Source organism: Pogoniulus pusillus, chromosome 5 (genome assembly GCF_015220805.1).
Source record: "Pogoniulus pusillus isolate bPogPus1 chromosome 5, bPogPus1.pri, whole genome shotgun sequence".
Classification (NCBI taxonomy): Eukaryota; Metazoa; Chordata; class Aves; order Piciformes; family Lybiidae; genus Pogoniulus; species Pogoniulus pusillus.
In genome coordinates this window covers 46,873,831-46,945,091 of record NC_087268.1, presented here as the reverse complement: position 1 = coordinate 46,945,091, position 71,261 = coordinate 46,873,831, and the positions used below count along the sequence as shown (strand labels likewise).

At 47.2% G+C, this 71,261-nt stretch overlaps 1 protein-coding gene and 1 long non-coding RNA gene across 5 annotated transcripts; one reads left to right on the top strand and one right to left on the bottom strand.

Moving 5' to 3' along the window:
• Nucleotides 1-14,348: 14,348 nt before the first annotated feature.
• On the top strand, nt 14,349-41,308 carry LOC135175586 (uncharacterized). Its single transcript, XR_010302401.1, has 2 exons — nt 14,349-14,927; nt 40,348-41,308. It is a non-coding gene; the product is annotated as an uncharacterized LOC135175586 (long non-coding RNA).
• Nucleotides 41,084-48,920, bottom strand: SPRY2 (sprouty RTK signaling antagonist 2). 4 transcript variants are annotated; one of them, XM_064143909.1, is made up of 3 exons: nt 48,727-48,905; nt 46,960-47,827; nt 41,084-42,927 (listed from the first exon to the last, which is right to left on the bottom strand). In XM_064143909.1, the coding sequence occupies exon 3, from the start codon at nt 42,874-42,876 to the stop codon at nt 41,935-41,937; it is 942 nt and encodes a 313-aa protein (XP_063999979.1). In that variant the 5' UTR covers nt 42,877-42,927; nt 46,960-47,827; nt 48,727-48,905; the 3' UTR covers nt 41,084-41,934. The 4 variants fall into 4 exon arrangements, 3 of the variants coding, with proteins under 3 accessions (XP_063999979.1, XP_063999980.1, XP_063999981.1); XM_064143910.1 differs by having other exon boundaries at nt 46,960-47,033; XR_010302400.1 differs by lacking the exon at nt 41,084-42,927 and adding an exon at nt 46,648-46,829 and having other exon boundaries at nt 48,727-48,920.
• Nucleotides 48,921-71,261: the final 22,341 nt, after the last annotated feature.

Sequence of the window (71,261 nt, the reverse complement as noted above, 5' to 3'; positions counted from 1 at the left end):
GGGAGGGAGCAGCCAGAACCTCCCTGGGCAACCTGTGCCAGCATCTCACCACCCCTACAGTAAAGAGCTTCCTCCTAATGAGACTATTCTGTGCTTGAAACACATCCCTCTTGTAAATAAGTGAATTTAGGATATTTCAGAGCATAAAGAAAAATGAGTGGGCCAACTACTACTGCACAGCATATGAATTATTAGCTGCTTTTTTAATCAGGATTTTGTTTCCTGAGCACAGTTACACAACTCTGAACCCACTGAAAGGATCTCTTGAAAAGGCTATTCTTGTCAGCAACGCCTGGCTATCTAGGGACTCTGGGGACATAAAATCCTCTATATAAGACTTACTGGTTTCCAAATGCAGAGAGGACCCAGGTCTGCATGATTCCTTAAATCCAGCTTTCCAGAACACAGATGAAATGGCAAAAAGCAAGCCAAACCAGTCCAAAAAACCCCAAACCAAGAAATGAAACCCCAAAGAACAGCAAAGCTCACAAACAACAAAACAAAGCCTCACAAACCTCATGTATTTCCAAGCATAAAAAAGATAATGTCTCATGTTGAAATGCTGTTTGCTGTTTCCTCTGGGGTTTTTAATGCACAACAACAATTCTGCAACCACTTAGAAAAAAAACAGTTACACCCTGTTAACAGCAATAAAGTCATAGATATCATAGAACCCTAGAATCAACCAGGCCACAAGAGACCTCCAAGCTCATCCAGTCCAACCTAGCACCCAGCCCTGGCCAGTCAACCAGACCATGGCACGAAGTGCCTCAGCCAGGCTTTGCTCCAACACCTCCAGGGACAGCAACTCTACCACCTCCCTGGGCAGCCCATTCCAATGCCAATCACTTTCTCTGACAACAACTTCCTAACAACATCCAGCCTAGACCTTCCCCACCACAACTTGAGACTGTGTCCCCTTCTTCTGTTGCTGGGTGCCTGGCAGAAGAGCCCAACCCCATCTGGCTACAGCCTCCCTTCAGGTAGTTGCAGGCAGCAATGAACTCTGCCCTGAGCCTCCTCTGCTGCAGGCTGCACAACCCCAGCTCCCTCAGCCTCTCCTCACAGGGCTCTGCTCCAGGACCCTCACCAGCTTCATTGTCTTTCTCTGGACACCTTCCAGGATCTCAACATCTCTCTGCAATGGAGGAGCCCAGAACTGGACACAGCACTCAAGGTGTGGCCTAAGCAGCACTGAGCACAGGGGCAGAAGAACCTCCCTTGTCCTGCTGCCCACATTGCTCCTGTGCCAGCCCAGGATGCCACTGGCTCTGCTGCCCACCTGGGCACACTGCTGCCTCATCTTCAGCTCCTCTCTCCCAGCACCCCCAGTCCCTTTCTGCCTGGCTGCTCTCAGCCACTCTATCCCCAGCCTGTAGTGCTGCTTTTCAAACATTTGGAAAAACAAAAGAAATTTCATTTTAGTGGTGTCTTTTCTTCCCTCTCCAATGAGTTAGGGGTGTTCTAACATGTCTAGCATGTTAAGGGGTAGGACCAATGAGTTAGGGGTGTTCTAACATGTCTAGCATGTTAAGGGGTAGGACCAATGAGTTAGGGGTGTTCTAACATGTCTAGCATGTTAAGGGGTAGGACCAATGAGTTAGGGGGGTTCTAACATGTCTAGCATGTTAAGGGGTAGGACCAATGAGTTAGGGGTGTTCTAACATGTCTAGCATGTTAAGGGATAGGACCAATGAGTTAGGGGTGTTCTAACATGTCTAGCATGTTAAGGGGTAGGACCAATGAGTTAGGGGTGTTCTAACATGTCTAGCATGTTAAGGGGTAGGACCAATGAGTTAGGGGTGTTCTAACATGTCTAGCATGTTAAGGGGTAGGACCAATGAGTTAGGGGGGTTCTAACATGTCTAGCATGTTAAGGGGTAGGACCAATGAGTTAGGGGGGTTCTAACATGTCTAGCATGTTAAGGGGTAGGACCAATGAGTTAGGGGGGTTCTAACATGTCTAGCATGTTAAGGGGTAGGACCAATGAGTTAGGGGTGTTCTAACATGTCTAGCATGTTAAGGGGTAGGACCAATGAGTTAGGGGTGTTCTAACATGTCTAGCATGTTAAGGGGTAGGACCAATGAGTTAGGGGGGTTCTAACATGTCTAGCATGTTAAGGGGTAGGACCAATGAGTTAGGGGTGTTCTAACATGTCTAGCATGTTAAGGGGTAGGACCAATGAGTTAGGGGGGTTCTAACATGTCTAGCATGTTAAGGGGTAGGACCAATGAGTTAGGGGGGTTCTAACATGTCTAGCATGTTAAGGGGTAGGACCAATGAGTTAGGGGGGTTCTAACATGTCTAGCATGTTAAGGGGTAGGACATGGCATTCTGAATGTGAAAGCTAATAGATTTTTGCAAAGAGCTTAACAGCCATTTTAGTGGTTATCTTCTTCTGAGTCCTCCAGCCAACTTTGGTGCATTTACTACTGCTTTCATCTAGAGTGTTCTCTGTGGGTTTTCCCCCCCTGTTCTTTGCCATCATATTGCAAGACTAGCAGAAACAATGACAGCAAAGAAACAAAGACTTCAGCCTGCAAAATGCAGTCTAAGTTAGACATAATATCATAAACAAACAGAGCAGGCCAGTAACTGAGGGACAGAGGAAATCAGTGACAAAAAAGAAGGGGGAGAAATAGTCCTTTTCTTCTTGCATGTACACTGTAAATATTTACTTTGGTCTTTCTGCATGATACAATCACAGGTGTGAGGAGAAGTGGTTTGTGCCAATCTGGAGTGTATTGACAGAAAGTTAGCTGCTGAAAGTGGGGATTTAAGGAGAAACCTTAAGGAGGTGATCCAACATCATGGTGGCTATTTACTGAGCTAGATTCAAATTGCAGTGTTACCCACAGGAGTTAAAATACTGACAATGTCATTACAATTGAGGCTGTGTTGAAGCCATTTGGCCAGCAAGCAAGATCTTGTGCCATTAAACTGCTGCCACACGCACACCACTGCACTAGTCACTTTGCTGCATGCAGTCACTTGCACCACGATGCCTTGGAGGAGGAAACAGTAATGGTACAAGGAAAACAAAGCTGCCTCTGTGGGTCTTAGTGACAGTATCCAGAGAAGAAGGGGCAGGGAAAGGGGAAGAGAGAGGGGAGAGAATGAAGCAGAGGAAGGTGTGCAGTGATTCAGGGCCCACCAATGGCACTGACTACCACAGGAGCCCCTACTGAAAATGAAAGTTGTCTACATCTCACCTTCGGGCATACCTGGATGCCTAACTCTCACTGCAGACCAGAGGATACTCCCGGGAGGAGAAAGGATATTTATGTGTCCTAGCACATCTGATGTGGATGTCTCAAGCACGCATTTCTGAGATGTTGTTGCTAAAAACACAACACCGCAAACAATACAGAATCATAGAATCACAGAATCATAGAATCAGTCAGGGTTGGAAGGGACCACAAGGATCATCTAGTTCCAACTGCCCTACCCTGGGCAGGGAATCACAGAATCACAGAATCAACCAGGTTGGAAGAGACCTCCAAGATCAGCCAGTCCAACCTAGCACCCAGCTCTGGCCAAGCAACCAGACCATGGCACTAAGTGCCCCAGCCAGGCTTGGCTTCTACACCTCCAGGCACAGCAACTCCACCACCTCCCTGGGCAGCCCATTCCAATGCCAATCACTCTCTCTGATAACAACTTCCTCCTAACATCCAGCCTAGACCTCCCCTGGCACAACTTGAGACTGTGTCCCCTTGTTCTGGTGCTGCTTGCCTGGGAGAACAGACCAACCCCACCTGGCTACAGCCTCCCTCCAGGTAGTTGCAGACAGCAGTGAGGTCAGCCCTGAGCCTCAGAGTGCAGATGTAGTTAACTGAAGCAGTCTCTCTGAAGCAGTCTCTCTGTGCTCTCATTTCCATTCAATGAAATGAAATAAGTATTTCAACAGTGTGATTCATCTCATCCTAACTTAGATGGTGAAAATAGGTCAAATGACTCATCCTTAATGTACCTATTTCCCTCTTTTGGCTGAAAAGGGCATCCTAGGTGACTGTCTCAGATATGGACACTCATCATTTGTGAATCCCATCTTGTCAAGCTTAATAGTAATGGTGATCGTGAAAATTGTGGAAAGTGTTGGTCTCTGCTGCCAGGCAAGCAGCAACAGAACAAGGGGACACAGTCTCAAGTTGTGCCAGGGCAGGTCTAGGCTGGATGTTAGGAGGAAGTTGTTGTCAGAGAGAGTGATTGGCATTGGAATGGGCTGCCCAGGGAGGTGGTGGAGTCTCTGTGCCTGGAGGTGTTGAAGCCAAGCCTGTCTGAGGCACTTAGTGCCATGGTGTGGTTGATTGGGCAGGGTTGGGTGCTAGGTGGGACTGGCTGATCTTGGAGGTCTCTTCCAGCCTGGCTGATGCTATAATTCTATGATTTTAACAAAAGGTGTTTCCTGAAAATACTTACTTCAGCAAATGATGCCTCTTGAAAGTGATATCTTGTAAGGATGTCTCCTGAAAGATTCCATTAGAATCATAGAATCAAATCCAAAATCATCCAGTCCAACCTATCATCTAGCCCTGTCCAGTCCACTAAATGCCTCATCTGGTCTTTTCTTGAACACCTCCAGGCACAGTGACTCCACCACCTCCCTGGGCAGCCCATTCCAATGCAAATCACTCTTTCTGCGAAGAACTTCCTCCCAACATGCAATCTCTTTGTAGAGCCTGGGTATTTCATTGCTGATACATCAGTATTTTTGCTAATTGATTTTCTTATGCTGAAAATAAAATAGCTAAATAATACTCTCCAGTTAATTCCCCCATTGCCATTTTCCCCCCTGGGCTTGCAATGTAACTGTGATGAATTTTCTGTTGTGTTTAGAAGAGAATGTGCTCTCCAGCTGAAACAGGACATTCCAAGGTGTCCTGCCCCTCGAGTGTTTGCAGGAGGCAGGAAGCCAAAAAAGTAGTTTTGCACAGCATTACTTTACAAGAGTTGACCTTACTTCAAATGCATTTTTTCCTTCCACCTAGATGAGATTCATCAGTAGCCAATCTAAGTGTCTAAATGAAGTGTAGCTTTCTGAAGGTTTCTTTCCTCTCTTGTTTTCCTTCTGACACAACAATGCACTCTATTTTGGGGTTGCTAGTCATGATTCCAGGAATGGGAATCCAACTCTTGAGTACAACAGGCTTTACATAGTAACTTCTTGGCTGAAATTCAGAAATGCTTTGACCAAAGGGAAGGAAAAAAAGGACTCAGAATGAGAGTAACTTGAAATGAAAGACACACACACACAAAAAACCCAACCCAACAAAAACCAAACCACCCAAAAACCCCTAAGACACTTTAAAAATACCTTCAGGACACAAAACACAGAAGAACTGAGATAAATTGTGATATTTGGTTTTCATGCTTCATTGAAAGCCTTTTGCTGCTCTACCACCAAGTATCGTGAATACTAAGATACTTCTCTTCTCAATGTGTATGTATATATGGGAACATTCTAGTCCCAAGCTTGCCAAACATCAAGCCCTTCTGTTTGCTCTCTTTTTAAAATTAACTCTTGATGGAGGAATGGTTCCATTCAGCAAGGGAAGGAGTTCAAAGTTTTCCCTGAAGTCGGGGGAATTGGCATAAGAATGGTCCTGGAAATGATGAACTGTCTTAAAGATTATTCTGCTCACACACAAACACTCCACTGTTCAAAGGTACCTGTTTGGATCCTGTGTGTTTCTCCTCTCCTTCACCTCCATACTCTGCACCGCTGGAGAGATCACAGAATCACAGAATCAAGCAGGTTGGAAGAGACCTCCAAGCTCAGCCAGGACAACCTAGCACCCAGCTCTGGCCAAGCAACCAGACCATGGCACTAAGTGCCTCAGCCAGGCTTGGCCTCAACACCTCCAGGGACAGACACTCCACCATCTCCCTGGGCAGCCCATTCCAATGCAAATCACTCTCTCTGACAACACCTTCCTCCTAACATCCAGCCTAGAACTCCTCCACCACAAGTTGAGACTGTGTCCCCTTGTTCTGGTGCTGCTTGCCTGGCAGAAGAGACCAACCCCACCTGGCTACAGCCTCCCTGCAGGCAGCTGCAGACAGCAATGAGCTCTGCCCTGAGCCTCCTCTGCTGCAGGCTGCACACCCCCAGCTCCCTCAGCCTCTCCTCATAGGATTTGTGCTCCAGGCCCCTCCCCAGCTTTGTCACCCTTCTCTGGATGCCTTCCGGGATCTCAACATCTCTCTTGAATTGAGGAGCTCGGAACTGGACACAGCACTCAAGGTGTGGCCTTAGTCCTTTTATGGTTTTCAAAATCCCAAATTCCTGTGTCACTTTGCTCTAAGTTTCCATTTTCATCCATATTTTGCTTCCTTGCCTCAAATCAGTTAAGAGAAAGCAAGGAAATGTGCAGGTAACAGCAAAACACACTTTGCCAAAGAAATTACACTCCCAAGATGTTACTGCCAAGGTGACCTGACTCTTTTCTGTCAACCAAAGCAGCTATCATATGTTAAATATGGTGACCTGACTCTTTAAATAAGGTGACCTGACTCTTTTCTATCAGCCAAAGCAGCTATCCTATTTTAAAAGCAGTCTTTTTTTTCCCAGCTGCGTAATAAAGTGTACTGTGCCTTTATGACTTCTTAACCAGCAAACCATATCCTAATGGATATATTTCAAGTTTGTGACCCAACCCCCTTAATTAACCTTAAAGCAAACATTCTTATTCTTCTTCAGAGGAGCATTATATTAGACTTGGAAGTTTGCTCTGAATGGGACTGTTTTTACAGCACCACAGATCCTAAGGCGAGGGGAAGTAATTTTCTATTCCAAGAAAGCCTCCACCAACCAGCACCAGTCTGGGTTTTGAGGTTTTTTTCTGTTGTTGGTGGTTGGGTTTTGTGTTTTTGTGTTTGTTTGGGGTTTTTAAAGCCCTAATAAGTACTTTTTATTTCATAATCACAGAGCATCCCTTTCACTTGATGATTTTTTTTGTTCAGTCTTCAGCACACTTCCTTTCTTGCTTCATCATTCATCAACTATGAGGTCATTAATTTTAAATGGGAGACTCTCAGTAACCAATGGAGAATTTCACTGTAAATCAAAACTTCTCCAGCTGATAAGTTAATTTGTCAGTAAGGCAGCTTGGCAGCCCTTTTGTTTTGCATGGAATTTTCCAGACAGTCCTCTGGGCTGACACCACAGAAGCCAAGATCACCATTTACCATGGGCCTTCAGTCTTGAGGGAGGTCCTAAAAGAGAACAGAGATTACATATTTCCCCCTGTGCTCCCAAGGTCTGCATATCTACAACTATCTCTGCTCTACTGTCTATTTGGATATGTTTGATCCTACTGTCAGTGCATGGATGCATGCCAAAAAAATCTGTATGGCCATTAAGAAACACTTGTTCTTTGGCTGGAAGGGCCCCCTTACACATGTCTGACCTGAAAAAAGTGCCTGCACAAAAGCTTAATCTCCAAGATATGACAGCTAACAAACTCATTGTGATGCATACAGCGGAGGGAGCAAGCAGGATGCAACAAGAAGACCAAGCAGTTCAGATGTCTACGAAGTCTTCACATCAAGCCAGTAACCAGAAAAAAAAAAAGGCTTTGGAGCCAGGAATGAAACCAGCTTTTTGTCAAACTAGGTGTAGAAAGCTGTGCTGAGGAAACTCAGAATCTGGTATGTAGAGCTTCTGTCAAAACTCATTTAGAGCCTGGGGAAGCTCAGCAAATTTAAACATGCTGAACTGGCACAATTTTTTCTGTCCAAAGAATTTTTACAGGCCAAATCATCTCTTGTTATGATCTGGGTTTGCCCTAAGCAAATTGTAAGGTCAAGGAAAGGAAGGGGAGCAAGCATGTGCTTGCTTCATCAGTTCTCTAAGTGCATGTAGGTTAGGCCACCTAAGGAAGCTGAGCTTCAGTCTAAGCTGGCCTGAGCCTGGCCAGAAGAATCAACTTCATTCCTCCAGTTTGAGGAACTTGGGTACACAGAGGTGTTCTACTGAGCTTAAATGCTCCAGAAATAGGGATTTTAAAGTGAGGGCCACCTCTCATACCAGTGTGTCTGGATAGGCAACATAATGGATAGTTCCTTTTCTACTTGGGACACTGTCAGATGTCCAGTTTGACATTCTCCAATGTGGCTCTAATGGTGTTAAAATCAACCCTTGCTCTAATTCATGTCACTTTACAGGACACTTGCATAAGGGGCTAGCAGGACTTGCCACGGGGAAGAAGAAACAGGAGGACATAGAATACCAGAGAAATTTTGCATATTTGATTTTTCACTCTGAACTTACAAGGATAAGGAAGACCAGAGTATGTGTCTATTCCTGAGTAAGGTCCCTGGAGTGTCCAGTTCTGGGCTCCTCAATTCAAGAGAGATGTTGAGGTGCTGGAATGTGTCCAGAGAAGGGCAGCAAAGCTGGTGAGGGTCCTGGAGCAGAGCCCTGTGAGGAGAGGCTGAGGGAGCTGGGGGTGTGCAGCCTGCAGCAGAGGAGGCTCAGGGCAGAGCTCATTGCTGCCTGCAACTACCTGAAGGGAGGCTGTAGCCAGGTGGGGGTTGGTCTCTTCTGCCAGGCAAACAGCAACAGAACAAGGGGGCACAGTCTCGAGTTGTGGTGTAGGAAGTCTAGGCTGGATGTTAGGAGGAAGTTGTTGTCAGAGAGAGTGATTGGCATTGGAATGGGCTGCCCAGGGAGGTGGTGGAGTCTCTGTCCCTGGAGGTGTTGAAGCCAAGCCTGGCTGGGGCACTTAGTAACATGGTCTGGTTGATTGGCCAGGGCTGGGTGCTAGGTTGGACTGACTGAGCTTGGAGGTCTCTTCCAACCTGCTTGATTTTATGATGCCTATGTTCTTGGAAGAGCAGCATTGACTGTTCTGCAAATATGTGTCTGCTTCCACTACTGCCCCCTCACTGCTGCTCTCTCTCTACTTTTGATGAAGGCATCTCCATAGATGTATGTCTTCTTTCTGTATTTCACGTTGGGAATAATTCCATTCTTTTTCCTTGGTGACTTTTGAGATCCTTTGATTTCAATAAGCAACAGAATTGAGAGAACCAGACCTGCATTTTGACTGCCCTATCCCTGCTTAATCGTGGTCCATACCATCAGGATCACAAGTAGAGTGGGCAAGGATCAGTTCAGAGCTGTGCAAGAAAAGAAAGCCTTTGTACTGGAGTTATTGCTGATATCTCAGAATATTTCAACTATTTTTTGTCATAGGGCCTGATTCTGTCAGCAAGCCACATGTGGACCTCCCATTAGCTCTATGGGTGTTCCACAGGCACATATCTGAGGACTACCAGCCCCTCTCAGAAGTGTCTAATGGATCAGCATACAAATGATGCATACCAACATGCAATTCTCCACATGTAACGCAAATTCAGTCGTACTGCTGAAGTGTGGTAGCATTTGGAGGAACATGCTGCTCAGATCCTTTCCCAGACTTTTATGACTCAGGGTAGTTAGCTGGAAATGCAAAAGCCAGTGGAGTCGCTGGGTGGCTGCTCATATGGAATTTGGATGCATCTGTAAAGGGAAGAGAAGTCAGCCCATAGCATATTTTCTGCTATCAAAGGCATGCAGGGCAGTAAAGCTAATTGCATTATGCTGTGTTCAAACAAAAACACTTGAAAGCAGTTCTGTCTTTCTATGTGAATATGTGCACGGAGTAACTGGCTGAGGCAGTAAAGTAAAAAAGTCTGTCAATGGCAAACAAAGAGAAAAAAAACAAGAAGAGGGGGGAAAAGGAATATATCAGTACTACCTCATGGGGAATTCTCTCTCATTTCTAACTAGTTTTTGCCCTTTAGGATATTTTTCAAAGGCAGATTTTGGATCAAAAAACAAATAGCAACAGAAAACTCCCTACAAGAACAAGGCACTGCATCTCAAGAGGAAGGATGAGACAATAAAAAGCATGGAACAGATGTTACTCACATTACTTTTTGCGCTTTTGGAAGGCTCTCAGGCCCTGCAGTTGTGAGGCCACAGGCATGGAATAGGGTCAGTAATGATGTATCTGATTTAGGACAACATAAAAAAATTATAACATTAATTATTTGTGTATTTATAGATCATAGAATCAAGCAGGTTGGAAGAGACCTCCAAGATCAGCCAGGACAACCTAGCACCCAGCCCTGGCCAAGCAACCAGACCATGGCACTAAGAGCCTCAGCCAGGCTTGGATTCAACACCTCCAGCCACAGTGACTCCACCACCTTCCTGGGCAGCCCATTCCAATGCCAATCACTCTCTCTGACAACAACTTCCTCCTAACATCCAGCCTAGACCTCCCCTGGCACGGCTTGAGACTGTGTCCCCTTGTTCTGTTGCTGCTTGCCTGGCAGCAGAGCCCAACCCCACCTGGCTACAGCCTCCCTTCAGGTAGTTGTAGACAAATAGACAGTGCATGAAAAGAAACTCCAAACCTGTCCACTTAGGTACTGTCCTCACAATGAGATTCTCATACAACCTTTCCAGAATCTGGAAATTGGTAAAGATTTGAGATCATTAAAAATGTGTGAAGTAAATATGCAAAGTAACAATCAATCTCAGCAAGAGCTTATAAGGAATATCTGGAGCTGTGCTAGCTTTGAATTATGGAGTTTCAAGAGAAGTTTTTATTATAGTTTTGGCTTTGGTGCACTTACACCATGTGGGTTTTTGCTTTGAGTTTTAAGTTTGAATGGACCAAGTACTTCAAAGCAAGACTTTAAATCAGGAAAATGCACTGAGTTTCATATGCTTTCCACTCAAAACCATACCTTGGCCCAGATTCCCTCACAATGGAGCCCAGCTTCACTTGAAACTCAGCCCACATTTGTTGAAAGCATTTACAAATGCCATCAAAATTGGCCTGAGTTTCAAATTTGTAATAAAATCCTAACCCAAGAGTTCTGCTTGGCTTCAAATGTCTCTCTGTTCTAGAAATTTCCATTTGTTTCTGTTAAAAAGAGGAAAAAATGGAAAGAAAAAACTCCAAACTCATGCTGACTTATTCTTGTTGCACTGGTAAACCTGGAAGAACTCTTTAACTCATCAAAGTTACTTCACATTTGCACAAGGGTAGGAGTGAGCAGGTTGAGCAAAGCTTTTATTAATATGAAGGTGGTTAAAAGCTGGTTAAACTCTAAGGCAAGTGCTCCAAGATGCAACATGTCTTCCTGCTAGATGTTAAAATCTGACTACAGCCCATGGGCTTTCCTAGTTATAAGCAAATCCTTTTGTCTTTGGATGTGGCACTCAAAGCACTTCAGCATGGTGCCATGCCAAAGGGCAACATCCACCCTAATGAATCATAGAATCGTAGAATTAAGCAGGTTGGAAGAGACCTCCAAGCTCATCCAGCCCAACCTAGCACCCAGCCCTGCCCAATCAACCACACCATGGCACTAAGTGCCTCAGCCAGGCTTGGATTCAACACCTCCAGGGACAGAGACTCCACCACCTCCCTGGGCAGCCCATTCCAATGCCAATCACTCTCTCTGCCAACAACTTCCTAACAACATCCAGCCTAGACCTTCCCCAATACAACTTGGGACTGTGTCCCCTTGTTCTGTTGCTGCTTGCCTGGCAGCAGAGCCCAACCCCACCTGGCTGCAACCTCCCTTCAGGGAGTTGTAGCCAGCAATGAGCTCTGCCCTGAGCCTCCTCTGCTGCAGGCTGCACACCCCCAGCTCCCTCAGCCTCTCCTCACAGGGCTGTGCTCCAGGCCCCTCAACAGCTTCGTTGCCATTCTCTGGACACCTTCCAGCACCTCAACATCTCTCCTGAATGGAGGAGCCCAGAACTGGACACAGCACTCAAGGTGTGGCCTAAGCAGTGCTGAGCACAGGGGCAGAAGAACCTCCCTAATCCATCACACAGCATTAAGAATGACATCAGTGACACACTATTATCTGGTCTATCATATTGTTTCAAGCAAGCCTATCACAATGAAACAAGAACAGTCTGCAGCTATCAGACAGAGCAAATCCAGCTGCCAAACTGTAGTAGGGGGCTATCTCATGGACAGATCTTAGTAAAAACAAGACAAACAACATTGAAAAATCCATAGAGCAACCTAATATTTGCAACCTAATTTTAGAGTGGAATTGCAGGGATGCAATACAGCAGGTAAAATATAATGGCAGACAGATTTTTGCTATGGAGGATCTTGAACCAGTTATCTTCCTAGAAATTCTCTCCAACATCAGTTCTTGGGTGGAGAACCCTCCCTGACCCCACACATTGTTACAAGCTGGGGCCAGGCTCACAGCACTCTGCTTTGAAAAACCAACCCCTTCAGCTCTGTATCTCACCTTCTCCTTTCTTTATGAAGAAGAGAGAGCTAGGGCCTGGGGAACCAGAAGTGGATATTGTATTGAGCTAGTTTGAGCCGAGCTGGGATATTTTGGTGAGAAGAATTAGATGCTAGGCTGTGAAAATGAAGCAATGGTGATGGCTGCTGCACTCATAGGCTTGCTGAGATGGGTAAGAGCAAGAACATAAATATATATAAAGGGAGTTGCTCTTGGGCTCTTGTTGCCTCCCTTCTCTCTCTCCAACCTGCCATCTGCCTGACTGATCCTTCTGCCTCCTAAGCCCCCTGGCCGATCCTCCAAACTTTCAGTGTCTGAAGGGGGCCTACAAAAAAGCTGGGGAGGGACTTTTTAGGATATCAGGTAATGGCAGGACTAGGGGGCATGGAGCGAAGCTGGAGGTGGATAAGTTCAGGCTGGAGGTGAGGAGGAAGTTGTTGAGCATGAGAGTGGTGAGAGGCTGGAATGGGTTGCCCAGGGAGGTGGTTGAGGCCCCATGGCTGGAGGTGTTTGAGGCCAGGCTGGCTGAGGCTGTGTGCAGCCTGCTTTAGGGTAGGGTGTCCCTGCCCATGGCAGGGGGGTTGGAACTGGCTGCTCCTTGTGGTCCCTTCCAACCCTGACTGATTCTGTGATTCTACGAAACTCATCTGGGGTAAGTCTGGGGTAAGGTAGAGGTGAGAAGAAGGTGGAATGGTGGTTGGGAGCCCCTCCGGGGGACTCTGGTTTCTGGCAGGGCTGTTGTGTTTCTGCATTACTGTTTAACTTGTCTGTTTCTGTATATATATTGTAGGTACCTGCTCATATATTGTGCTAAGCTGTAACTACAGCTTCAGCCTTTCATTTGCAGCAGCGAGTCTAATCTGGGTGATGTTACTGAAGGGTGGGGGGCAGCTAGCAGCCAGCCCATCACACGCACCTCCAGCTTTTTTAAAGGACCCTCTTGCAGAATCCCAGTTTGGGCTGCCTGCCCTACACCCTTTTCCACTTCAACTTTTGTCACCCCTGAACCACAGAGGTGCTGCTACACAGCTCACAATTTCAAACAGTGCTTTCCCGATCACGGCAGAGACCCCTCCTGAGCAGGGCAGGGACCCCTCCTGAGCAGGGCAGAGACCCCTCCTGAGCAGGGCAGGGACCCCTCCTGAGCAGGGCAGGGACCCCTCCTGAGCAGGGCACGGACCCCTCCTGAGCAGGGCAGAGACCCCTCCTGAGCAGGGCACAGACTCCTCCTGAGCAGGGCACAGACCCCTCCTGAGCAGGGCAGAGACTCCTCCTGAGCAGGGCAGGGACCCCTCCTGAGCAGGGCAGAGACCCCTCCTGAGCAGGGCACAGACCCCTCCTGAGCAGGGCAGAAACTCCTCCTGAGCAGGGCACAGACCCCTCCTGAGCAGGGCACAGACTCCTCCTGAGCAGGGCACAGACCCCTCCTGAGCAGGGCAGAAACTCCTCCTGAGCAGGGCACAGACCCCTCCTGAGCAGGGCACAGACCCCTCCTGAGCAGGGCAGGGACCCCTCCTGAGCAGGGCACAGACCCCTCCTGAGCAGGGCACAGACCCCTCCTGAGCAGGGCAGAGACCCCTCCTGAGCAGGGCAGAAACTCCTCCTGAGCAGGGCACAGACCCCTCCTGAGCAGGGCACAGACCCCTCCTGAGCAGGGCACAGACCCCTCCTGAGCAGGGCAGAGACCCCTCCTGAGCAGGGCAGAAACTCCTCCTGAGCAGGGCACAGACCCCTCCTGAGCAGGGCACAGACCCCTCCTGAGCAGGGCAGAGACCCCTCCTGAGCAGGGCACAGACCCCTCCTGAGCAGGGCAGAGACCCCTCCTGAGCAGGGCAGAAACTCCTCCTGAGCAGGGCACAGACCCCTCCTGAGCAGGGCAGAAACTCCTCCTGAGCAGGGCACAGACCCCTCCCGAGCAGGGCACAGACCCCTCCTGAGCAGGGCAGGGACCCCTCCTGAGCAGGGCAGAGACTCCTCCTGAGCAGGGCACAGACCCCTCCTGAGCAGGGCAGAGACCCCTCCCGAGCAGGGCAGAGACTCCTCCTGAGCAGGGCAGAAACTCGTCCTAGCACTGGAAGGACTCTTCAGTGGCTCATGAAGTTTGTTCTCGCACTTCCCTTTCTTCTCCAGTCCCCACGCAGGTCTGAGCAGCTCCGTCCCACTCGGAGCTGCTCTCTCCCCTCCGTTCCCCAGCCATTTTCTCCTGGGGAAAGGCTGAGCGCTGGCAAACGGCTACCTGAGGCCCTGAGCCGTGAAAGGATGCTGTAGGAGCGCAAGGAACAAAGTCAAGGGCCGTGGGAAGGCAGCGCCGCGCTTCCCCCCAGCGCCGCCTCCGCCTCGCCGCCCCAGCCCAGCAGCAGCGGCCGGAGCAGGATGGCAGCCGGGCCGCAGGGCCGCTTGATTGCTTCGGCCTGGTGGGCAGACAATGGGAGCAGAAAGAATGGCTGCTTCCTTCCTTCCTGTCGAGTGTTCTGCCTGAGCGAGCAAACTCAATAGCGCTGCGCTCCGCGGCAGCACCAGGCTCTCTGCACGGCGAAAACCAACAAAGAGCCCTTCTGGGGCACTTCCAGCTGCAGCCAAGCCAAGGCGCTGAGCTGTGGAGCCGGCCGGCGCGGCCCTGCTGGAGGCGGCCTGGCCAGCGCGGTAAGCATCCAGGTTGTTGTTTGGCCGCCAGGGCTGCCGTGTTGCTTTATTGGTTTAACGGTTTTATTCGTGTCAGCTACTGGGCAGTTTGCTTCCCCAGCCCTCCCCTGACCCTGCAACTGCTTTATCGTTGCTTTGTTGTTGGATTGTTTGGTGTTTGGTTCTTCCTCCCCCCTCCCCAAAGAGCTGTTGCTGAATTTGCTGCTCTAAACCCCTCCAGACAGGCTGGTCGCAGTGTGCTGTCAGGTGTTCAGGCGTAACTAAACTAGGGGAAGGTGACACAAGAGTTGCTTGTGCAAAACGTAAGCCTGCTGCGTCCTTCAAATCCAGCCTGGAGGTGAGGAGTTGTTGAGCATGAGAGAGGCTGGAATGGGTTGCCCAGGGAGGTGGTTGAGGCCCCATGGCTGGAGGTGTTTGAGGCCAGGCTGGCTGAGGCTGTGTGCAGCCTGCTCTAGGGTAGGGTGTCCCTGGGCATGGCAGAGGGTTGGCACTGCCTGCTCCTTGTGGTCCCTTCCAACCCTGACTGATTCTATGACTCTGAGGGGTCACACACTTAAATCATAGGCTGACTGAAAATAAAAGAGGTGTCAGTCATGGAAAATAGCCATCTGCTTACCTGCTTTTTTATAGCTGTGACTGCTGGAGTGGCTATAAACTGAAACATCATCCCCTATACATTTCATAAATAAGAAGGTAAGATAATAATTATGGACCACAGGTATTATTACTTTCAGGAAAGGAGGCTGTAGCCAGGTGGGGTTGGGCTCTTCTCCCAGGCAAGCAGCAACAGAACAAGGGGACACAGTCTCAAATTATGGTGGGGGAGGTCTAGGTTGGATGTTAGGAGGAAGTTGTTGGCAGAGAGAGTGATTGGCATTGGAATGGGCTGCCCAGGGAGGTGGTGGAGTCACCATCTCTAGAGGTGTTCAAGAAAAGCCTTGATGAGGCACTTAGTGCCATGGTGTGGTTGCTTGGCCAGGGCTGGGTGCTAGGTTGGACTGCATGATCTTGGAGGTCTCTTCCAACCTGGTTGATTCTATGATCTCTCCAGATTCCACTCTTTAGTTCAATGTTGTGCCAAACTGAGAAAGACCACTGTGTTGCTAAAAGGACAAGGATTTACAGTGCACATGCCCAGAGCTGCCAGTGAGATGTCACATTTTTTGTAACCTCTGAGTGTCTAGATCTTCAGAATCCCTGGTGAAAGTTCAGTCCATGAAGTTTTCCCATGTAGAAATAAATGGCAGATTCTGTTTCTCTGCTGTCTCTTGCAGCAGCACACTTTGTACATCACTCTGCAATGCAACAATGGGTGCCACCAGATTCCTTTGCATCTGCATAAGGCATCTCATCTAGATGTACAAGCATGTCATAAGGCAGGGCTTTTCTGAGGGATGTGTTCTTGTGAACAGCACACGTGGGAAAGAGTAAAAATCAAAGAAGCATAGAATCAAGCAGGATGGAAGAGACCTCCAAGATCATCCAGACCAACCTATCACACTACTCAGAATTTGGAACAGCAGAAAGCCTCTCACAGAAGAAAAGCTTCTGTCAGATTTTTGAGTGATATCTTCCTTGCTTCTTTCTCCTAAAAAGCTATATTCTGAGGTTTTGTTTTTGAAATGAGCAAACACACACATGCCTGCTGCATCTGTTCTCTCGAGCAAAGACCTGCTGGTTTTTCCCATTGTGCCACAACCCTGTTTGAAACAGAGCACCGAGCCAAGTTACATCAAACCTGTTTCATTTATTTTCCACTTCTGAACTATGGCAGATTCTCCTAACTCATATGCAGGCATGATTATAAAGATCATAGAATCATAGAATCAAGCAGGTTGGAAGAGACCTCCAAGCTCATCCAGTCCAACCTAGCACCCAGCCCTGGCCAGTCAACCAGACCATGGCACTAAGTGCCTCAGCCAGGCTTTGCTTGAACACCTCCAGGGATGGCAACTCCACCACCTCCCTGGGCAGCCCATTCCAATGCCAATCACTCTCTCTGACAGTCACTTCCACCTAACATCCAGCCTAGATCTCTCCTGGCACATCTTGAGACTGTCCCCCCTTGTTCTGTTGCTGCTTGCCTGGCAGCAGAGCCCAACCCCCAGATGTTCAAATGTGTCATCAGCTAATCTTAGGAAACTAGCTCAGACAACTTTCTGTTAAGCAATAATCTGTAAGTGACAAAACAGTACATACTTCAGTCACTGCACATTGAAGGATAGATTACTGCAGTGGAAAGAGTTTTCTCTTTCTACAAGAGCATTCATAACCAAAGTGTAAAGAAAAATTAACAATCCACCTAGGACAGCTTTACAGAATTTGATCTTCCAGAATTTGGCATACCAATGGAAATTCATGAAATGCATAGATACAGCTGATCTATTTGTACCCATTATCATAGAATCATAGTATGGTTTAGGTTGGAACAGACCTCAGAGCTCATCCAACTCCAAACCCCCACCATAGGCAGGGACACCTCTCAGTAGAACAGGTTGCTCAAGGCCTCATGTAACCTAGCCTTGAACACCTCCAGAGAGGTTGTGGAGCACAGAACCGCCCAATGTGATTGATCACATTCAGTGCTTCTGTGCTGCACAACCTCCCTGGGCAACCTGTGCCAATGTTTCACCACCCTTACTCTAAAGAACTTCTTCCTAACATATAGTTTAAATCTCCTCTCTGCCAATTCAATCCTATTACCCCTCCTCCTGTCATTCTAAAACCTTGTAAATAGTCCCTCTCCAGCCCTTCAGATACTGGAAGGCCACTTCCAGGTCTTCTCGAAGGTTTATCTTCTCCAAGCTGAAAAACCCCAACTCTCATAGCCTGTCCTCATAGCAGAGATGCTCCAGCCCTCTGATCACCATGTTTATGGTCTGCTCCCCTACAGAAAGATAGTAGCCATTAATTTCACATGAGACCTACTCCTGGTTCAGTTTGCTTTGATTTGCCTTGCTCACGATATCATACAGTTCCTGCTAGCAAAGTAGTAACCTAAGAGACAGAGGTATACATCTTAAGTGTTTTTTATCAGAATTCAGGCAAAGTTTCCTTAAGGAAGCATTATTGCTTGTCCTGTGGAAAATGATGTGCAGCTAAGGGCCAAGAAACTGATTTAGATCAAAGGACACCGTTGCCAGTGATACTCTGATTACCCCAAATCCAGTATTGTAAGAATTACATTAATGTTGTTTCTTACTTGGTATCCTCTGGAAGTAACATGCAGGTACTTTCTCTGCTCACTTCAGTCAGAAGTGTGCATCTCTATAAGGAGATTTCAGACTCAGGTTTGAAGATGCTACATGTTTAGGTACATCACATGAGGTTGTTTAGCCTGGAGAAAGAGGAGGCTCAGGGGTGACCTCACTGCTGTCAACCATTACCTGAAGGGAGGCTGTAGCCAGGTGGGGTTGGGCTCCTCTCTCAGGCAAGCAGCAACAGAACAAGGGGACACAGTCTCAAGCTGTGCTGGGGGAGATCTAGGCTGGATGTTAGGAGGAAGTTGTCAGAGAGAGTGATTGGCATTGGAATGGGCTGCCCAGGGAGGTGGTGGAGTCACCGTGCCTGGAGGTGTTGAAGCCAAGCCTGGCTGGGGCACTTAGTGCCATGGTCTGGTTGACTGGACAGGGCTGGGTGCTAGGTTGGACTGGATGATCTTGGAGGTCTCTTCCAACCTGCTTGATTCTATGATTCTATGTACAGATACATCACATTATTTCTGAAGGCAAAACCAAACAACAAACTATGGAATTGCAGCATATGAGGAAGTGGTTGTTGGCCATGAGCTGCTCACTATAATGCACTCCCCTTCCTTTTAGCACCTGCTGGGGTTTCTTCACCCTTTTTGCTTGTTAGTTTGTTTTTGGTTTTGTTTTGCTTTGCTTTTTAATCACTGTAGTCAGGCTAGAGAGAGGCCAGATGAGTCAGGTGTTGGTTAAACCAAGAGAACTGAGGTAATTTTTGACAGCTGTATAACCTCCTACCTTCATTTCAGTAGTTTGCTCGTTCCTCTAGCTGTACCCAGCAGGAGTTCCTAAAATGTCCTCACAAAAGATGAGAGGATAATTACTCAGTGTGGTTTAGCCTATACATTAGATAGTCTCATTAACTCCATGACATCTGTATATTCCTCACAGTCTTCAATATGTTTCTGTTCAGATTGCACCTGTGTGGTGGACAAATACTTTTACAGCTGAGGAGCTGAGGCGCAGTCTACACTGTGGCTGACCCATGTGGCAGCATTGAGGACAGGCATGGAAAGCTGGTGGTAGGCAGGCAGGCTAACTCAAGAACTTGTGCAAGCATACCCAAACCAGCTCAGGATGCACAAATCTGCCTGGGAGCCTTGGCATTTAATCTACAGGGAAGCCATGCCACTGAAGTGACTCCCATCTGCGGGTCCCAATGTATAGTGAGCCGTTTGCTGAAGCACATAAACCAAAGCTGTCACAATGGTGCTTTTGATTAAAAGTTTTATAGGGGGCCACAGTAGCCTTTGAAAACAGTGGGGGTTGACAGTGGTCTGCTAGTGCTGCTAAAAGGTTCAGGAATGCTGAACTTTAAGGTTAGGTTGTCTGATTGCAGTGCAAATATATGCTAAGTGACTTGCCCAAGGTCATTTGTATTATGATATCTATAGTAGAGCAGGCACTCAACACTGGTTTTCCATAGCTGTGGTTAGTGCTCTAATCTCTGTTATGAAAAGAAAAAATATTTTCTAATCTGACTAAGTATGTTGAATTGTGTTTTAGGCAAAGTTTAACTGGCAATACAATATACATAAGTAGGCTAATAAGCATATCAGGAATCTCCATCTTTACTTCTTCCCTCTGTGAACACTTGAATTGAAATAGTTCATTTTCATTTACACCTTCTGCTGTCTGTGGTGCAGGCTCTTGCCCAGGAATTGAAATGGGACACACTTGTTCCCAAGTGAGAGAAATCACAAGGAGGTTTGCACAGAAACAATGAACGAGCTGACTTGATACCACTTCTCCTTTGCCCTACAGGTGAAAAAAAAAGTATACAATCATAGAATCAGTCCGGGTTGGAAGGGACCAGAAGGATCATCGACTTCCAAACCCCCTGCCGTGCCCAGGGACACTCTACCCTAGAGCAGGCTGCACACAGCCGCAGCCAGCCTGGCCTCAAACACCTCCAGCCATGGGGCCTCAACCACCTCCCTGGGCAACCCAGTCCAGCCTCTCACCACTCTCATGATCAATAACTTCCTCCTCACAGCCAGCCTGACTCTCCCCACCTCCAGCTTTGCTCCATTCCCCCCAGTCATGGCACTCCCTCATAGCCTAGAAAGTCCCTCCCCAGCTTTTTTTGGAGCCCCCTTCTGATGCTGGCAGACCACAAGAAGGTCACCTGGGAGCCTCCTCTTCTCTAGACTGCACAGCCCCAACTCTTTCAGTCTGTCCTCATAGGAGAGGTGCTCCAGCCCTCTGAGCATCCTTGTGGCCTTGCACTGGTTAGTGAAAGGGAGGGTTAAACTTATCTAGTTAGACCACATTGGATGACAGGTGGAGGAGCTCTGTTATGCATATTCAGACTAACCAGAGCTTACAGACCTTACAGCACTGTAACTGGGTCACCCTTGAAACACTGTGTGTGACTCTGTTCTATAGACAAAGACTGCCATTATTGTGGTGCACATTGCCACCTCTAATGGCAGAACCTGGAAGAAGCTTGTCTCCTTCAGGTTCTTCTGCTGCCCTAGCTTATGAATTTGTCACTCTTTTGCTTTCCATAGACTAAGAAATCATGGGGCAGAGTGCCCTTCTCAGAGAGCCTAATGGCCTGCCCATAATGCTAATATGCCAATATTGCAACATGACTTAATGATTCCAATAATCAAGATTCATTTTCTTTTCCAAATTAGCCAACTGTACTGATTTTCTATATCTGAGAAAGTGTAAATACACAAACATGGGTTTGATGGGTAGATAACTAAATGGATAAAGAACTGGCCTGATGGCTGCACCTAAAGAGTGGCTGTCAATGCCTCCATGGCCAAGTGGAGGCCAGTGACAAGCAAAGTCCTTCAGGGATCAGTCCTGGGACCAGACTTGTTCGGCATCTTTGTGGGTGCCAGTGGGTGTCATGAGCAAGTTTGCTGACCACACCAAGCTCTGTGGTGCAGCAGACACACTGAAAGGAAGGGATCCATCCAGAGGGACCTGGATAGGCTGGAGAGGTGGGCACAAGCCAACCTCATAAGGTTCAACAAGACCAAGTGCAGGGTCCTGCATCTGGGCCAGGGCTATTCAAAGCACAAATCCAGGCTGGGCAATGAGTGGCTGGAGAACAGCCCTGAGGAGAGGGACTTGGGGGTGCTGCTGGACGAGAAGCTCAACAGGAGCCAGCAGTGTGCACTTGCAGCCTGCAGGACCAACCAGATCCTGGGCTGCATCAGAAGTGTGGCCAGCAGGTGGAGGGAGGTGATTCTACCCCTCTACTCTGCTCTGCTGAGACCCCACCTGGAGTACTGCATCCAGCTCTGCAGCCCCCATTCCAAGAGGGATGTGGAGATGCTGGAGTGTGTCCAGAGCAGGGCCAGGAGGATGCTGAGAGGCTGCAGCAGCTCTGCTGTGAGCACAGACTGAAAGAGTTGAGGCTGTGCAGGCTGGAGCAGAGGAGGCTCCCAGGTGACCTTCTTGTGGCCTGCCAGCATCTGAAGGGGCCTCAAAAAAATCGGGGGAGGGACTTTTTAGGGTGTCATGGAGTGAGAGGACTGGGGGGAATGGAGCAAAGCTGGAGGTGGGGAGATTCAGGCTGGCCGTGAGGAGGAAGTTGTTGAGCATGAGAGTGGTGAGAGGCTGGACTGGGTTGCCCAGGGAGGTGGTTGAGGCCCCATGGCTGGAGGTGTTTGAGGCCAGGCTGGCTGAGGCTGTGTGCAGCCTGCTCTAGGGTAGGGTGTCCCTGGGCATGGCAGGGGGGTTGGAAATAGATGATTCTCGTGGTCTCTTCCAACCCTGATTGATTCTGTGATTCTATGATATTTATTTTATTTCAAATGGAAGTAAAGTCTGTCTGCAGGTGGTTGCATTTTGATGGGGTCTTATTGAAAGAGAATTTAATCACTTCACATAAATAATCATTTTTGAAATTGTAGCTAAATAAAGCAAAATATTATAAGACAACAGACAGCAGTGTTGTGTAGAAGTTCATTGAAGGGCACATAACAATCTAGAAGTGCAACCTTTGTCATATCCCAGAGACTGCTGTGCAGTCACTAGTGGCAGCCCTCACAGAGTGAATGGATGACACACAAACTGGAGCACCATTCTGTACAGTATGTCACAAGCTCAGCGAGTTGGGAGACAGCAGTGAGTAGCTTCCCTCTCATCTATGCTCACATAATGAATCATGGGCTGTGCTAGCTTAAGCCTAGCTGGGATATTTTAGTGAGAGGAATTAGATGCTAGGCTGTGCAAAGCAAGCAGTGCTGCTGCACTCATAGGCTTGCTGAGATGGATAAAAACAAGAACATAAATATAGATAACAGAACTGCTCTTGGGCTCTAGGTGCATGCACATCTCTCTCTGACTCGCTGCCTGACTAATCCATCTGCTTTCTAGCTCCCCTGGCCAATCCTCCAAACTCACCATAAGGCAATGTCTGGGGTAAGGTAGAAGGGTGGAATGGGAAGTGGAAGGGTGGTTGGGAGCCCCTCCTGGGCACTCTGGTTTCTGGCAGGGCTGTTGTGTTCCTGCATTACTTTTTACCTTGTCTATGTCTGTCTCTAGCTGTACAGATATTGTCAATACCTGCTTGGATCTTGTGCTCAGCTGTAAATAGAAAGCTTCATTCTTTGATTTCTAGTTTGGCTGAGCCTAGTCTGGGCGATTTTCTCAAGTGTGGAGGGAGGTGGCTAACACCCCAACCATCACATGGGCACAGATCTGAAGAAGTCATACTTAAGTTCTCAATTGTATTACAGGCGACTTACACCTGGAAAGAAAAATGCCCCTTTTGCAAATTCACTTGTTGGGCGTGGAGCTGGGGTGAGAACTACCTCATGCAGTAACTCGTGAAATGGAAAATGACTGCCTACACACTCTGTTGCATCAGGTGCTTTGCACAGTTGTCTGGCTTACTGTGGGACAAAGTAGAGCAGGATGAGACACTCAGCAGCAGGAAATAAAGTGCCCTGCATTAACAAGTGCAAGCAACCAAACCGTTTTTAAACATAGGCAGAACCTATAATAGGCTGTAAAGCACCCATGCCTCTCGCAGCTAATGAGTGTTCCCATCTGCGATGGTCTGCCACAGCCCTAGTTAATTAGAAACTAAATTACTAACATCTCTAATTATTCATAATGACATTCCTTTACCTCTGTTAAATTAGTTATAAAAATGATTAGCATAAGAAACGCTCAACTTCGAAGTAATAGACACTAAGTCAGAAAGCCTCTGTTTTCCTATTTAATCTAATGAAAGGTATTTTATCTCAGATGGCATCGAAGCACACAGGGAAGATTAACTCTGTGAAAGTAAATGGTTTTATCAAACAAAGCAGACCTGGGGTGCAGTGCTATCAATTACATGTACAGACCATTTCCCTTAATGAAGGTACTTAAGACTGCGATACATACTTTAAGTTACATAATTTGCAGGGCCATAGTAAAGCAAAACAAAGCAAACAAGGCAAACCCAAAGCTTTGGAAAACGTCTTTCATATTTTAATGGCTTAATAAAACGATGACCCAATTGGCTTTCCAGACACTTGACTAACTCTAATCTATTTGCTTAAAAGGTGTATATGAGCAGGCAAGTTTTCACAGGGTGTCATTTTCCATACAATCAGGAGGGCTTTGTGCTAAATTGTATAAGAAAGCATTCAGGGTTAAAATTCAGCATGACTCTCCCCCAACCAACCCTTCCTGCACCTTCACCCCCCACTCCCACTTAAACCCTTTTGGAGGTTCCTGCCCTCCCCTGCCTGTTCTCCTCTCAGAAGCAAACTCATCACCATTAGCACACAAATGCAAAATAACCAGCACAGGCCTCTTCCCAGGAATACAAATTAGGGGCAGGTAGTTGAGGAGCTTAGAAAGCTGAAATAGCGAAGTTCACAATGAAAAGGATGAATAGATGAGAGACTGAAAGTGGGGTAAAGTGTTCAGCTTTTGTCATTTAAAGTGACGTCTTTAACTCTTTGCCTTCGTGAGGCTGCTCTTCACCAAAATAATAATGAATCGCAATTAAGAGCCCAAGGACAAAAGGGAATTCTGTGGGAGGAAAAAAAGAAAAAGGAAAGGAAGAAAAAAGGAAAATTATGATGACAAGAAGAAGATTTCTTTTTTCTCCCTTTTGCAGCGTATGAGTATCTGTCGGGAAAGCAAAGAAGATAGTTTTAGAACTGTCATTGTTTAACGTGACAATGGTGCCACTGTAGGTAGTGAAACCAGTGATGTCATCAAAGCAGCTGGAGAACAGTTTGAGATGGCTCATCAGATCGTCTAAATTTATATCCACTCACTAATCCCCACAGCTACTTTATGTCCTGTTCTACTTTTGGGGACAAGTTACTGTTTCTTACTGAAATGGGATATTCTAGGTGTAAAGTGCTGCTATGTATAAAATTATTTGTCCTTCATTTGAGTAGAGCCTTTGGGAAACTAAATCTCATCTCAGATTCTGCTGCACCTCTGGACTTGGATCACAGGCTCACAGGATGTTAGGGGTTGGAAGGGACCCAAGGAGATCATCCAGTCCAACCCCCTGCCAGAGCAGGACAATCCTATCTAACACAGAGCACACAGGAACACATCCAGACAGGCTTTGAACGGCTCCAGAGAAGGAGACTCCACAACCTCTCTGGGCAGCCTGTTCCAGTGCTCTGGGACCCTTACAGTAAAGAAGTTCCCCCTTCTGTGGAGGCAGAACCTCTTGTGCTGCAATTTACCCCCATTGCTCCTCCTTGGCTGACACTTGTTTGTCCCCTGCTAGAAAAGCATTTCATTTTATAGCATAGATCTACTCTCAAATCGTGGTGTGAGATAATGCTTCTTTCAAGTGTCTTGTTTGTGGATATGGCACCTTGCTGTCAGTGTAAAAAGGAACGAATTTCTGATCACACTGAGGACAAGCAGTTCTATAAACTGGTTCTCTAATTCATCTTTATGAATAGGGACCCAAGTTAGGTGCAAAAGCTTTGGTCCATATTTTCTCTTCTCATGTTCAATTTAAGAGAGATGTTGAGGTGCTGGAAGGTGTCCAGAGAAGGGTAATGAAGCTGGTGAGGGTCCTGGAGCACAGCCCTGTGAGGAGAGGCTGAGGGAGCTGGGGGTGTGCAGCCTGCAGCAGAGGAGGCTCAGGGCAGAGCTCATTGCTGTCTACAACTCCCTGAAGGGAGGCTGTAGCCAGGTGGGGTTGGGCTCTGCTGCCAGGCAAGCAGCAACAGAACAAGGGAACACAGTCTCAAGCTGTGCCAGGGGAGGTCTAGGCTGGATGTTAGGAGGAAGTTGTTGTCAGAGAGAGTGATTGGCATTGGAATGGGCTGCCCAGAGAGGTGGTGGAGTTGCTGTGCCTGGAGGTGTTGAGGCCAAGCCTGGTTGAGGCACTTAGTGCCATGGTCTGGTTGACTGGACAGGGCTGGGTGCTAGGTTGGACTGGATGATCCTGGAGGTCTCTTCCAACCTGCTTGATTCTATGGTTCTATGTTCTTCTTAAAATGAGAAGACACATATTGACACAGGAGAGTAATGCACAAAACAAAAGGTGACTTCACAGTACTGAATTAGCCTTTCAGAAAGAGTTTGTGTCAATCCAAGCTATTGCACTTGCATGACAATTTGCAGGTGTGGTAGGAAAAACATCTTAGTTCATTTGCATTGTTTTACCTGCTCTCTTTGTTGAGCATTTGTTAGTTCCACGATGATTGCTTGACATTTCATATCCACTGTTTACTGTGACATAAAAAAAAAGGCAAGCTATTTAGCAGCTTTAGGGTATGTCTACAGGGACAGGTACAGACAGATGCAAGCTTGCCTGTTCGTTCTTCAAAATGGCCAGACATGAGCCAGCTTTGATCCAAAGTCATATATAGACACATACACATGGCACTTGCACTTTGAGGTAACGAGCTGGATTGAGCAACCCAAGTGCAATTACTTGATTTTGAACAGGAGCTGGCTCTGTTTGACCAGGGCAGAGCACAGCCAGAGGACCTTGGGTCTTCTCATGCTTGTCCAAGTGTTCAGGCTGCAAGAATCTTCAAGAGGCACCAGAGTGACAGCAGAGAAAAAGTCTCTTCAGCATCCTTATCATCTAAAGGATAAAATCTTAAGACCTCTTTTCTGTATGGTAAGATGAATTTGGATGCTTCTGAGCAATGCCACTGCAGTAAAATAAGTTAAAGCTTTATCCTTTATCCACATCTTAGGGATGATACTTCTGTTGTGAGATGTTATTACTCAGTCCTTCAAAGAACCTCCTGAAGTTTTTGTAGCTTGCTTCATTTCACCATTCCTTTGATCATAGAATCATAGAATCAACCAATTTGGAAGAGATCTCCAAGATCATCCAGGCCAACCTAGCACCCAGCCCTGGCCAATCAACCAGACCATGGCACTAAGTACCTCAGCCAGACTTGGCTTCAACACCTCCAGGGACAGCAATTCCACCACCTTCCTGGGCAGCCCTGGCCAATCAACCAGACCATGGCACTAAGTGCCTCAGCCAGACTTGGCTTCAACACCTCCAGGGACAGCAACTCCACCACCTTCCTGGGCAGCCCATTCCAATGCCAATCACTTTCTCTGCCAACAACTTCCTCCTAACATCCAGCCTCAGTGCCTCTTAAACCTGCTTCTTAAATATATTCATTTTAATTTGATTTTAATTAATTAAAGGACTTCTTAAACCTGTTTCAGTGATTTCTCTCTTTCTTGTATTAACACAAAACAAACTGAACTGAGGTGCTTAAATGCTGTTGTAATTGATGGGAATTATTAGCCTCCATTCAGAACTACTCATGTTCCTCAGCATGCCTAAATAAATAATTCCAACGCTGTGGTCTGTTCTGGCTTGAAATTCCCCAGCAAAGTCAGTCAGAACTGAGTGTGTATCAAAAGCCAAACTTTGCCTCTTTAGGATTTTGTAGAAGTCTCTGAAGGATCACTCCTATAAAATACATTCTGAGGTAAGCCCCATAAGGAGAACAAAAGTGAGCATTATTTAAGGGCCTCACCAAAAGACAGCAGCTCTGGAATACATCAGAAGGAGTTTTGGAATGGCTTTATTGGAAGGGTGATTCTTCTGTTTAGCTTTCCATTTTTTTACTGGAAGAATTAGAAATGTCATTTGGCAGAGGTCTGTAATGTTTTTGGAACTGGAAGGAAATTTGGCTTTTCCATTTGGTGTGGGTGGATGTTCCTCTAGGCCACATTTAACATGTAAAATGAGAGAGGTGGGTTTGACATGTTTCCTAAATGGAGACCTGTAGCTGCGTGTTTTCCAAACCTACCTTCAAAAAACCCTCTGCCAGCAACCTACATACTTGATCCCTCTGTTACCCCTGGGCAGATGGCCCTGAGCATCACTTTTACCCTTTTTGCAGCATAAATATTCAAGCCAAAAAATATCAAAGTATCAGGATTCAGAGCAACAAGAAATCAATAGAGCAGATAAACTGGTTTATCCTCCTTGCGTTCTGCTGCTGTGCAAAGGACCTATAGACTCATAGAATCAGGCAGGGTTGGAAGGGGTCACAAGGACCATCTAGTTCCAACTCCCCTGCCATGCCCAGGGACACCCTACCCTAGAGCAGACTGCACACAGCCTCATTCATCCTGGTCTTAAACACCTCCAGCCATGGGGCCTCAACCACCCCAGTTATAAAAATGGTTGATCCGGCCAGATTCCACCAGTGCACCTAACCTCATCTGCACTTGGTGTCACTAAGTGCATGTCATTGTATTTAATGTCTGTCCTCTCTATCCTTCTCAAGCAGGATGCAATACTAATCTTCCTGGATGTGGAGGAGCTGCTGCTGAAGCACTGATAACAATAACTTGAAAAGGAAGGACTCATTCATAGCAAGAGAATCATGAATTGCCAATCACTCTCTCTGGCAGCAACTTCCTCCTAACATCCAGCCTAGACCTCCCCTGGCACAACTTGAGACTGTGTCCCCTTGTTCTGTTGCTGCTTGCCTGGCAGAAGAGCCCAACCCCACCTGGCTACAGCCTCCCTTCAGGCAGCTGCAGACAGCAATGAGCTCTGCCCTGAGCCTCCTCTTCTGCAGGCTGCACACCCCCAGATCCCTCAGCCTCTCCTCACAGGGCTCTGCTCCAGGCCCCTCCCCAGCCTTGCTGCCCTTCTCTGGACACCTTCCAGCACTTCAACATCTCTCTTGAATGGAGGAGCCCAGAAGTGGACACAGCACTCAAGGTGTGTCCTGAGCAGTGCTGAGCACAAAGGCAGAAGAACCTCCCTTGTCCTGCTGCCCACACTGCTCCTGAGCCAGCCCAGGATGCCATTGGCTCTGCTGCCCACCTGGGCACACTGCTGGCTCCTGTTCAGCTTCTGCCAACCACCACCCCCAGTTCCCTCCCTGCCTGGCTGCTCTCAGCCACTCTGTCCGCAGACTGTAGCACTGCTTGGAGTTGTTGTTGCCAAAGTGTAGAACCCTGCACTTGGCCTTGTTCAGTCTCATCCCATTGGCCTCTGCCAGTAACAATCAGTTTGCAAATGTCTATGGTGAAATTAATCTTGCCTTCTTTGGTCAGCTTAAAGTTAGACTTACAGTCTAATGGACTAACTCCTTGATGAAGGATGTTGTAAACAATTTTGGAAAGGCTTAAGGAGTAGACTTTAAAACATAACAGAGGGGTCCTTAAAGGTCACTATATCACTGGATTTGATGCAGGAAGCTTTCCGGGTTGAAAGTTACTTAATTATGGGAGAGTGCTCCCTGGGCAGCAGCTGTACCTCTGCACCAGCTCTCATGGTTTTATATGTCTCCTGCTTCTGTAAGGAGTAGGATAAAGGGCAAGATGAATCTTTTGTCTGACCAAAGGTGGCTGCTTTTACATTTTTGTGGTGAGACAAGGTCATGGTGTTCCGCTACAGTCAATACAGACATAAGCACTTCCACAGGATGTTCCTGATGCAATCACTGTTAAATGTATGTGTAGCTGACTGAGAGTTTTTGAGTTGGGTTGTTTTTTTTGTTGTTGGTTTTGATTAGTATTTTTTTCTTTCAGGAATCAGAAGCCTGTAGAGGCAGGCAATAACAGTCCTTCCTTATATAGCAGTTAAAATATTAGAAGAGGGACTCAGCAGGAAATCCTTCATTAGGATTGTTTAGGAACAGATTAGGCAAATACCTGCAAGGAATGGCTGCAGTACATTTAGTCCTTCTTACTGTAGATGATTAGGCCAAATGATCTTAAGCAATTCTGCACAGTCCTGCCTTTTTCTACATGCCTGGCAAAAGCTCCACTGTAACTGCTACTGGACAGGGCATTTTATAAGCCATGAAACAACTTTCTACTGAAGCTCTGTGCTATGCTCCATGGAAGCTCTGCTTATTGTTTTTGGCAAAGCAGCACTGTTCAGCCCCAGAGAGATAACTGTGAAGAGAAGTGGGGTATGTGGTTCTCATATACAGGTAGTGTACTGTCCTAAATACATAATGCATATAATATTGGCAAACTGATTGTTACTGGTAGAGGCCAAGGGGAAGAGATTGAACAAGGCCAAGTGCAGGGTTCTCACTCTGGCCACAACAACCCCAAGCAGCACTACAGGCTGGGGACAGAGTGGCTGAGAGCAGCCAGGCAGAGAGGGAGCTGGGCGTGCTGGGAGAGATGAGGCAGCAGTGCCCAGGTGGGCAGCAGAGCCAATGGCATCCTGGGCTGGCTCAGGAGCAGTGTGGCCAGTAGGACAAGGGAGGTTCTTCTGCCCCTGTGCTCAGCACTGCTCAGACCTCTTTTATTTCTTTTCTTTTCTTTTCTTTTCTTTTCTTTTCTTTTCTTTTCTTTTCTTTTCTTTTCTTTTCTTTTCTTTTCTTTTCTTTTCTTTTCTTTTCTTTTCTTTTCTTTTCTTTTCTTTTCTTTTCTTTTCTTTTCTTTTCTTTTTTTTCTTTCTTTTCTTTTCTTTTCTTTTCTTTTCTTTTCTTTTCTTTTCTTTTCTTTTCTTTTCTTTTCTTTTCTTTTCTTTTCTTTTCTTTTCTTTTCTTTTCTTTTCTTTTCTTTTCTTTTCTTTTCTTTTCTTTTCTTTTTTTTCTCTTTTCCTTTTCTTTTTCCTTTCCTTTCCTTTCTTTTTTCCTTGCCTTGCCTTGCCTTGCCTTTCCGTTCCTCTCCTCTCTCCTCTCTCCTCTCTCCTCTCTCCTTTCCTTGCCTTGCCTTTCCTTTCCTTTCCCCTTTCCTTTCATTTAAATTTTCCTCTCCTCTCCTCTCCTCTCCTCTCCTCTCCTCTCCTCTCCTCTCCTCTCCTCTCCTCTCCTCTCCTCTTCTCTTCTTTTTTCTCTCCCACCTCGGATTTGTCACCATCCCAGCAGCCCCATCGACTCGGCCGTTTGTTTGATGTGAGCTGAACGCCCCGGGGGCACCGAAGGGGTTAAGTGGAGGAAATTCTTGTCAACTCCAATAGAGAATCAGAGATGTTAAGGGATTTTCTGTAAGAAGGACAGGGTATTTCTGACACCAGAGCCACAGCACACCATAGCAGAGAGTCAAACTCTTACTTAAAGGGGGTTTTATACTTCTGGAGTGGAAAATATTCATATTGTGGTTTCTGACTAAAAATAACTTCTTCCCCGCGCAGCAGTGACAGGTAGCTGAGGCTAGCTCAGACCACTGGCTCACTAGTGACTGCAAACTGCAGCATCCATAGACATGACCAGAATCCAAGGCAGCCTCTACAGTAAGCCAGATGAATCATCCTGAAAAAGCATCATTCCCTCTGCAATAAATAGCTTTCAGCACAAATGTCTGCCACACAAAGCATGCTTCAAGCATTTTGGGGTTATATAATGTAAAACACTGTTCCATGTAAATTGAAATGATCTTTTTTCTTCCTTTTGAAGAGGTCCTGCTTTTTTCCATAACAAGTCTGGGAATACTCAAGGGATCTTGGGATCCTAAAGTTAAGTGATTGAATTGAAAGCATTCCTTTTGTGCAAATGCAATAAATAATAGTTCTTAAACTAGCAGAAATAAGGGATCTGAATTCTCTTGGATTATAGTGAAAGCTATTGTCCAACAGAGATGCAGCAAGAAACAAAAGCTGATAAAATCTTTAGATTCTTATTCTAATGTGGAACACTTATTTTGGTGGTGGTGTTGTTTGGCTTAGGTTACTTTTGGTTGGTGTGATGGTTTGGGTGTTCACTGCCCCCACCACACTTAAGAAATCACCCAGACTAGACTCAGGTGATCCTGGAAATTAAGGAAGGAAGCTTTCTATTTACAGCTGAGCACAAGATCCAAGCAGGTTTTGACAATATCTCTACAGCCAGAGACAGACATAGACAAGGTAAAAAGTAATGCAGGAACACAACAGCCCTGCCAGAAACCAGAGTGCCCAGGAGGGGCTCCCAACCACCCTTCCACCTCCTTTCCACCCCTCTACCTTATCCCAGACTTTGCCTTATGTTCAAGGTGAGTCTAGAGAATTGGCCAGGGGGGTTAGGAAGCAGAAGGACTAATTACACAGACAGCAGGTTAGAGAGAGAAGGGAGGAAGCCAAAGGCAGAGGGGCATCATCAAACTAGATCAGGTTGCCCAGAGACTGGAATCTGCCTCTGCATCTGCGTAGCAGGCTTATGTCAGTGATGCTCAGGGACTGCCAAAAGCATTTGAAAATTGCCATATTAGGTCTAATTAGCAGTTGTAAAACCTGCCTCTTTGTCACTCGTTTCTCACTGAAAGTAGAGTGGAAAAAAGCTATTCTGGACCAAGACACCACACCTGGGAGACCTCAGTATAGGAGTACAGAGCATAGGGTAGATGGACTCTGCAGACACCTGGGAGACCTCAGTATAGGAATACAGAGCATAGGGTAGATGAGCTTTGCAGACACCTGGGAGACCTCAGTATAGGAATACAGAGCATAGGGTAGATGAGCTTTGCAGACACCTGGGAGACCTCAGTATAGGAATACAGAGCATAGGGTAGATGAGCTTTGCAGACACCTGGGAGACCTCAGTATAGGAATACAGAGCATAGGGTAGATGAGCTTTGCAGATGTATTCTCTGGGGGGTGGGGGAAAGGAGTGTCCTTCGTGGCCTCATTTGGAAACTAGGGGAAAACGTTACAGTAACAGCTGGTACTCTGAAAAAAGAAACTATTAGTAACAGTGAAACATGGTAATAGGAAGTAGTTTCTTTCCTTCCAGTCCTCATTTTCCCTACAGGAAGATGCAGCTGTGATATGCATACAGGTACACACAGAAGGCAGAATGTGCAATACTGAGGTGTAAATGTAGAACTGTTTTGTCCTTAGACAAAGTAAGGCCAATGCCCACAGGCAGCTCTGTCTGTGCCTTACTTTAAGCATGCTTTCACTCATTTAACTTCAGGTAGCACTTAGAGCTGATTTAGTAATACTGTCACAGATACTCTTAGTAACGAATGAGTCTATGCCACTGAACCAAACTGCCAACCCAAATTAATACTCTCCTTAGACTTCTGTGCAACAGCTGAGATAAACTGAATTCAGACAAACTATTGCAGCTTGGGTATGCAGAAAGCTCTGCTAACAGTCAGCTGAAATAAAGGGAGAGGAATCAACACACAAGGGGTTAAAGAGTTGGGGCTGTACAGTCTGCAGATGAGGAGGCTCCCAGGTGACCTTCTTGTGGCTTGCCAGGATCTGAAGGGAGCCTACAAAAAAAGCTGGGGAGGGACTTTTTAGGCTCTCAGGGAGTGACAGGACTGGGGGGAATGAAGCAAAGCTGGAGATGGGTAGGTTCAGAGTGGCCGTGAGGAGGAAGTTGTTGATCATGAGAGTGGTGAGAGGCTGGACTGGGTTGCCCAGGGAGGTGGTTGAGGCCCCATGGCTGGAGGTGTTTGAGGCCAGGCTGGCTGAGGCTGTGTGCAGCCTGCTCTAGGGTAGGGTGTCCCTGGGCATGGCAGGGGTTTGGAACTGGCTGATCCTTGTGGTCCCTTCCAACCCTGACTGATTCTGTGATTCTATGATTCTAAAGGAAAGCCTGGCTGAGGCACTTAGTGCTATGGTCTGGTTGCTTGGCCAGGGCTGGGTGCTAGGTTGGACTGGATGACCTTGGAGGTCTCTTCCAACCCGGTTGATTCTATGATTCTAAGTCCCAGTAAAAAGCCTAGCAGGAATCTGCAATACCATTAAGAGAATGAACTGCTGAAATAGAATCTCTCAGCAAAATCTTAAAGGCTGATGCCTAAAGAAAGCAATTGCATGTATGCTGCAGCAGTGGTAGGGAATCAATTACCTTAGTCACAGAGTAAGTTGAGTCGGATGGGAATGAAGGTTAAAAATCCTAAAGTAAGGTAGCTTAGGTACCTTAGTGATAAACTGAGTAGGATTAGAATGAAGGATAAAAATCCTAAAGTAAGGCAACTATTGCCTTAGTGATAGAGTAAATTAGTAAGATTGGAATGAAGGTTAAAAATCCTAAAGTAAGGTAACTATTGCCTTAGTGATAGAGTAAACTGAGCAGAATTAGAGTGAAGGTTAAAAATCCTACAGTAAGGCAACTATTGCCTTAGTGATAGAGTAAACTGAGCAGGATTAGAGTGAAGGTTAAAAATCCTAGAGTAACTATTGCCTTAGTCATAAACTTAGCAGGATTAGAATGAAGGTTGAAAATCCTACAGTAAGGCAACCATTGCCTTAGTGATAGAGTAAGTTGAGCAGGATTAGAGTGAAGGTTAAAAATCCTAGAGTAAGGTAGCTACTCCTTGATTCACAAGTGTGTCTCATGCAATTATTCCTCTCGGCAGCTGGGATTTTCCCAGGACACCCATTCAAGTGTATGTTCAATCAGTACCTATTCAGGAATTCACCTCTTGTCTATACAGAGTTTCAAGGAGGTCAAGGAGAATTTTGTCCTTGCCTTCAGTGAGGCCAGGCATTTCACCCAGCAATCTTGCAGCTGAAGTGAGGTCTCTGGATAAAAACTACACAAAACTTGAGCAGCACAAATCCTGGTGTCAAGGCCCAGAGAACAGAGACTAAAACTCTCTGTTGAGAGGAGCAGGATCTGTTCTCGTAGATTTCCATCTTGTGAAATTAACGAGGCAACCTTTATCTTTGCTGATGAACAAGAGGGAGGATTTAGACCTCACACCTGGCCACAGTTAATAAACTGGGTAGGACATGTCTCAATGTGATATTTCACTTAGCTTAATTTATCACCATTAAGGAGGGGGGAGAGAGGGGGAAGTAAATACAAAAAGGAAACCAAATAGTTGACATTGTTCCATTACTCTGAGGCAGAGGTTTTAAGGGGTGAATTGTGACAGTTGTTTTCTCCAGTCACACACCTCAGGCTGTACATATATATAGAACTATATTTTGCATACACCTCAAACACTTCAGTGAGCTCTGTCCTCTCAGATGCCAAGACCAAATGCAGTACTTTGGACACCTCTTTTTTTTTTTTTCCTATGAAAGCCTGTAAAATCATTCAGCAATTGTAAGGTTCACACTCTACAGAGGGGACTTAAGGGAGCCTGAGGCTGAGAGGAAAAAAGAGACAACAAGTTCTGTATCTTGTGGAAAAAATGGGATTATAGCCATTATCATGATAGGAAGCTAATTTTTATGGCTGCTTTCTTTAAGGCATTGGTAACTTCCAAAAGTAAGGTACACCATGTTAACTTAGCCTTTAAAATTGTGTCATATGAAAACTTGCTCATGAATGAAATATAAATACAGGGAAAAAAATCTGGGGTTATGACTTGCCAGGAGATACTTGAGGGAAATGTTGTAAAAGCTGCCATTCTCCCAAGTCAAACAAGAAAGTACATATCTGGCTTTGATACAAAACAACAGTGCCCAAGTTCAGGTAGCTGCTCTAAACCATCATAGAATCACAGAATCAGTCAGGGTTGGAAGGGACCACAAGGAGCAGCCAGTTCCAACTCCCCTGCCATGCCCAGGGACACCCTACCCTAGAGCAGGCTGCACACAGCCTCAGCCAGCCTGGCCTCAAACACCTCCAGCCATGGGGCCTCAACCACCTCCCTGGGCAACCCATTCCAGCCTCTCACCACTCTCATTCTCAACAACTTCCTCCTCACCTCCAGCCTGACTCTCCCCACCTCCAGCTTTGCTCCATTCCCCCTAATCCTGTCTAAAAAGTCCTTCCCCATCTTTTTGTAGCCCCCTTCAGATCCTGGAAGGCCACAAGAAGGTCACCTGGGAGCCTCCTCTTCTCCAGACTGCACAGCCCCAACTCTTTCAGTCTGTGCTCACAGCAGAGCTGCTGCAGCCCTCTGCTCATCCTTGTGGCCTTGCACTGGTTAATGAAAGGGAGAGTTAACCTAATCTAGTTAGGCCACACTGGATGGCAGGTGGAGGAGCTCTGTTACGCATATTCAGACTAACCAGAGCTTACACCACACTAAGTACATGAAAAGATGCTGTTTGTTGGAACTGTGAATTTCAGTGTCACACAAACACTAAACCACTTCATATCTCTGTTAACAAATTGCAGGACACCTATGATAAGGTAGTTTTAAACTTTCAGAGACAGAGAATACTAATGAGAAAAGCATGTTTCAGCCTCTTCCTGCACTTCTTGTGCTAGTCAATGGCATTAAACCTTCATACGTTACATAAGGTTAGGAAACTTCAGAGTAAGGGGCAGGGACTAGAAAGAAGTAGTATGAAAAGAAATAAACAAGGCTACTATACAGGAGGTCTCCTCAAACTGAAGCAGACAACTTTTGAAAGGAAAAGCACTCTATGTATATACAGTGTATATATATCTATATATACATCTCATATATATATGCATCTCATACATATACACATATAAGTGTTTTTCCTTTCAAAAAGAATATAAACATACATATGTGTATGTACTATATATACAGAATCACAGCATTGCTTAGATTGCAGGAGCCCTTCAAGCTCATCGAGTCCAGTCATCAGTTTCACACTGACAAGTCCTTGACTAAACCAAATCCCTCAGCACAACATCTCAGCACTATGAATTGCTATGGTTGGAAAGGACCACCAGCATCATCCAGTCCAACCTTCATCCCAGCAGCCTTCACCACCAGAGCATAGCCTCAAGTACCACATCCACTCTCCTTTTAAACACCTCCAGGGATGGTGACTCCACCACCTCCCTGGGCAGCCTGTGCCAGTGCCTGACCACCTGCTCAGGAAAGAGCTTCCTCCCAACAGCCAACCTAAACCTCCCCTGATGCAGCTTGAGGCCATTTCCTCTTGTCCTATCATTAGTAACTGGGGAGAAGAGCCCAGCTCCAGCCTCACTACAACCTCCTTTGGTAGCTGTAGAGGGCAATAAGGTCCCCTCTCAGCCTCCTCTTCTCCAGACCAGACAAGCCCAGCTCCCTCAGCTGCTTCTCACAGGTCCTGTTCGTCAGACCTCTCCCCAGTGTTCTCGCCCTTCTCTGCACTCACTCCAGCATCTCAATGTCCCTCCTGTGCTGTGGTGCCCAACACTGGACACAGTACTGCAGGTGTGGTCTCACAAGTGCTGAGTACAGGGGCATGGTCACCTCCCTGCTCCTGCTGCTCACACCATTGCTGATACAGACTAGGATGCTGGTGGCCTTCTTGGCCACCTGGGCACACTGCTGGCTCATGTTCAGCTGCTGGCCACCAACACCCCCAGGTCCTTTTTCCTCCAGGCAGCTCTCCAGCCCCTCCTCTCTCAGCCTGTAGGGCTGCTGGGGGTTGTTGCGGCCAGAGTGCATGACCTGGCACTATATATATATATGCATGCACTGTATAGATACATGCACTATATAGATACAAGCACTATACATGCACTATGCAGATACATGCACTATATAGATACAAGCACTATACATGCACTATGCAGATACATGCACTATATAGATACAAGCACTATACATGCACTATGCAGATACATGCACTATATAGATACAAGCACTATACATGCACTATGCAGATACATGCACTATATAGATACAAGCACTATACATGCACTATGCAGATACATGCACTATATAGATACAAGCACTATACATGCACTATATAGATACATGCACTATATAGATACAAGCACTATACATGCACTATATAGATACATGCACTATATAGATACAAGCACTATACATGCACTATGCAGATACATGCACTATATAGATACAAGCACTATACATGCACTATGCAGATACATGCACTATATAGATACAAGCACTATACATGCACTATGCAGATACATGCACTATATATATATGCACTATACATGCACTATATAGATTGATGCTCTATACAGATAGATGCACTATACATCCATTACATATATGCATGCACTATATACACATAGTTTCTATGCCAGACTGCCCTGATTCCAGTGAGACAATCAATTTTTACTCCTACATTTGCAGTCTGAAATCAGATGATGTAAACAGGAACAACACTGAGTATTTTCACTGGTGAGGACTCAGTGTGCTGTGTCCTGATGTAAGTCTACTTTCAGCCCCCACCTGTAAGCCAATACATTGCTTACATGTTCAGTAAGATATATATCCACTGTTATTCATGCAGACATTACTCAATCAAGTGTGCTCTTACACTCAGACAATTTCTTTCTAGGTCTCTGCTCCAGTGACTGATTGAGAAATTAGTCCCAGCAAATGACATCATTATTACTTGCTGTACCTGCACCCATTTAGGAACATCTGAGACAAGACAGACTGTTCAAATCTGTCCTCCCCAACAGCTAATTCCTAAAACTAATGTTCTACTGAAGTACAGAAACACATTCTATTCTCTGCCTGGCATTTCAAGTACAAGCCTTTAAGATTTCGCTCATAGTCCCAAGCATCTTAAATCATCTTAAATCATAGAATCAACCAGGTTGGAAGAGATTTCATCACAACAATCAATTATTTGATATTTTGCCAAATGTGACAAAGGTGATAGAGGTAACACTGCACATTAAAATAGATAACAAGTCATATATGGTGTGCAAAAGTGATCCCTGCTTTGCTACTGTCAAATCACTTGCCCTCCCCATCTCTTCTCATGCCTGCGGCGTTGTAGTCTGTGGCAGCCTCACTTGTGCTGTGTTTTTAAGGAAGTGTGAAAAAAAATTCCTTGTTCATCATCATGACCACTTCACTACTGCACTTCCTTACTTGCAGTATTTTGGCTTTTGAAGACTGATTAAGTAGAATCATAAAATCCTAGAATCAGTCAGGGTTAGAAGGGACCACAAGGATCATCTAGTTCCAACCCCCCTGCTATGGGCAGGGACACCCTACCCTAGAGCAGGGTGGCCACAGCCTCATCCAGCCTGACCTTAAACACCTCCAGGGACCTCAACCAACTCCCTGGGCAAGTAACTAGCTTGAATATGCATATAATCAAATAAAAGTGATCTCAAATCATAGGATCAGCCAGGGTGGAAGAGACCTCCAAGCTCATCCAGTCCAGCCTAGCACCCAGCCCTGGCCAAGCAACCAGCCCATGGCACTAAGTGCCCTGGTAGTGGGCTTTCCTGGGATGAGGAGGATGCAGTCTCTATCCTCATTAAGAACCAAGTGGAAAGTTACAACCAGTACTTAACATTAAGAACAGCTTCAAGTTTCACTGTCAAGATGCTATTTTCTTTTCCCTTAGAAATCTACCTAGGAAGTCAAAGCTTCTGCTGCAGCACACAGCACACTCACAATTTTAACACAGGACGTTATCTAGTAGGACTTAAGAGTTGCAGCCTCCTTGACTGCTACACTGCTGAGACACCCTTCACATTTCCAGTTTCACCTTCAGCTTTCCTTAGAGATATGTTCCTTAACTGAAACATAAATCACCCAGAAGACAAGGCATTGTCTTCAGCATTGTCAAGTTCATCAATGCAGTGAAAAGACTGGTTTACTGCCTGCTGAAAGCAGTGGATTTTGGAGGTTCCAAAATGTAACCTTTAAGGTCAAAGATTCCCCTGATAAAGGCACTATTTGATTACTCCCATGTTTGTTCTCTATCAGCAGGACTAAGACAGGACAGTACAGGCATAAGCATCTAATCTAATTCAAGAGTTACATTCAGTGAACGGAAACACAGGATGGTTACTAACCCTTTCAAGGACAACCTTTCTAAACAACCTAATTGAAGCCTCTCCTCAGCAGCAGCCAAGCACAATACCACATATATGCCCCAGCACTCAAGCACAATATTCTGATGCACTTTACATATAGACAAATTGCTTGTGCAACATAAACCACCTCCTTCCTGGCAAATCCCACCTAAATGTATGCTGTGTGTCTTCGTACAGCAAAGCAGCCAGCCAGCTCCTCCAGAGAGGAAAGAAAACTGGCTTACATTTTTCACCAGAGGTAAAGAAACAAACCAGAAAGAGAACAAGGCCCCTGCATCAGCTGTTTTTGTTTGGCAAACTATTCAGCACTTGCCCCTTTTTAATTTCACCTGATGATTGATAACCACTACACAACACACAACATAAGACCTTGGAGTATCATAGAATCAACCAGGTTGGCAGAGACCTCCAAGATCATCCAGTGCAACCTACTTCAGACCTATGTGAAACAGCCTGGATGCCAGATCAGAGATGAAAATGAAGGGGTGAGAAGATGTAACATTTACTCAGTGCTCTGGTTTTTAACCTTTTACTGAGTTTGTAATTTATTAGTTGTAACTTGTTTGGTTGGAGAGGGTTCAGAAAAGGCTGTGGGATTTCTCTAAGCATCAGCTTAAAAATACTCAGAACTATTTCTTCAATGCCAGGTTAAGAAATGGATAAATAAAAGCCAACGTGAAGAGCTCAGGAGAGACATGCTCAGAACAGGAAACAAGAGTTTGTTAATAAAGAAAGGTAAATCATTCTCTAGGCTTCCGGTGGGAAACTTGGCAGCAAAAAAATTTTGACCTCAGTGGAAGGTAACTGCCACAAATGACAAATCAAGTAACTCTCTTCTTACAAAGTGAGGCAAATGTTTGACACAGGGCTGGACTGCATTCAGATCCATCATTCCCTCTGGCATACTCCTATGCTTTTAACAAATAATCCTGCAGGCTTTTCGTGCTGACTGTATTAATTTCTCTTTTTTTCCCTTCTCAGTCTCTCTGAGTAAAGCCATGCAAGCCTAACATTTTTTGTGAATGATTACTTATTTCCTATTTGGAGCACAAAAGCTCGTCACTTACAGAATAGGTCAAGCTTTCAGTGCCTATTAGTCCTAGTCTGGAATGAATTAATGCATTTTCCTACGCTCGTTTTCCTTTTCTGTTGTAGGAGCAGCACATGGGAGAATTGGGCAAAGGAAGTGAAAGATCCTGCATAATTTTCAGATGAAGCAGCAAACAGGCACAACAAGATACAAATAAAAATGCTATTTTTTGTTTTCTTGTTACTGGCTGTGACTACAGCACTGCGAAACATAGACTCATACAATCAAGCAGGTTGGAAGAGACCTCCAAGCTCATCCAGTCCAACCTAGCACCCAGCCCTGCCAATCAACCAGACCATGGCACTAAGTGCGTCAGCCAGGCTTGGCTTGAACACCTCCAGGGATGGCAACTCCACCACCTCCCTGGGCAGCCCATTCCAATGCCACTCACTCTCTCTATGAAGAACTTCCTCCTAATATCCAGTCTATACTTCCCCCAGCACAACTTGAAACTGTGCCCCCTTGTTCTGTTGCTGCTTGCCTGGCAGAAGAGACCAACCTCACCTGGCTACAGCCTCCATGAAGGTAGTTGCAGACAGCAATGAGCTCTGCCCTGAGCCTCCTCTGCTGCAGGCTGCACACCCCCAGCTCCCTCAGCCTCTCCTCACAGGGCTCTGCTCCAGGCCCCTCACCAGCTTTGTTGCCCTTCTCTGGACACCTTCCAGCACCTCAACATCTCTCTTGAATTGAGGAGCCCAGAACTGGGCACAGCACTCAAGGTGTGGCCTTGCAACTAGAAGAACCAATTTTCCCAACTGAGAACAATAAATGGGGAGGTAAAAAAAATGACAAGCAGCCCAGTTTAATTTCAAACGTTAATATATTTTCTATTTTATAGTGAACATATGCATCGTTCACCCCTTATATCTGCAGCAACTGTGACGTCCTCATAAAAAGGGGGGTGGGGGTGGGGTGACACTTGTAAGATGCCTCTTAAAATAAATATTTCTTTTTTTTTCTTTTATAAAATAATAAAACTTCAAATAAATATTCTTTACACTAAACAATGTGTTGAAAAAAAAACAATTAGAAAATAAAGGCTGAATTTTACTGTGACTGTACAATATACACCGAGTCCGAAAGGGAAATCAAGAGTCTTGCCATAGAAGGTTTCCATCAAGCAATCTAAAAACATTACTGATTGATTCACATTCTTCTGAATGTACAGCATATTAGTATAATAGCTCTGTTTTGTGTGTGTGTGACTGTGCCACGCCTCGTGACACCACTCTGCTTTTCACAGTTGAAAATATTATTGTATGTACAAAAATATAGCACATTATCTCTGGCAGAAAACAATGGGGGGGGGGGGGGGGGGGAAGTCATTTGCTAATTTACAAACTTTGCAAGTACTATTCACAAACAATCAGAGTTGCCTAGGAGTGTCTTGTGTTGCTTTAGCTTATGCAATATGTGGGTCACCATGTACTGCATCCCTTCTCTTTGTGTTTTGCTCTCTTCCTGCATGCTGCTAGCTGGACTCTAACGCGCGCATCAGTTAAGATGGCACACGCGGCGAAAAGCATCTCCCTGCAAAGAGCCAAGTACAAACCCAACCCTTCAACCACAGTGCCAAGACCACAGCTGCTTAGTTGGTTGCATATGTAGGTTAAAAGGATCCTGGTTACTTTAGTTATTTCTGACTAGCGATGCTACGTTGGCTTTTCAAAGTTCCTGGGGGGGACGCTGGGAGCTTTGCAGCAAACGGTGTTGGAGTGTTTACAGCGGCACCCAGGCCGATTTACCCGGTCGTAACAGCCCTGGCACAACTTAAGGCAACCCTTGGCCGGTAAGTAACACCACAAGCAAGGCAGGAAGAGGGACACCACGCCCATGGCAGACCACCTCGTGCAGCAGCGCGACTGACTGCAGGAGCAGGGGTTGTCAGCGCAGTTGTCCTCGTCGTCGTTAGAGCAGTGATAGAAGAGGCCCTTCACGCAGCAGACACAAGTCCCATAATCAACCACGTTCTGGGCTGAGCAGAGACACTGCTTGTCACAGACCCAACAGGACGGGAGGGTCCTCGGGTAAGTGCACTCCTTACACTTGCATTTTCCACAGTCCTCACACCTGTAGCTGTGTGCTCCCAAGTCTTCTTTGCTCAGAGGCTTCAGCTCGCTTGCCTTGAGCTCAGACTTGGGCTGCATACGGACTATCCCATCGGCAGCCGGCCCTGAAGGTGAACCTAGAAGTCTCTGCTCAGACGAATTACTGCTTGTACTTGTCCGTGTGCTGCTCCGCGAGCCGGTGCTGACGGTGCTGATGGAGCGGGCCAGAGGCGCCCGAGGAGAGGCGTGCGGCTGTGCGTGCTGGACCCGGCCGACGGGACGGTGCTCGGGCAAGGCATGGGGCCGCTCAGCTTTGGCTTGGGCTGCTGGACGAGGAGCCGTCTTCACCCCGGGCCGCGGAGCCACTGTAGGTCCCTCCGTGTACTCATTTGTGTTGCGGATGGCTCTGATCTGGTCCAAGGACAAGACGTGAACCTGCTGCATCAGGACATCCCGCAGATCGGGCTCCCCATGCGGCCTCCCACTGTCACGCCGAGCCTGTAGCAAGGCCTGTGACCCGCTGCCGTGCTGAGCTCTCGTCTCCATCAGTGCCCGGAAGCGTGCTCACCCCGGCAGGCTTAGAACACATCTGAAATCCTGGAGCAAGAAAGAGAAGATTCACTATTGCGACACCTCTCATGCTCTCTACAGTACTCTTTCAAGCCAGCAGGACCCCACAGCTCTGCGCACAATCAAGTAATGCATCAGCCATTAAAAAAGAGGAGTCACTTGCAGGGCAGAGCATGGGCGCTGGTCAGTTGAATGCCCTCCCATTGGTTTGTCCTGCCCAGCCCCACGGAGACTTTCCAAGTACTACTGTGCTAGGTCCACTCGTCTTAACCTGTGGCTCTTGAAAATGTAGGTGTTGTGCCTGCTAGCTAAGGCTTCACGGGCCGGCTTCTGCTTAGAGCATGGACTTTAAAGCGATCACATCTCAGCCACTTAAAAGCGTCTCTTCTTTTTACAGCAGGTTAGTGAAAAACTTCTATTAAAGAGAGGGGGGGAAAGAGAAAATAATAATAAAAACAAAAGAGCCTGGAAGTACTTAGCAAGTGTAATGTGACCTGCTGGTGACAGACATATAATTCTCCAGTTTTGTTTTAAAAAAAAAGATAGTATTTTGGTAGGCTAGCCTCTTTACACATTAAACTTTACATGATGTAAATAGGAAATTTTAGTTTAATACCAATGCTCCCAAGAAAAACACCAAATAGCAATAAAATGCTTGAGGTTAGACGTTAAGTGAGTTAGTGCTACCAAAAAACTTCAACAGCACAAGTAAAAAATATCTCTTTTCAGTATTTTAGTGTGTGTCACATTTGTGTAGGCCACTGTGATTGTTGTTTTAAGGCTCAGTACTACAAAAGCAATGCTACCACAGCTTTATTTTCTTTAAAGTGTGTAAAAAATTCCATAGACTACATTTCAAACTGTAAATATTGCCGAGAGTGGCTTGGGGGACAGAGGCATGCATAATGTAATCAAACAATGCCAGCATCCAATAAGTCTACTTGATTGCAAATGTTACTTTAAAGGGTCAATTAACTACAAAGCAGAAAGGCAGACTTAAGAATTTAAATGGAAACCCAGTAAAAGACCCAGGAGATAAAAAAAAACACTTTTAACTAACTAACTGCCATGCTCAGATATGCAAAAGTTTCAAGTACTGACCCCTAAATTAGTTAATATTTGGGTTTTCCTTTCATCACATCTTAAAGTAGCTCCAAAATCCAATTACCTACACAAAAATTCTGAACAGTATTTTAACAATTAAAACCCAAGCAGGAACCAAGCTTCTTACAAGGACCACACAATGTCTTCAATTATACCTAGAATGAACACCACAGTGTTACTCTGTACACATCAGTTACCAACAATAATGCTATGGGGCAGTATAACAAAATATAGCCAAACAGTTTAACAATGAATATCTGAAGACACCGTCTTTATTCTAACAGCAATGGAAAACATTTAACCTTATAACTCCTGGAGCTCTCCCCTCGAATTCTTTTTTCTTTCTTTTCTTAAAGAGAGAAAAAAAAAAACAAACCTAACTTTGGAAAGTGACCACCTGTTTTAAATACTGTCAAATCCAGGTTTTGGAATGCTACGGTGTTCCACGGCCCTACATCACCACAAAAAAAACCCAACAAAACAACCTAACCCCAAAAAAAAAAAAAAAAAAAAAACAAAACCAAAAACCAAACACAAAAAACCAAAACTTGCAAACTTGTCTTGAAGCATCGCTTCAAATTGATACCGTCACCATGTAAGAAGTTTCAATCAACAAGCCTAAGCAGATACCTCTCTATCTGAAACTATGAATAGAAAATAAAATCCTTTCCCCGTGCTTGAGAGGTTCTAGCAGCCCTATCTGTCCTCCACGTCCGGATTTTAGCCAGACTCGGCCAGGCAAGGTAACGCCGAATCCAGCCCTGCCTTTCCAGAAATGACAACTTGGTGCAAAAGCGAAGCTGACCCTGACCTGCAGACGCTTCAGTCGACACCGGTCTTGCTGGCGGAGCCTTCCTCAGACGCCAAAGTGGGAGCTGGAGGAGATGCCTCCGCGCTTTGCCCCCTTCCCCTTGGCAGGCTCCATACCGGCGCGGAGTGGACGCGCAGCAGGTGGGAGGCGGCAGCCCCCGGCCCGCAAGAACGCGATCGCAGGCGCCGCCGGCTGCCCCGCAAGTGCAGACAACCTGGAGATAACCAGGAGACATCCTCTGGGCTGGAAGGCGGGAGGGAGGGGGCTGCTGCTACAGCCGCCTTATCGGAAAAGTCAAACCCACGTTTCCTTTTAACTCTTCCCCGCCGTGCCCTCCCCCCAAGAGATGCAAAAGGAGCCTTCCTCTCTGGCGCACTGCAAGGCGCCCTGCAGACGGTTGAGACAACACCTCCGGGACAGTTGGGCGAGAGGCAGATTATCCCCTCTCGCCTCGCCACAAGCACCCATTCAGCTCCACAAAGGTAGCCGCAGGAAAAACTTCTCTTACTTTACGCATATGCTGCAAATTGCCTGAACTTCAGTCCGCCCCCCTCTGCCCCAGCCCTGAGTGACACAGAACGCATTTTCAGCCAAACATCGGTCTAGCAGGGCGATCCTGCTCTTTTTCAATCCCCTGGATACACCAATAGGACAAGATGCACACCTCCGGCGCATTTATTTGCAAACACATGGTTGCCTGAAAATTAGCCGGTGTCCTCCTCCCCTGACCTAGCTCTTCTCCCTTTCCATCCACCGAGACCAGAGAAGCCGCATTTGCCTTTCTGTGTGTTCGTGTGTGTGATAACACGATTCTCCACTTCCAAAAGCCAAAGTCCACTCTTGCAGAGCTCAAATGACGTGATTGCTAACTTTTCCTATCTAGGATTGGCAAAAAGGCAAGTAAGGGGGCCGGGTTTCGCGTTCGGCACGTCTGGCTAAATTTAAAACGCAAGGGGCTTCTTCCACGCTGTGGAAGAAAAGACGTATCTCGCCGGCCAGAAGGCAAAAGCCTAGCAGGGAGAAGTCCTCAGCCCGTGAATTTCTGTTTTGTGTCCGGAGTCTGTGCAAGGCACCGGCACCCCCACCCCCATCCCCACCGCACACACACTAACCACCTCCTCTTCTTTCAAACTGCTTTGAAACCCCCATTAAGGGCTGAGTGTGTGATCAGACTATGGATTAGGGCAAAAGGGACTTTACCATCGGGGTGGGGCAAAGTGACACAGAAATACCTTGATGAAAACAACAGCAGCTTCTTTGCTTTCTTTTCTTTTTTTTTTTTTTTGGGGGGGGGGGGGGGGGGCGGGGGGTGGGGTGCACAAAGTAAACCCACCAAATAAAAGCAAAGTCAAAGAGTAAAGTAAGGCTACCCTTCCCCTCCACACATGCCTTCTGCGGACAAGAACCTGGAGAACTTTCCTCGTCTTATGAATTAATCACAGGAGAAACAGGCATGTGCACACGACACATATATATTTGTACCAGCAGCGCACTCACTTCCGAATTGCACGGATAACCCGACGCCACTACAGACAGGCGTAAATCACGCACTGAAAGGAGCGTTTCTCGCTTTCCCCCAAGCCGGGGGCACGAACGGTCCCGGTGCTCGCCGTCTCCGCAGCGCCCTCCCTTCACCTCCCCGCGGGTCTTGTCGCAAACCCACGCGTACCCGGCGAGGTACGAGCGCGCAGGACCGGCCGTCCCTGGCTCCCCTCAGCAGAGAGAACACGCCAAAGTGTCTTGTGTCCTCCGCACCACCTCCACCCCCTCCAACCCGCTCGCAGCCCCCGCAGGCATGGCTACGCGCCCGCGCAGCCTTCCGCCCCCCCGCGCAGCCTTCCGCCTCCCAGTGCTCCCGCGGTACCCCGGCGGGGTGCAAAAGAGGCGCTGCCCGCAAACCCCAGTGGAGCTTCCCCCCGCCACCTCCGCCTCCCTGGAGAGAAACTGATCCAAAATCCCACCTCCGTCTCCTCTCTGAGAAAGGAAGGAGAGGGCAAGGGGGGAGAAGGAGAACCTGTACGAATGGAAAAAGGATCGGCCTCAAACATTTCCAAGACTTTTCTTGGAGAAACCAAGGCCGGGGGCGGGGGGAAGGTTACTGAAAAGCTTGTTTTGCAAAGAAGGAAAAGGGAAAAGGCTCTCACCGTGATCGCGGCGCTGCACCAAACCCCTCTCTCTTGTATTTTCTTCTTCCTGCGGTTTGCAAATAAATCCAGCCCTAAAGCGAGAAAAAAAAAAAAAAAAGGAAAAAAAAATCTTTTCCAAAACTCTGCTTTAGTCCAACTTGCAAATTAGAGCGAGAATGATCACCGTGTAAAAAACAGTCCAGAGCAAAGTTAGGAAGTTAGGTTCCTCTCTCCAGATCGATTATAAATACGTGTGTGCGCGTATACGCTGTAACAATAATCGTAATAACAACTCTCCGTGTGGGGGTGAGCTTTCTTGGCTCCTAGGGGAGAAAAAGCAATTAAAAAGCAGTCTCTCGCACACTTTCCTTTCTTTTCCTCAATGAACCGGAGGCCAAATCGCCAACACCAAAGTCACTTTTTTTGTGTGCTGTTGTTGTTGCAAATGATCAGGAGAACGGGGGAAGAAAAAACAAATAAACAAAGAAGTGGATCTAAAATAAAATCCCAGAGCTTTCTTCCACTGAGCTACTCCAAAAAAAAAAGGCAGCTTGTGCAATGTAGCCGTTCTGCTGAGAAGCTGCTTGCTGCAAGCTCCCGTTCCCTTCGCTCCCTCTAGCTTTCTCGCTCCCTCTGCGAGCGTGTATGTGTTGCAGGCAGCTCTGTGGTTTGCGATCGGGGGGGGGGGGGTGTTTTGGGAGCGCAGCGGATTTGTGGTGGTGGTTGTTGTGTGTTTGGAGGAGGAGGAGGAGGAAGATTTGAGATCTGAGCAGTAGGGGCTCGCCGTTTTTCTGCTTGCTCGCTCTCTCCCTCTCTCTCTCTTTTCTTTCCGGAGGAGGTAGGGTGATCTTTCTCCAAAAGCAGCAGTAAATGGCGTCATGTGGATCTGAGGAGGAACAGAGCAGTTGTTGTCCCAGAGGATATATCGCATCCGGTCCCAGCTCATTGGCTCTGCGGGGCTACATTCACTGGCGCTCCCAGCGTCCTGCCAGCACTCCGAGCTGCGGGAGGCATTCAAAAGGGCAGCGCTGCCGCCGCAGCCTCGCTAGCACGGCCCCGGCCCGAGCTCCGGCCCCGTTCGCGGCCCCGGCCCGTCCGCTGCACGGGGGAGACGGGAAGCCCCGCTCCCGGGGCCTCCCCGTAGCCTGTTTTCACAGGAGGCTCCTCCGTGCGCGGTCACACGGCGCTTGGAGTTGCTTTTGTGCTCGTGTATTTATTCAGAGGCAGGCAGCGATAGGTCTGCGGGGGAGCCGAGGGGAGCCTGCAGCTCCCCGGGAGGAAGGCAGGCACGCTTTCCCTGCTGCCGCGGCTTTCGGGACACCCCTTCCTAGTTTCCCGCTCCGCGTTTTTTAATCGAGCGGAATAAAAGTTTATACTTTCTCTCTCTCTCCCCCCATTCAGCAGTCGGTCCCGGCCCGCGCAGGGAGAAGGAAGGGTGATTACTTGGGGCATTGTCCCGCGGATTAACGCGATTAGGCGGCGCGGGGGGCGCCCCGGGGCCGGGCGGGAGAGCGGAGCGGCGGGCCGGGCCGGGCCGGGCGCCACGGGGGGAACGGGCGGTGGGGGTGACACCGCGCCGCGGGCTGTCCGCGCTTCGGCGTTAGCGGCGTTGCGGCCAGCAGCGGGATTGCCTCGCCTTTGCAGAGGGCCGGGGAGGCTTCAGGAAAAAAAAAAGGCCAAACAACCCCAAAAAAACCCCACCAACCAAAACTAAACAACAAACCACAAGTAAAAACAAAGCCAAGTCTCAACCACCTACACCCCCCTTCTCCCCCCCACCCTCACCTCCTCTTTAATTAATTCCCGTTCGTACGGGGGGCACGGTCTGCAAGCAGCTTAAAAACGTGCCTGTGGGTCTTCTGGGCGTTTCCTGACACGGCCACAGCTCGGTCCCTTTTGTACGAGCTCAAATCACCGACGGGGCATCTTGCGCCTACATGCATCTTGAACCGCGCAAAGCAGCGTATCTACGTAGGAATAGCACCGGGCACGAATCTGCCCGTATCACGTGTGGCACTGCTTAAAATACACACCATACGTAAGGCAGTCATGCACTGCATTATTTACATGACCAACCCTTGCTGCAAAAGCCCCACCACAACCCTCTTTTTACTACTCGAGGCAATTTTGCAGGCACTTCCTCTTCTACACCTGCTAGGCACCGGGTTTTGAAGGGGGTGGCCGTTCTCAATAAAACCCGCGGAAACAAAAAGGGCAGTGTCCTACGCGGACGGCCCTCGGGCTTTTACTCTTTTATACGCAAATATCGATTCTTCCTTACTGTTCTAAGCCTGCAAATACGGTTACTTGACAGTAAGGATAGCCTTACTTGTGCGAGTCTAGCAACTTCTTTGCCTTAACAGGGGCTTCACAAGCCCCTTACCCTGCACAAAATTGCTGCCCCCCTGGCGGAGAGGGCGCTGACGGCCCAGGCGTACATCCCGCCACCACTCTTCTTGTCCCTCCAGGCGTCAGAGACGGAGCAAAACGCCCGTCGGGGCGGGGACCGCTCGTCCGGTGGAGCCGCAGCCCCGCGGGGCTGGGTTTCATTCGGGGCTCCGGGTGAATGGAGGCGGCGGCGCGGGCGCTCTTCCCGCCAGGGGGAGCGCGGCGCCGGGGCGGCGGGCGGAGGGAACGGGGCACCCCAGCCCTCCCCCGCGGCACCCGCTGGGGGCTCCCCGGAGACAGCAGCCCCGGCGCGGACGGCGCCGTTTGCGGGTAGGGGAATGGCGAGAAGGAGCTCACGAACCTTCCTCTGGGCTGCCCCACACGGGAAGGGCCACCCAATGCAGGAGCGCGCCTGGGGGTGCGCCGGGGGCCGAGATGGGCAGCCTGAGAGGTGCAACCTCCCGCGGTCCGCGGACTCTGCAGAGAGGGGATCCGCAGGATTACGCTGTTAAGGAGCGAGTACAGGTTAAAATACCTGGGAAAGAAAAGATGCAGTCTTCATTTTCCTTCACTGTTGACAGAGGAAAAAGAAGAAAGCAATTACTTTCACATAACGTCAGAAATAGGTGACCTCTTTGTGTGAGCTCATACACGGAAGGGAAAGTGTGTTGGATTGTTTATGGGTGCTTATACTAAGTATGCAAGTAGTGTCTAAGCTAGAAAGCTCATAATGCTATTTTGTACAGTGATTGGTCACTAATGCAACCAGCAGTTTATATGCCAGTTCTCCAGCGCAGGTGGATACATTTAATATATAGTAGCAAAGATAGATAGGAAGACAGAGAATCTATTTTCACTCACCGAGCCAGTCATGTGTGCAGAATGGTGAAGTGCCAGGGCCTTACAACAAAACACAAATAGCGAACACCCCCTTCCTGCCCCCACCCCCCAGCATCTCGTTACTACTGAATTTGAAAGAGAGCCAGAAAGCAGCAAAGGTCTGCAATAAGTTTGTTAACTTTCACACAGATAACTGGTGCACAAATATGCAGAACCAACTGTGCTGCCTTTTTCTTTTCTTTTTTTCCCTGGTATGAAATATCAGGGCTGAATCCTCAGGCCTTTTATTTGATGATACCTTGGAACCAGCTTTTACAGGATTTCATCGATCACATTTTACGTTTCCTGTCATGGATAGTGGCTCAATGCATGTGACTATGTTTCCCCTAGTGGTTTTCTCTAACCACTGCATGACTTCTTTCCTTTAAATCCGTACAGACCTTGGTTTTGGTGATGTTCTTTAGTTCACTCTTCAGGGGAGGAATGCAGCAGTTGTATATGTGTGAATGTACACACACACACACATATATATGTATATATTTACATGGGAGTAAGTTGCAGCAAAAGAGGTTCTGCCTCCACACAAGGGGGAACTTCTTTGCTGTAAGAGTCACAGAGCACTGGCACAGGCTGCCCAGAGAGGTTGTGGAGTCTCCTCCTCTGGAGCCTTTCAAGGCCTGTCTGGATGTGTTCCTCTGTGCTCTGTGTTAGATAGGATTGTCCTGCTCTGGCAGGGGGGTTGGACTGGATGATCTCCTTGGGTCCCTTCCAACCCCTAATATCCTGTGAGCCTGTGATCCTGTGATATAAGTGTGTGTATGGAGGCCCAGGGGTGATTTCATTACTGTCTACAATTACCTGAAGGGAGATTGTAGATAGGTGGGGGTTCGTCTCTTCTCCCAGCCAAGGAGCAACAGAACAAGGGGACACAGTCTGAAGCTGTGCCAGGGGAGGTCTAGGCTGGATGTTAGGAGGAAACTCTTGCCAGAGAGAGTGATTGGCATTGGAATGGGCTGCCCAGGGAGGGAGGTGGTGCAGTCACCGTCCCTGGAGGTGTTGAAGAAAAGACTGAACGGGGCATGTAGCGCCATAGTCTGGTTGACTGGCTAGGGCTGGGTGCTAGGTTGGACTGCATGAGCTTGGAGATCTCTTCCAACCTGGTTGATTCTATGATTCTAAGTGAAACACATCCATACAGTGAAATCTTCCCATCACAGACTCCCAATGTGGGAAACTTTTGCAAAGACATGGATAACCCCTGTGGAGATGGATTCTCAGAGGATGGAACTTAGAAACTGCGAATCACACCAGCTGAGTGATATTCTGCTTGATATAATAAGCTGGTTATTTACCCTGCTAGAAAAGTGTTCTAGGAAGTTGCCAAACAGGAAGGAGTTTCACAGAATCAGTCAGTTGGTTGGTTGTATGATTCCAATTCTAAGGAGTAGCACTGTTTAGCATGGAAAATAGGATAAATAGCTGCTACTCTGATTGGGAATGCACATGCTCTACAGCTGCTGGGATTTCATCTTCTGAGGTTAGTGGTGCCCAGATCTTCTGGGATTAAATGACTGTTATTCAGATGTAGCTAATGATCACCACCTCCCTTAAAGATGATCTAGGCCAGATCTCATATAACATTCCAGTTCCAGCATACGAAGGGACAGTTGTCAGAAGAATATTTTCTTGTTGCATGTCAAACATACTTAGGTAAGCTTTAAAAATAAACCAATCCCTTTCCTCATCCTTTTGGAATTACACTGAAAATACCTACATTTAGTACTTCTAACATAATGTGCTGCTTTTGTATATACATTGTCCTAGTAAACCTAGGATGTCCTTTGCTCTACCACTCGATGATACTTTTCTATGTTCATGTCCTTGATAAAATCAGCTTTTTTTTTTTTTTTTGGAATTCAACCTTATAAACCTTTCCAGCTTACACATTGCATTTTAAAATCAGTTCTCCTTAAAAAAGCTGGGGAGGGACTTTTTTAGGCTCTCAGGGAGTGACAGGTCTGGGGGGAATGGAACAAAGCTGGAGGTGGGGAGTAAATACCTGGAGACCAAATGTTCACAGGATGTTAGGGGTTGGAAGGGACCCAAAGAGATCATTCAGTCCAATTCCCCTGCCAGAGCAGGACAATCCTATCTAACACAGAGCACAGAGGAACACATCCAGACAGGCCTTGAAAGTCTCCATAGAAGGAGACTCCACAACCTCTCTGGGGAGCCTGTGCCAGGGCTCTGGGACCCTTACAGTAAAGAAGTTCCCCCTTGTGTTGAGCTGGAACCTCTTTTGCTGCAATTTACACCCATTGCTCCTTGTCCTATCCCAGGGAGCAGTGAGCAGAGCCTGTGTCCCCACTCCTGGCAGCCTTCAGATGTTTTCTTGCAACACACTTCAAATTAGCATAAATTATGTCATCTTCCAATGGTTAGCATTGTGTCAAAGCAATTATATTTTCTAAATGATGTGCCATTCAATTTTCATTTTATTTCTTAGCTCTGTAGATATGTTTTCTCTACAAGGACAAAAAAAAATTGTGGTTCTGTAATCTGTTGTAGAAAAGGAAGTTTCTGTTAATACCTTATTCAAAATATCAAGGGGACAAAAAAAAAATCAGAATATGACTTTGAATAGATTTTTGCATCAGGTAAATCTTGTCTTTTGAGAAGACACAATCATTGGAGAGCTAGAGAAAATATGACTTCCAGGCTGCAGGTTGCACTTAAGGCCAACCAGATGCTGGGCTGCAGCAGCAGAAGTGTGGCCAGCAGGGCCAGGGAGGTGATTCTCCCCCTCTGCTGTGCTCTGCTGAGACCCCACCTGGAGTCCTGCATCCAGTTCTGGAGCCCCCATTACAAGAGGGATGTGGAGATGCTGGAGTGTGTCCAGAGCAGGGCCAGGAGGATGCCGAGAGGGCTGCAGCAGCTCTGCTGTGAGCACAGACTGAAAGAGTTGGGGCTGTGCAGGCTGGAGCAGAGGAGGCTCCCAGGTGACCTTCTTGTGGCCTTCCAGGATCTGAAGGGGGCCTCAAAAAAAGGCTGGGGAGGGACTTTTCAGGGTGTCAGGGAGGGAGAGGACTGGGGAGAATGGAGCAGAGCTGGAGGTGGGGAGAGTCAGAGTGGATATGAGGAGAAAATCGTTGATCATGAGAGTGGTGAGAGGCTGGACTGGGTTGCCCAGGGAGGTGGTTGAGGCCCCATGGCTGGAGGTGTTTGAGGCCAGGATGGCTGAGGCTGTGTGCAGCCTGCTCTAGGTTAGGGTGTCCCTGGGCATGGCAGGGGGGTTGGAACTGTCTGATCCTTGTGGTCCCTTCCAACCCTGACTGATTCTATGGTTCTATGAAGACAGTCAGTGTGTCAGATCTATGCATGTGTGGTGTGCACAGGGCCACAGCCCAGCTAGCTTTAATGCTTTCACGTTATAGTTTAAAAAGCAAAGGCAAAATCTTAATTCAGCCCAACTTCAAACCCCATTTTTTTAACTGATTTTTTTCCCTGTCGTAGAAAGTAGTAGGAGAGCTAAAGCGTTTTCTCAGTGCCGAGAGGGCAGCAGGAGGGCAGGGAGCCTCCTTTTGCCGAGACCCTCTAGTTTTTAGCATGGCAAAAGCTGATTCCGAAGGTAACGATGGTGAAACACAAACGGAAATTTCCTGGGCTCTCCTTCCTGCTGCTATCGCTGCCCGTCTCACCTTTTGAGAACCCCATTTGTGTTTGTATACGTGTGCGATCCCGACTTCATTGTTTGCCTTTTCACACTGGCACTTTCACCTCCATCTCCTTTGCACCACCCGCTCCCTCCCCCCTGCCCTCCCTTCCTCTCATTTGGCAGCCAGTTGGGCTTCTTCCTGCCTTGAATACTGCGTTCCCCGGTTATTCAAGCGCAGTCATTAGCACCCCGTCCCCCTACTGAAATTATGAATGAAAAGCCTTGTTGTTCTTTACAAATAACTCGGCCTTCCTCCGTCAGTCACATTCCGCCGGCCAGACAAAGCGCCCGTGTGACAGGCCGCGCTCGCAGCGAGCCACCGCGGCCCGCAGGAGGCTGTGGAAGGCACAATGTAGGTAGGAGCGGCCCGGGCGTTGCTGCCGGCTGCGGGACGGCCCGCGGCGATGGAGCGGCGTGAGCGGGACACAGGCCCCCGCCCTCCGCCCGGCGCGGAGCTCCGGACCCCCCCGCAGCCCCTGGGAGTTTGCCATGGCGACACCTACACCTTCGCCCGGCGGAGACGGGGCCGGGGCCGGCACCGCTGCGTCCTGCTGCTGAATGCTGCGGGGGTCGCGGGCCCCGAGCGGCACAACCCCCCGCGGCCGGGGCGCATTGTCCGCGGCCCCCTTTTCACAACGGGGGAAAAGGTAATTGACAGCCCCATTGTCCGGCCCGGCCCCCCGCGGCTTTAAAGCACTCCGGGGCCCCAGTCACACGTTGTCAATGAGAGCTGTCGGAGGTGACGAGTGAAGAAGGGCTGCTCAGGAAACAGTTTGAGCCCTTCAAGTGGACAGGCCTGAGTGACTTCCCCGGTGCTCCAGCTGCCACGGCAGCCCCTTCAGAAATAACCTTCAAGCAATAAATCAAACATGTTTCCTGCACTATACAAGCAACAGCTGGGCATTTTTCCTCACTTCGCTCCCCTCCAGCCCTGCCACAGCCCCCCCTGTTTTTTAAGCCTAAAAATGATTTAAGCACAGGAAGCCAAGCGTGTCCAAGTTTGGCAAACCCGCCCGGGCGAATTAGCAGTTACAGCACTGCTTTCCCTATTAGCCAGTCTTGGGCCTTTGTCTTTTTATCTCCTCGCTCTCTGGCCTCTCAGAGCTGCTCTAATGGCCAGGACAACTCATCTCTTCCACACAGCAAGGGAAGCCATCTGGGAAGCCTGCAAGAAGTCATTTGCCCTGATTCTTCTCTCCCCTATCCTGGAGTTCAAAAAGCTGCTTTAGGCTTACTCGGTCTGTTTGCTTAGGAACAAAGCTCCTGCACCTGAGAATTGCTAAAATGCCTTGCCACAGGCAAGTCTGGACACCTATGCCATGCTTTGTGTTTTACATAAGCAGCACTCATTGGCCTTGCCTATCTGATGCAGGTGACGTTGATGTGTCATCACAAATGGCACACATGGGTGTATAATGATTTGTAGGATGTAGTACATTTTAAGTACTATTGCACCTTTTTTCCCCAAAAGGGTTCTGCTAACTTAGGCTCTGTTGCTGCAGCTGAGTCCCCATGAGCCAAGGTGTGTGTGCACCAAGCCCCTTTAGGAGCCCATCTGCCTGGATCCGATTTCAGGCTTTGAGCTGTCATTTCCTGTCCTCGCATGGGGTAGTTACTGTATGCTAACTAACTGAAATCCAGATCTCTTCGACTTAGCATGGTCATTGACCAGTGCCTTACTCCGCTCAAGTCTTCAGTGCTTGGCACTGGTGATACACTTAGGAAATAAAAGGCAGGGGTCAAATGCTCCTTGTAATATTCTGCAATGTCGGTGCACTGTGCCTGAGACATTGCATTCTAGCCAGAAATAAACTCGTAAAAAAATGGAAGCTGGGGCTGAGGAGATTCAGGCTGGACGTGAGGAGGAAGTTGTTGAGCATGAGAGGGGTGAGAGGCTGGACTGGGTTGCCCAGGGAGGTGGTTGAGGCCCCATGGCTGGAGGTGTTTGAGGCCAGGCTGGCTGAGGCTGTGTGCAGCCTGCTCTAGGTTAGGGTGTCCCTGGGCATGGCAGGGGGGTTGGAACTGGCTGATCCTTGTGGTCCCTTCTAACCCTGACTGATTCTGTGAAACTCCTTCCTGTTTGGCAACTTCCTAGAACACTTTTCTAGCAGGGTAAATAACCAGCTTATTATGTCAAGCAGAATATCACTCAGCTGGTGTGATTCACAGTTTCTAAGTTCCATCCTCTGAGAATCCATCTCCACAGGGGTTATCCATGTCTTTGCAAAAGTTTCCCACATTGGGAGTCTGTGATGGGAAGATTTCACTGTATGGATGTGTTTCACTTAGAATCATAGAATCAACCAGGTTGGAAGAGATCTCCAAGCTCATCCAGTCCTACCTAGCACCCAGCCCTAGCCAGTCAACCAGACCATGGCACTAAGTGCTTCATCCAGTTTTCTCTTGAACACCTCCAGGGATGGTGACTGCACCACCTCCCTGGGCAGCCCATTCCAATGCCAATCACTCTCTCTGACAACAACTTCCTCCTAACATCCAGCCTAGACCTCCCCCACCACAACTTGAGACTGTGTCCCCTTGCTCTGTTACTGGTTGCCTGACAGAAGAGACCAACTCCCACCTGGTTACAGCCTCCCTGCAGGTAGTTGTAGACTTACTGTGCTGTGATCAAGATCTACAGATTTTCATTTGTCACTTTATGGCAGTGAATGGTAATCTGAGGTCTGCTCACACCGTGTGTTTGTGTTTGGCAATGTTTTGCTCTTAAACTGAGGAGCATTTTAGAACCTGCCAACTTCGGTGCTGCGAGGTGTGTCTTTTGTGCTGGGGAGCAGTGTGAAAACACACAGTTAGCAAATTTGCTATTGCCTTTGCCCACTGGTGCAAAATGAATGCTTTAAAACCATTAGATCAGTGGGAAGAAAACTGAAAACCCACAGCAAAGCAGTAATAGTGATAAAAAGCCCTGCTGTCCACTGACCTGTATGTAGAAAAGCACTTGAGAAGCCTTTGCAGAATGTGTATGCTTATTCCCCAGCAAAGCTGAATTCTTTGCTTTGTCATTCTTCTCAGCTTTTTTGGTGAGGAAAATTAGAACCCAATATTTTGGAACACCATTGGCAGAGAAAGCTAGTGTCAGTATTTTCCTAACAGGCTTTTCTTTCTTATCTAAGCTTGTTTTTAATGGGGAACAAAAAGCAAGTATAACAAATATTTGTCTTCCAATATACAAACAGGCCTGCGAGCTAAGGCTGTGAGTCTGAAGAGTGACAGCATGATGGCAGGAGGATGACATCATGTGTTGAAAGAGGAATGACAGCAAGGCTGACAGAGAAGCTTAACTGGGCAGTCAAGAGTGAAAGAAGGCAGCTAGCTGGTGGGGTGCCTGTGGGTGAGAAGGTAGGAATAAAAAAGGGCCAAGAACTAGTGACCAGGGAGGTGGTGGAGATGCCATTCCTGGAGGTGTTGAAGCAAAGCCTGGCTGAGGCACCTAGTGCCATGGTCTGGTTGACTGGACAGGGCTGGGTGCTAGGTTGGACTGGATGAGCTTGGAGGTCTCTTCCAACTTGGCTGATTCTATGACTGTCTGACCAGAAGGATCCAATTTGTCTGTCTCTTTCTACCCACCTACCTATTTATTGTTTTAAAGAGAATCATACCTTGTCCCTGTATTGTACTAAGGAACACTTTCTTGCTTTTCCTTTGCCATTGGCTGTCTTCAGACAGATTCCTTGAATGTTTGTTGTGAAATCTGGACAGTCAATGGGAATTTTGCTGTCAATTTTAGTGTGTCTGGATTTTATTCTATACATAACCTGAGCAGTGTCAGCAATGTTCACTTTCATAGACCAACACTAAGTTTGGCTATGTGAATGGAAGATTTACCACACATTCCCCCCACATCTTCTACCCAAAAGAAAGGTGTAAGAGACTGTGGAAGGACAGTTAATAGGCATTAGATCAGTATAAGCTGTGAGAACTTGAAGGAAAAAACATTCTGCAAGGTATAGGCCAAACACAGCCTACACACACAATTTATCCAACCTGTAGCCTATTCTTAAGAGTCCTTTTTTACAGGAGCAGCTTGGGAATGAACTGCAGAGTGTGTTCATGGTTTCTGGGAAGAACTGTGCTGCTTTGCATGCCAATCCAGTGGACTGGTGTATGCTCTACCTCAGGCAATCGGAGTTGTAAGAGCTGGGGTGTAAATTTCTTGCTGTCTCTTAGAAGGTGCTGTGTTGCCCAGACAGCTGAAAAAAAAATATTGGGATCTACTGTTTTAGATCATGGTACAGCTTTCTTTACAGATTCATGTCAGTGCTTCTGCTCTTCAGCCAGGAAGAATTTGGGCTGCCAAATGAAATGAGAGTGAAACCCGTTTCTGAATATATCTCTGGGTTCAGTAGCACATGAATGTAACAGATGAAGTTTTGAATCTGTGATGGTTTGGGTGTTAGCTGCTCCCCTCTCCCCACTTAAGAAAATCACCCAGACTAGACTCAGCCAAACTGGAAATCAAAGAATAAAGCTTTCTATTTACAGCTGAGCACAAGATCCAAGCAGGTATTGACAATATCTATATAGCTAGAGACAGACACAGACAAGGTAAAAAGTAATGCAGGAACACAACAGCCCTGCCAGAAACCAGAGTGCCCAGGAGGGGCTTCCAACCACCTTTCCACCTCCCTTCCACCCCTCTACCTTATCCCAGACTTTGCCTTACATTCAAGGTGAGTTTGGAGGATCAGCTAGGGGGGTTAGGAAGCAGATGGATTAGTTAGGCAGCAAGTTAGAGAGAAGTGCATGCAGTTAGAGCCCAAGAACAACTCTGTTATCTATGTTTGTGTTCTTGTTTTTATCCATCTCAGCAAGCCTATGAGTGCAGCAGCCATCACCATTGCTTCCTTTGCACAAGCTAGCATCTAATTCCTTTAACCGGAATATTCCAGCTAGGCTCAAAGTAGCACAGAATTTTTTGTTCTATTGGAAAACTACTCTTGACTTTGATAAGGTCTGAATTGCATCTTTTTCCCATCACCTTCCTCTTCCCCCTTCACTTTATTCATGTCATAAAACCTGAGGTCCATGTGTATTTTTGTACACCTATTCAGATTCCTTTGGGCAGTGCACTAGTACAGACTCCATTTGTATGTACAAAAGCCAGCTCTACATATGCAATTGCAGTCATTGTATATGAGAAGATCATCTACAACCTTAGGCCTCAGCTTATGAAAATCTGAACCTGGAAGCTTTATGGTCCCAGACTCTTTTAGGGAGAGTCAGGGGGAGTCAAGAGATGCCTCTGTCTGATAGATTTGCAATGAGCTTTTTCACTTGGGCGTAAACTCTGTGAGAGGCTGAGTGCTTGCTCTTTCCTTTAACAAGGGTCTCTTTGAAGGCATGGTAAAAGTAGGGTCCACATCTGTGAAAATCCAATAATGAGAATTAGCAGCAAAAGCAAAGGCTTTAATTGACTCTGTCTTTTAAGTTTTATAGAGCTGTTCATAAGGATTTTCTAGTGCATGGAAGAACTTAGGACACTTCTGGCTGGGATCTGAGGGCAAATAGTCACTGCTGTTTTCAGCGGCTAAGTAGCACAAATGTCATGCATTTCATCCTCCAAAGTTTTATAGTGACTGGGCCTCAGACACATGGAAGTTTCACCTCAGTAATGACAGGAAGATAAGGCTCATTAGCTAATTAATGCTCACACAACGAGCAGCTCGCAGCCCTTTTGTAGTCAGCTGGGCACAGGTGTGTTGGATGTGCTTACCTGTCCAAACGTGTCCGGTGGAAAGCGGCGCCTCCTCTTTGCAGGGTGGCTGCTGTGCACCAGCACATGCTGTGCTGCTAAGCGAGGACGGGTAGAAGGTATGTTTTGAGCACCACACCTTGAGATATCTTACATCTCCCTGAAATTCCCTGCCTGTGTCTGCCTTGGTGTTCCAGGTGCAAGAAGTTATTTACATTGCAGCAACCTGATACCTACGTTACGTTTCTGCAGATAGTGCTGTGTAGAAAGGTGCTTTTAGCACTGACCATGCCATCGGAAAGCTTCACAAACGTGGACGGCAAAAGCTGGAGCAGGCAAGGATAAGCCCACAGTGTCAGGTTTGAGGTCCACACAAACCAATGCTTTATGCTCCCTCTGCTGGTGCCAAGGCAGCAGATAACCCCAGGGCTTCGCTCCTAGGTGAGTTAGCTCCCAGGGCCACTTAGGTTAGTTCAGCGCTGAATGAAATCCTCATACATCCAAGGCGATGCTTTTGCTAGGTGGAGTAACAGCTAAATAACGAAGCGTTTCCTTTGTTCTGTTTTTCAGAAACAAAGGGGTTGAAGAAGAAACAAACTGTAGCAAGCCTGCATGATTCTGAATTTATACTGAATGTGCTGCTTCTTGTAACATAATTTATGGCCAGAAGGGGAAAAGACATATTTAAGACCCATTTAGAGTGAACAGAACAACTGCATGTTATTATTCTTATCTTTTTTTGTCTCCCATGAGTACCATACCCAGGCTGAGTGTTACTATTCTCTGACTTCTGCTCTTAATTAGAATCGTAGAATCAGTCAGGGTTGGTAGGGAACACAAGGATCAGCCAGTTCCAACCCCCCTGCCATGCCCAGGGACACCCTACCCTAGAGCAGGCTGCACACAGCCTCAGCCAGCCTGGCCTCAAACACCTCCAGCACAACCCATTCCAGCCTCTCACCACTCTCATGCTCAACAACTTCCTCCTCACAGCCAGCCTGAATCTCCCCACCTCCAGCTTTGCTCCATTCCCCCCAGTCCTGGCACTCCCTGACAACCTAAAAAGTCCCTCCCCAGCCTTTTTTGTGGGCCCCCTTCAGATTCTGGCAGGCCACAAGGAGGTCCCCTGGGAGCCTCCTCTGCTCCAGCCTGCACAGCCCCAACTCTTTCAGTCTGTGCTCACAGCAGAGCTGCTGCAGCCTCTGAGCATCCTCCTGGCCCTGCTCTGGACACACTCCAGAATCTCCACATCCCTCTTGTAATGGGGGCTCCAGAGGTGGATGCAGTACTCCAGGTGGGGTCTCAGCAGAGCAGAGTAGAAGGGAGAATCACCTCCCTCCACCTGCTGGCCACATATTATTGCTGAATATATAAAGCTCAAATGACCAGGTAGCTAATACAAATGTGATTGCACACTTCAAAGAACATGTAACAATCTATGCAAAGTAAAATATTTTCTTAGGGAACCTTATATTGCTGGGATTTGTTCAAAACCTGCTGTGATAGCTGGTGCTGAGTGTGCCTTAGCATTGCCCTGGCAGCTTCTCCTCTACTGTCTGTTCAGGTGATGAATTAGGACCTAGAAAGACTGAAGGGAAGACGTGCATGTCACTTAAGAAGCTGTTGGACCAAGAGGATGTGGGTGTAATACCTCTTTTAAAGTTAAGCAGTAAGGCAAGAGAGTGTAAAATGACAAATTCAGTCTCAGTTCTGTTTGGGGCTGGTAGAGTATATGACCTAAAGGCAAACCTTGCAGTATCAACTTCTGTTTAGCTTGGAGGAGGCAGACTGATTGGGAGTCCTGGAGTAGGCTGGAATAAAATGTTCTCTGACTGTAACCCAGATAAATACACTACTTCCTTTAATAAACATGATTTTAAAATCACAGAATCAGTCAGGGTTGGAAGGGAGCACAAGGATCAGCCAGTTCCAGCCCCCCTGCCATGCCCAGGGACACCCTACCCTAGAGCAGGCTGCACACAGTCTCAGCCAGCCTGGCCTCAAACACCTCCAACAACTCTCATCCAAGATGAGAGGGTCAGAGAGCACTGGAACAGGCTCCCCAGAGAGGTTGTGGGGTCTCCCTCTCTGGAGACTTTCAAGGCCTGTCTGGATGACACCAAGCTAGCAGCAGGTGTGCAGCTGTTGGAAGGTAGGAGAACCCTGGATCTGGACAGGCTGGATGGGGGGACAGAGGCCAATGGGATGAGATTGAACAAGGTCAAGTGCAGGGTTGTGCACTTGGGCCACAACAACCCCAAGCAGCACTACAGGCTGGGGCCACAGTGGCCGAGAACAGCCAGGCAGAGAGGGAGCTGGAGGTACTGGGAGAGAGAAGCTGAAGATGAGCCAGAAGTGTGCCCAGGAGGCCAAGAGAGCCAATGGCATCTTGGGCTGCATCAGGAACAGTGTGGGCAGTAGGACAAGGGAGGTTATTCTGCCTCTGTGCTCAGCACTGCTCAGGCCACCCCTTGAGTGCTGTGTCCAGTTCTGGGCTCAATTCAAGAGAGATGTTGAGGTGCTGGAAGGTGTCCAGAGAAGGACAACGAAGCTGGGGAGGGTCCTGGAGCAGAGCCCTGTGAGGAGAGGCTGAGGGAGCTGGGGGTGTGCAGCCTGCAGCAGAGGAGGCTCAGGGCAGAGCTCATTGCTGTCTAAAACTACCTGAAGGGACATTGTAGCCAGGTGGGGTTGGTCTCTTCTGCCAGGCAACCAGCAGTAGAACAAAGGGACGCAGTCTCAAGTTGTGCTGGAGAAAGTACAGGCTGGATGTAAGGAGGAAGCTGTTGGCAGAGAGAGTGATTGGCATTGTAATGGGCTGCCCAGGGAGGTGGGGGAGGCACCGTCCCTGGAGGTCTTCAAGAAGAGACTGGCTGAGGCACTTGGTGCCATGGTCTGGTTGACTGGATAGGGCTGGGTGCTAGGTTGGACTGGATGAGCTTGGAGGTCTCTTCCAACCTGCTCGATTCTATGATTCTATGATTCTACCTCCAGCCATGGGGCCTCAACCACCTCCCTGGGCAACCCAGTCCAGCCTCTCACTACTCTCCTGCTCAACAACTTCCTCCTCACATTCAGTCTGAATCTCCCCACCTCCAGCTTTGCTCCATTCCCCCAAGTCCTGTCACTCCCTGACAGCCCAAAAAGTCCTTCCCCAGCCTTTTTTGGAGGGCCTCTTCAGATGCTGAAAGAGCCTCCTCTTCTCCGGTCTGATCAGGCAAGAGAGTCTGATCCGAGGGCCATGTTCTGAATGTAAAAAGCAGAAGGCAGAAGCGTATGCTCTGTTGGTTAAGCATGTATTGCAGTCTCAAGACAGGCTGTAGTTAGGCTTCTGGTGTCACAAGCTGAGATGTGATAGATAACTGTCCACTGTAACGGTTTAAGTGGAGGGCAGAAGGGCTCTGCAGCGGGACCTTGACCGCCTGTACAGATGGGCAGAGGCCAATGGGATGGGGTTCAATAGCTCAAAGTGCAGGGTGCTGCACTTTGGCCACAACAACCCCATGCAGAGATACAGGCTGGGGTCGGAGTGGCTGGAGAGCAGCCAGACAGAGAGGGATCTGGGGGTACTGATTGATACCCGCCTGAACATGAGCCAGCAGTGTGCCCAGGTGGCCAAGAGAGCCAGTGGCATCCTGGCCTGCATCAGGAGTGGTGTGGTCAGCAGGAGCAGGGAGGTCATTCTGCCCCTGTACTCTGCACTGGTCAGACCACACCTCGAGTACTGCGTTCAGTTCTGGGCCCCCCAGTTTAGAAGGGACATTGAGATGCTTGAGCGTGTCCAGAGAAGGGCGACGAGGCTGGGGAGAGGCCTCGAGCACAAGCCCTACGAGGAGAGGCTTAGGGAGCTGGGGTTGTTTAGCCTGGAGAAGAGGAGGCTCAGGGGTGACCTTATTGCTGTCTACAACTACCTGAAGGGTGGTTGTGGCCAGGAGGAGGTTGCTCTCTTCTCTCAGGTGGCCAGCTCCAGAACAAGAGGACACAGCCTCAGGCTGCGCCAGGGGAAATTTCGGCTCGAGGTGAGGAGAAAGTTCTTCACTGAGAGAGTCATTGGGCACTGGAATGGGCTGCCCGGGGAGGTGGTGGAGTCGTCGTCCCTGGGGCAGTTCAAGGCAAGGTTGGATGTGGCACTTGGTGCCATGGTCTAGCCTTGGGCACTGTGGTAAAGGGTTGGACTTGATGATCTGTGAGGTCTCTTCCAACCTTGGTGATACTCTGATACTGTGATACTGTGAGTGTGTATTTGGACTTTACTTTCCCATGTGTTGTTCAAATTGGGAGGCTGTTGGCCTTCCTGGGAATGATGCAGACAATGTTTATTACTATTATTTAAATGGAAGTAGTTTTTGTTTGGACTTGAGAGAATTCCTTTACAATAATTTGATCAGAAATGTTACAATCCCACAAAAGATTTTCTGATAGGAGAAAATCTCCCCTCCCCATTCCTGTCTAGCTTTATCAAGATGACTTTTGTTATCAACCCACAAGTGCTTTCCAGCTCATATTATTTTCTGCCCCTAGGCTCCTTGGTTTTAAGAAAACCTTACAATTTGACTTAACTTACAGCTCATAGGGACAAAATTCATTAGAACACGTTGCTTGCTCCCTGGTTTTCCAGTGTGGAGAGAGATCATACAATCAACCAGTTTGGAAGAGACCTCCAAGCTCATCCAGTCCAACCTAGCACCTAGCCCTGGCCAATCAACCAGACCATGGCACTAAGTGCCTCATCCAGGCTTTGCTTGAACCCTTCCAGGGATGGTGACTCCACCACCTCCCTGGGCAGCCCATTCCAATGCCAATCACTCTCTCTGCCAACAACTTACTCCTAACATCCAGCCTAGACTTCCCCTGGCACAACTTGATCCATAGCATTATTATGGATCAAGTGTCAGCTTAGCATAAAGGCTTATAGCAGCTGTTGGAAAGAAACATGATCATGCATGTAGAGTCACAGAATCAACCAGGTTGGAAGAGACCTCGAAGCTAGGTTTGACTGAGTGATCTTGGAGGTGTCTTCCAACCTGGTTGGTCCTATGATTCTATGATTGAAATTGGCTTGGCCAGCTCCCTCAGGTATATCCCATCCAGCCCCACAGGCTTGCGAGTGTGCAGGTGGTGTAGCAGCTGATTAACCACTTCCTCCTGGTTTGGGAAGAGTCTATTCTGCTTTCTCTCCCCATCTTCTAATTCAGAGGATAACTGGTTTGACTATTAAAGACTGGAGCAAAACAATACATTGAGCCCCTCAGCTTTGGTGGCAGTGTTCCTCACATCATCCAATGAAGGGTGGACATTCTCCTTGTCTCTGGTTTTGTGTTTTAGCATATTTGTCAAACTATTTTTTGTTACCTCTTATGAGTGGCCAGACTGAGATTTTGCTGCTCTAATTTCCTCTATGCATGATGTAATTAAATCTTTGTGCACTTCTTGAGCTACCTGTTTCTTCTTCCAAAAGTGGTAAACACTCCTTTTTTTTTTTTTCTAGCTAAGTCCTAGCAAAAGCTCCTTGTTCAGCCAGGCCAGACACTTAATCTTGTTCTGAGGCAACTTCAGAACGTTGTGGTTAAGGTTAATGGACAGAAGCAGGCACTTTTGGAGTATAATTCACCAGACATATTTCAGATGTCTGCTACAGGTTAAGCTAAGAGACTTTATGCAAGTGCTCTTCAGGTACTATGAAGGAAATCAGTGGTGAACGGAATCCAGTTGGCAGTTGGCAACAGTGGTGTGCCCCAAGGATCAGTCCTGGGCCCAGTCCTGTTCAATATCTTTACTGATGATCTGGACCAGGGCATTGAGTTCAGCATCAGTAAGTTTGCAGATGACACCAGGCTAGGAGCAGGTGTGGATCTGTTAGAGGGAAGGAGAGCCATGGTCTGGTTGATTGGACAAGGCTGGGTGCTAGGTTGGACTGGATGATCTGGGAGGTCTCTTCCAACCTGACTGATTCTATGATTCTATATGAAGTTAAAAATCCTTAAGCATTGTGATAGTCTCACCATAGATACCTTTATTAGGTCAAAGAAAACCCATTGTCATTCAGTTCCTATCTCTAAACTTGTCTTTCCCATAAATACACTGGACTGCTGTGAGAGCAATATCCTGTATGTATAAGACAGAGAAGACAAGAGGTGTTTATCTTAGTTCTGTTCCAATGATAGATATTGGAGCAGTCAATATAATCAAGAGTAATATTAGAGGGAATAACAATACAACTGTGGTCATAAGTGTCTTCTTTACACTTGCAAATAGAGAAACTTACTATCCCCTTGGATATTTCTGCTAGATTTAAGCTCTGTTCTGTGGAGAGGTTTATCTTCTCTGTATGAGAAACAATACAGACTTGTGTTGCAGTGTGCTGGCTGCTGGACCAGCTGTCACTGGATAGCAATGTATAACTGCTGCCTCCATGAGAACATCCTGTCACCTCATCTCCAAGAATAACTCCACTGCACAGTGCATTGTTCTGCAGGGTCGCTGCCAGTGAAATCACGTGCTGCAGGCCTCCAAGAGCCTGAGCAGTTATGATCATCCAGAAATCCATGTTTGAAAAACAAACAGAAAGATGAAAAGGAAAAATCCAATCCCCTAAAATATCCTGGATGTTAGGAGGAAGTTGTTGGCAGAGAGAGTGATTGGCATTGGAATGGGCTGCCCAGGGAGGTGGTGGAGTCACTGTCCCTGGAGGTGTTGAAGCCAAGCCTGGCTGAGGCACTTAGTGCCATGGTCTGGTTGACTGGCCAGGGCTGGGTGCTAGGTTGGACTGGCTGAGCTTGGATGTCCCTTCCAACCTGGTTGATTCTATGATTCTATGAACCACATCTTGATTTTCCTAAACCTTATGCCAAGGATAGGTCTCTTAATTATTCTTGATGCTTGAGTCCCTCAGGAATACATTACTTATCTCAGGCAGTCCTTTCCTGGAACTGTTTGCAGCACTTGAGGGCAATTTTGAAGGCACTGACTGTAAGTATTTATGATTATTTTTCTTTTATTGTTACAGACTTCCTTTTATTTTTTTTTTAATCTTTCTGCTTCTTTTCTCCCTTCTGTAGCTATAACAGTCCTGTTATTCTCCTTTTGCCTTTTTGGCCCATTCAGGCTTAAGACTCCCTGGATTCTTTTCCTGCCACTCCTTCCTGTGTATTTACTTTGAACTGTGAATAGCCCTTGTGAAGACAGCCTGACCATTGCTTTGCCTTATTATCTCCTGGGGCTTTTTTTCCACAAATGAGTTTTAATCCTGTTGAATTTCTCATTTTTTTCCTTGCATAAAGGTAAACTTTAGGCATTTATTCTCATCTCCTGTTCAGTCGTTTATGTTCTCTAAAATCTTTTGAATGCAGAATTGATTCCTTTCTACCATTTTATGCTTTAATGATTTCTTTTTTGCTGTAGTAGGTTAAAGAGCTTTGCTTCCATATTTTCAGTGCCCACTTCCCAATAAGTGAAACTTTGACCCAACTCATCATCTTGATTCTTTGGAATTCATTGTATGAGGTTGGTATCTTTGCATCCAGAGGCGCTCTCTAGACACTTGATCAATGAAAATCCACTCAGAGGTTTATGCCTTCTCTGGCTGCTCCGGTGGAGACCTAAAGGAAATGCAAGCTAATGTTCCTACATTTCTTTTCTTTCTCTTTTTTTCCCCCCCTTTCTTTTAAACTTTCCTTTTTTTATGCCTTTGCAAGATTTTAACCATGTTATTATTGTCACTGTCAAAATGTTAACCTATGTTCTTTGAAAGCGTTATACAACATTTCTTACACCTATCAATTTTCTCCTCTCTGCCTTTCCCATGCGTGCTTGCATCCTGTCTTTTCAACACACAGGAATTATCCCACTAAGTTTCAGTTAGGCTTTCCAGATCTTAATCTCCATGATTTGGTGCAGCACCTTCCAGTTGTTGCTTGTTTCCCCACACATTTGCGTCAGGCATTATATTCTTGTTATCCTTCATCTCTCGCTTCAGAACAGTTTTAGTTGCTGGCTTAATTTGTATGTTGGAAGTACAAACTGGATTATTCAAATTAAGCTAAAGCTTTCCCTTTCCCTCCTTCTCCTGAAGGTTTACATCCTGCCTAACAGGCCCTGCCAGTTCTGGGCCCTAGAGGCTGGCAATCTGTCTGCATAAGTGGAGACTGTGTGAGCCAAACATTGGCTCTGACTGCAGGAGGCATTCCAGCGATCTGTGCATTCAAAGCCCTCCAAACTGCACTATCAGATCTTCCCTTGGTTGACTTCCAGTATCAGTGTTTCGCTTTCTTCACCCATGCTTGGCAGAGGAAAGAATTCTACAAGTGAGTTATCTGCACAGTTCCAGTTATTTTTTTCCTTTACTGTCTGAAGAAAAAGTTGCATCTATTTTATCTAAATGTACTTCAGTGGTGTCATTTGTTCCTACAGGGAATACAATGATTAGACATTCCAGAGCATTACTGACACCTTTGTTATGAGAGTCCCTTTTTGTCCTGGCTTGCTATCATATTTTACTTCTCTAACATTATGAACTACTGTCATAGAATCATAGAATCAACCAGGTTGGAAGAGACCTCCAACCTCATCCCTAGCACCCAGCCCTATCCAGTCAACTAGACCATGGCACTAAGTGCCCCATCCAGGCTTTTCTTGAACACCTCCAGGGACAGCAACTCCACAGCCACCCTGAACTTTGCACACCTTTCCTCGCATGCAAAGTAATCAGCTGGGACTGCTCATCCTTTTTGTCTTACTAACAGTCGGTTTTCAGTGCTTGCACTGTGCTTGTAGGTGCTTGGAACCATTTCCTTCATACTGAAAGAACAGTACTTGCAGCCCGCAGGGCCAACCACATCCTGGGCTGCATCACGAGAAGTGTAGCCAGCAGGTCAAGGAAGGTGATTATCCTCCTCTGCTTCGCTCTGCTGAGACCCCACCTGGAGTAGGGCATCCAGCTCTGGAGCCCCCATTACAAGAGGGATGTGGAGATGCTGAGACATACACAGAGCAGGGCCAGGAAGATGCTCAGAGGGCTGCAGCAGCTCTGCTGTGAGCACAGACTGAAAGAGTTGGGGCTGTGCAGTCTGCAGAAGAGGAGGCTCCCAGGGGACCTTCTTGTGGCCTTCCATCAGCTGAAGGGGGCCTCCAAAAGAGCTGGGGGGGAGGGACTTTTTAGGCTATCAGGGAGTGCCAGGACTGGGGGGAACAGAGCAAAGCTGGAGGTGGGGAGAGTCAGAGTGGCTGTGAGGAGGAAGTTGTTGAGCATGAGAGTGGTGAGAGGCTGGACTGGGTTGCCCAGGGAGGTGGTTGAGGCCCCATGGCTGGAGGTGTTTGAGGCCAGGCTGGCTGAGGCTGTGTGCAGCCTGCTCTAGGGTAGGGTGTCCCTGGGCATGGCAGGGGGGTTGGAACTGGCTGATCCTTGTGGTCCCTTCCAACCCTGACCGACTCTGTGATTCTGAGATACACCTGTTGCAGGGTTTATGACTGTTTCCATACATATTTCCCATCTACTTCTCCTATGGGCTTCTTTAGGATTCTGCCTTGGCACAAAGCTTTACTCTTCTCCTCTTCTATATGTGGGGTCTCAGTTACCTCATCCTTTTTTGGTGACTGCTTTTCTTGGGCTTTGTCCAGTCCCTGTCTCATTCTGCCTTTCCAGTTTGCACTTCATTTGGCTGCTCCTTTATAATTTGTAGAATACATCTGATCTCCACTGGGTTTGTTATGGAAATATCACAGACATATTTTTTCAGTTGTTTCTTCCTATCCTTCAGGCTGTTTTGCAGTGTTACAGACCTTTGCATCCCTTTTTAAGAGCTGCTACATGGTTTGCATCTGTCCTGTAGCTAGTGACTCCCATCACTGCCAGGTTTTCTGCCCTAGCTTGCCACGTGGTAACACATGCCTGAGGTGATTCGAGCTAGTACATATGACCAAAAATATTAGAGCATGAAAGGTGGAGGAAAAGTAGGCCTATATTTTGCTGAGGAAAGATCATACTGTGGGACTATCTTCTGAATTGTTTTGGCAGAGAGCTTGGGCAGAACTTGTGAGAATAGAGATATGGGTAATCAGAACAAAGGAAAATACAGGCATTCTTAGGTAAGCGTGTGTGATCCACACGACACAAGTTCACTGAAGGGGGAATGCAGTCCTGTGGAAGAGGTACAACCATCTGTTTTGGAGACAGATCATCGAATCAGCCAGGTTGGAAGAGACCTCCAAGCTCAGCCAGTCCAACCTTGCACCCAGCCCTGTCCAATCACACAGACCATGGCACTAAGTGCCTCAGCCAGGCTTTACTTGGACACCTCCAGGGACGGCGACTCCACCACCTCCCTGGGCAGCCCATTGGTGGTTGACTGTTTGTTGTTTTGTTTGTTTGTTTTTTATACTCTCCTCTGTGGGTGATTTGCATTTTTATTCCCTCATATTTTTCCCTCGCCTTGCTAAGGAACCTAAACTTTATAGTCCACTAAGATGGGGTGGCTGAGTACCAGTTACAAACAAAACTCTTGCAAGCATCTTAGAAGAGAATTCTTTTGATTTTGCAAAAATGAGCTGCAATCAAAAGATATTAATGCATGAAGGATAACTTTAAAATAGGATGGTAAATTTCCAGTCTTCTAGTAATTTTCCATTCTCAGTCTGATGGTTTGGGTGTTAGCTGCCCCCCCACACTTAAGAAAATCACCCAGACTAGACTCAGCCCAGCTGGAAATTAAGGAGTGAAGCTTTCTATTTACAGCTGAGCACAAGACCCAAGCAGGTATTGACAATATCTATACAGCTAGAGACAGACGTAGACAAGGTAAAAAGTAATGCAGAAACACAGCAGCCCTGCCAGAAACCAGAGTGCCCAGGAGGGGCTCCCAACCACCCTTCCACCTCCTTTCCACCCCTCTGCCTTATCCCAGACTTTGCCTTATGTTCAAGGTGAGTTTGGAGGATTGGCCAGGGGGGTTAGAAAGCAGAAGCATTAGTTACACAGACAGCAGGTTAGGGAGAGAAGTGCATGCAGCTAGAGCCCAAGAGCAACTCTGTTATCTATGTTTCTGTTCTTGTCTCTATCCATCTCAGCAAGCCTATGAGTGCAGCAGGCATCACCACTTCTTCCTTGTCACAGCCTAGCATCTAATTCTTCTCATCATAATATTCTAGCTGGACTCAAAGTAGCACACTCAGGAGAAAGATTCGGTTTTGCTCACAACTCAATCCCTACTCCTATCACCAACGCACATAGCGTGATTGATATTGCAGTTCATTATGTAAACATTGCTTTAATGCTTCTCATTACTGCTGCTCAAATAACTCTGAATAAATGTAGCACCTGGCACAAGATGCTATTCCTATGGCGTTGTTTCAAAACTTGTATCAGAAGTTGACAATAGCTATGAATTATGATTATTAATTTCTGCATGAGTACTAATTTTTAATATTAATATTAAAATAATCAGGAAAATTCCCTGAGGTTCTTTGGATTTTCAGTCGACATGAAGCAATTGCACAGAATTAAACAGTTGAAACAATCAGAACTTGGAAAATAGTAACAGAAAAAAAAAGGAAGAATTCTAGCTATGCTTGTGGAGTCCTGGCATTCACTCCAGCAGATATGTGCAAGATGCTTTTGGTCCCTGAGTAAGTCTCCTGTATCACAGACACTTTTAAACGTGCAATAATGATCCC

Excerpts from the sequence above, each read along its gene's own strand:
- SPRY2 (XM_064143909.1), bottom strand. The coding sequence starts at position 42,876 with ATGGAGACGAGAGCTCAGCACGGCAGCGGGTCACAGGCCTTGCTACAG.